The sequence below is a fragment of the Chenopodium album genome, chromosome 5 (genome assembly GCF_948465745.1).
Source record: "Chenopodium album chromosome 5, dcCheAlbu1.1, whole genome shotgun sequence".
In the NCBI taxonomy this organism is placed as follows: Eukaryota; Viridiplantae; Streptophyta; class Magnoliopsida; order Caryophyllales; family Amaranthaceae; genus Chenopodium; species Chenopodium album.
The window spans coordinates 37,579,089-37,651,177 of NC_137838.1; the positions used below are offsets into that span (position 1 = coordinate 37,579,089).

Consider the following 72,089-nt stretch of genomic DNA (forward strand, 5'->3'; position numbering starts at 1 on the left):
AATCAAGGGTACGATTGTATTTCTCTCCCTTTGTTATTAATTATGTGGTTGTTAATTAGTATGTGCATGTTTAGTTGCTTTAATTTGTGTGCGGATTTTGGGCGGGTTTTTTTTCCGCGTAGTGTTGGACGCTACGAAACCCAACAAATTGGACACAAGATTTTTTATTGTGGTAATAAATATTAGAGAACGGTTGACAGGGTAAAGTCGTATCCCCAAATCAAAAGTAATTCCTAAATCCTCTAACTAAAGTAGATAGGGAAGTAGGGTCGAATCCACAGAGAAATGAATCTTTTTATTCCTAATTAACTATTATAATCTAGATTATGAGGTAACCAAAATTTATATTTGAATAATAAACTAAACTACGGAAATCAAGAATAGGGAGAAAATAATATATAAAAGGATCTAGGGCATAGGTCACCAAAAAATAATATTCCAGGGATGAATATAATAATCATTCATCAATGCAAATATTAATCAGATTATAAAGGGCTTTCGCTACGTATTATAATCACACAATTAATTTACCGGTATTAAATCTCATCTTTCGAATCTCGACCTAACCATTTATAAATTAAACTGCCTATTGAAACTAGCCATAACATCAATTCTCATCTTTCGAATCTCGAATCAATATTGTCAAACTCATGCATAAAAGATCTGCGCAAGTCTAGTCACAGAGCATTAAATCAATCAATAGGAAATTAATCTAGCATTGATAATCAACAACAATAAATTACCCCTTCATATTATTTATGGATCCCCACAAACCCTAGAAATAAAACTACTCACACATGATAGAAACTAAACTAATAAAAGAAATAAAGTAAGACATGATTAAAGGAATAAAACAAACAACTAAGATTAAGAGAAGAGAAATCGTTACCAAAATAAATCTGGAATTAAGAGTAGATTAAGAACAAAGGTTTTAGAGAAAGAAAATCTAAGAGAACAATTAAGAGAATAAAGAAAGAGTAAAAAGAAAGAGAGAGAGAGAGAGAGAGTCAAAATCGTATTACGGAGGAGTATTTATACTCCATACAAATCCTAAACTAAAACAAACTAAAACGACGCTAATCGTCTCCTAATAAATACACGCGCCCGGTCGGGCGAGGCACTGCCCGATCGGGCGCGCCTTTTTACTCATCAGTACTAATCTTGCGCCCGGCCGAGCGCGTCACCGGGCGCCAGCCTTAGCTTCTCCCGCTCGGCCGGGCGCGCCTCCGGGCGCCAGCCTCTTTGGTCGGGCGGCTCTCTTGGGCCACTATTTGGACTACGATTGGGCCCCAATACTTCGGGCCAATCTGGGTTTTCTCTTTCGGTCTTGAATACTCGGTCCAAATGCCCCGGTATCACCTATACCGGCCATGGGCTATAAAATCTGGTCGTGCTTCTCCAATGTTCGTGATTGCTCCAAAATATCTCGGGAAAATACTCCAAAAGTATAAATCCCTGCAAAAGTCAACCAAATCTACGAAAACACTAGAAAAGACCAATTAGTAATAAAAGTGGCTCTAAAGAGCCAAAAACACTACTAATTATGACCAAGGGACGGGGGTAAAATACTATATAAAATAGACACATCAAACTCCCCCAAGCCAAACCTTTGATTTTCCCTAAGCAAAGATCACATCAATGAATTAATAAATATGCTTCACCCCAAAAAGTAAAAATCAAGCACAAACGATCCAGGGTAAATCAAATAAACATGCTTCAAAATCAACCAATCAAATCCATCTAATTACCAATCTCCCCTAACAATTGTCAAACAAAGCAAACCACAAGAGCATATAGAATTCAAGACTAGTGCTCACGCACTCAACTCTCATTTTTGTGGCGAGTAAAAGATGTACTCGATCGCTCTCCAACCAACCCTTTATGTGACCAATGCCCTCCCAACTCACACTCTCGTGTGTATAAAACAATGAACGCTCAATCCTACTAGTCGACTCGAAATATGCCAAATCATAACTTGCATTGATAAACACTTTCACATTCATAAAACTCTATGCACAAAGGTCGGAAGGTCTTTAGAGCTTGTAATGTAAGGCTAGGGTAAAGGGTAGGATAAATTTGGGAACAAGTGAGAGAAAAGCTATGCTTAAGGGAGCAAATCCTATCAAAACCCATGATCAAAATAAATAATGATCAACATCTCCTACATAACCAACTCTAACTTCAACCAAACATACTCCAATCATAATAAACAATCCCAACTCTTACATATCACTCATAAGATATAATAATGAAGAAGTGGAGTGAATAAACAAACTTTATTTTCCAAACTTGAATTTTTTCATTGAAGCTCTATTTTTTTTCTTTTGATCAACCTCAAACTAGAACATTTGAACATTGAGCATTTTTCTTTTCTTCTGAAGTTCACTTATTTTTTCACATTTTATTTCTTGAACTTCTCTTTTTTTCATAACATCATGCTTTATTTTTTTCAAGAAAATATAACTCTTAAACTCATCAAAAATAAACATGATCTACAAGAAAACAACTTCTCAAAAGCCCACCCAAGCTGTGCAAATAATAAGCACACTACAAACTCCCTCACCTCACTCACTCTGAAAATTTCCCGCGTCACATCAATTATGTACCGTGTCACGGGAAAGTGTACCGTCTGACGGTGGAGCTTCCCGTGTCACGGTATAGTTTGACCGTGTCACGGGATACTTTTTTAGGGTTTTTATCATTTTAGGGTTCCGTGTGCTCCCTCAGCACATTTTCCCTATAAATACCCCCTCATTTCTGATGTACGGGGCATCGAGGAATTCTCTCATTTGATTTTCTCTCTTCTATGCTTTAACCTAAACACTAGCCTACCCTTTTCACTTCAAAATTCCTTCTTTAAGTACTCAAAGGAGTCCATACTTTACTCGTGGTTCTATCCTTAAGCCAAGGCGTGAAAGGTAGAATTGTTTGAGGGTTTGGCCCCAAAATCAACTATACTTTATTTAATTTAATTTAATTATTGTTTATTTATTTCCTTGAAGTTACTAACTCGTTTATTATTTTGTAGTTGCAAACAAATAGAATCAAAGTAAGGATCATGCTCCTTTTGTTTTTATTATTTTTCTAACGATTTTATGTTGTTGGAATTGTGATTAATTTGGTTTTAATATTATTTTGTTCTACTATTTTTATTGATCACCATATTGCATGTTTAAAGGGAATATGTAATTGAAAATCATGCCTAATAAGAATATTTGGACAACCGGTTTAGGATCCTTTTAATCTTATTATTAATTGAAGTGATCACCAATATTTTAGAATTATGTGTGCATTAATGTTAAACCAATTTAGTTAAGTAATAGTTTGGAGCGAATTGAATTATTGTTTGTATGCCTTTGAGATCACAGGAATGCTTTTCAATATAAGAATCGAGTAGAGGCCAATACGGGCGAATGTGACTCCATGACTCACTTCGTACCATCATCCTCGATCCTCCTTTCGTGGTTCCGAACCATATGGAGTTAGTAATCTCATGGATTATGAATGGGGTGTAACCTTCACGGGTCAATCGTTGTTGCCTTTCGTTGTCCCTTATCGTGGTTGCCTTTTATGATCCGTGAACGGTTTACAAGTTCCTTAAAAACTTGTTGGCGGCTCCCTACTTTATTTGTCCCTAATCGTATATGTTTATTCCCACTTCCTATGAGTGTCAAGCATATTCACCACATGCTTTTAACGTAGGCGCACTTCGAGCGACGCCTACAATTTGGCGACTCCACTGGGAAGGATTCTTAATTATTTATCGATTTGAGTGATCGGTATTTAATTAAGATGAGTGGATGAGACTTGAAAGATTCTTGAAAAAATATTCCTGTGATTAATTTGGCATTTTTGCATCTGCATAGACGTTTTAACGTCGCATTTAGGTCTGTCCCGTAGGAAAAATTAGATAACTTGATTGCGCACGAAGGAAAACAGGGCACCAGTCAGATCTTCTGACTGTCGTGCCACAGCAGAGTCTGCCGTGTAACGGTACAGTGCACTGTCTAACGGTTCACAGTACCGTGACACGGGAATTTTTGCTGTGTGACGGCAGTCCTAAAATCAGTCCGGTGGCTTATTTTCTTTCCTCACGGTCGACTTCCTTCGATTTTTCTGAAAAAACGTATGTGTTCTACATGCGTCTTAGCCCCGGGGGATTTAAGCTCTATCAACCCAAAAACGCTCATGGCAATAAGGGTTCATCCGAGTTATTAAATCCACCCAAACCATGGAGTTGAGTTCGATTTCATCACGAACTCGCGGAGCCGTCCGTTGGCATACACCCTCAAGAGAGGCTGCCTTGCTAACGCGTCCAAACTCTTAACCATGGTACCCTTTTGACACCCAAAGCTTGACCAATAGTTGAACATAGATCTTGACTCTAGGTTGCGAACTTTTTTTTATCATCGTGCCTAAATGCTATGTGGTTGTTTGGTGCTAACCTTTATGTGTTTGCTCTTTTGTTTAACCCATGACCGAGGGTTTTTATTCTCACATAGTAATTAGTACGGACCTAAAATCGGTTAAAATCTGGAAAAATCACAAAAACTAACCTGAAACTGCGCACCGTGCCACGGCATTTTCTACCGAGCCACGGTGAACAGTGCCGTGACACGGGGCTGTCTGCCGTCTGGCGGTAGACTGCACCGTGTCACGACAATCTGTACCGTGACACGGTGCCCAGGAAAGTGTCCTGTCAGTCTTTTTTTTCGATTTTTGTGCGAATGATGTGTCCAGTTTTGTGTCGTGTCTAGCTATACGGTCAAAACACGCGTCTATAACCTCACATAATCACCCACACATTATGTTCACACACTGTTTTTTTTTAAGTCGTGCACCACCTTTTGACCGTATTTTAGGGAAGACTCTTTTTTTGTGTCGTTTTTTTTTTCGGAGTAAGTCGGATGGTATCCTCCCATATGTTTTTTTTTTAAAATAAAAAAAATAAACAAGTAGAATTTCAAAATTATAGATTTTTAATAAAATAAAAAATAAAAAATTCCGGATGGGTCAAGGTTAAGTTTGGTCATTAAAGGTGTGTTTGTTTCGGTGTCACAGCACTTGGTCAAGAAGCAGGGGTAGATTGTTACGGTTTGAGTCCATACCTCAACAACCTCTTATACTAAAGAGGCGTACAAGGAAACCACCTCAATCATCTCCACAAGATTCATCTCTAGTCTACTTTCAACCAATGGCCACTAAGGAAGACATTGAGAACCTCAACAGGACAATTGAAAGATTGTCTTACATGATGCAGACACTCACCACTAGAGTCAGCACTGTAGAACAAGACAATCAAAACAATGTCACTACTGCCGCAATGGACAAGATTAAGGAACAGATGAGCAAGATTTCTGAAGAGTTCACTTATGTGGAACAGCCTGTCACCTCTTCGTCCATAAGAGAGAAGCTTCCTGAGAAGTTTTCCACTGCTGACATTCCCAAATTCAAGCCTACTGATAATCCTCTTTTCCACTTGAAGGCTTTTTCTGCAACTATAGCTCTTAAGGGAGTAGATGTGATACTCTTCCCTACGGTGTTCCCTCTTTCCTTAGAGCATGCCTGTCAACAGTGGTTCTATTATTTGGAATCCAAGCATGTCGCGACCTGGGAGGATGTTGCTGAGAGCTTTATGAATCGTTATAAGTGTAACATCCAGGCCAAGACTTCTGAACGTGAACTCTCCATTCTCAAACAGAAAGAGAATGAAGGCTTCACCACTTACTTAAGCAGGTGGAGGGAAACAGCTGCGCTCCTGGTGGATCCCCCCAAGGAGAAAGAAATGGTTCGCTTGTTCATTGCCAATCTGACTCATAAGTACAAGCAACACTTGAAGTTTCTGCCTCTGAGTACCTTTGAAGCTATATACGATATTGGAATCAATATCGAAGATGAACTGATGAAGTCTGTTGGTAGCAACAATAACAATAGCACTTGGAAAAACAAGAAGAACGACACTCCTTCTTCTTCGTCTTCTAAGCCCAATAATGCTACCAATAATATCAGTATCAATGATGTGCTGGCCCTTAATGCTCCTCCCCAAAGATTTCAAAGGCAAAGGAGGGTTTACACGCCTTTGGGAATGACTTATGACGCTGCTTATGACCGTTTGCATGGTCAAGGACTGATTATGCCAATCGGACCATTTCCAGAGCCTCGACCTGAGAATAGGACCGCTAGCTACGACCCCAATGCTTATTGCAAGTTACATCAAGGCAAGGGTCATAACACTGAGAAGTGTTGGAGGTTGAAGGATGCAATCCAAGACCTAATCGATGCTAATCAACTTCCTGTCCCTCCAGGGGGCAAGAAGCCTAACATTCAAACAGGTCCTCTTTCTGATGCTTTGGCTATCATGGGAGATGAAGTCTCCTTTGATCCGTCGATACTCATTCAACCTGTGAATGAACCTCTGCCGAAAGTTGTATTTATCTCAAGTACTGAAGAAGTGAATGGAATTTGGGATAGTGATGATGAAGACGTCTATCTCAAGGATATAGCCTGTTCATCTCTTGGAACCAGTGAAGACGTTTGGGGGGACTTTGAGGTCAAGGTTCTCACCAGAAGTGGACGGTTGCAACAACCTAATCCACCTTCACCTCCACCACAATCACATCCGATAGTTGATCCCATCGATCCTGTGAACAGCGATGTGGTCAAACAACTGCAAAAGACCAAGGTGGAGATGAATGTATGGAAGCTTTTGGCCACTTCCCACGAGCATCGAAAGGCTGTGATGAATGCTCTGGTGAAGATAGGAGTTGATGATGACATGACTCCTCAAGGACTGGTCAACTTTCTCACTACTGAGTTGCCAAGTAGTAGCAATCTGGTTTCGTTTTCTGATAAGGATCTGCCCTCGGAAGGGGATCGACATAATAAGGCCTTACACCTCACTATGGTGTGTAGGCAGATTAATGTTCCTATGAGCCTGGTTGATAATGGCTCTGCAATCAATGTGTGCCCACTCCGTACTGCAAAGAAGTTGGGCATAAAGAATGAAGAATTGACTCCCTCCACTCAAGGGATTCGCGCTTATGATAATACTCGCCGTCAAGCCGTGGGTACTATCATACTGAATATAACTACTGGGGCCATTGAACGTCGCACCAAATTTCAGGTGGTGGACATTAAGGCCTCTTTCAATCTGTTGTTAGGACGCCCTTGGCTTCATGTGCTAAAGGCGATTCCATCATCGCTTCACCAGAAAGTGAAAGCCATAGTTGGAGGGGTTCCAATTACTATCGATGCTTCTCCTATGCGCATTCAAGTTATTGATACTCCTATCATCCATGTTGAACATGACAAAGAAGATGAAGATCTTTGGGGGTTTTCACTAGATGATGTTCTTGTGATTGAAGAGGAGGAAAAGTGCCATCTCGACTTCGATCCCTATTCAAACACCAGTATCAATGCCATTCTGAAGAAGCAAGGTCATTTCCCTGGAATGACCCTTGGACTCAAGAAGAAAATTACTCAAGAAGATCTGAAACAAGCTTCATTGAAGTTGAAGGCTCGCAATGATGCTCGAATCACGAAGACGGAAATGGCCATAGATCCATATCCGTTCACCCTCAATGGCCAATACATCAAAGAAGGGGAAGACTTCCCATGCTATGAATTCCCTGAGCCATTCGTCCATGATGGGATCCGTGAACCAGGATTCGAGGTGTTCCTCGATTGTGACTTCGTTGATGAAGACGAAGAGCTCTTCACAACCGAGAAGCCAGCTAGCCTGAAATCTGATGATCTAGGAATCAACCTTCTTTTTGGAATGGAGAAAAATGAGTCCAAGCTGGTCCGCAATGATAACTCCGAGCTCGTTTAAGTTGTCATAGCGAACAAGGATTTTGACCCCTCCGAGTTAATCGTCCAAGCTGACAATATTTCAAGGGGATGGCGCAAGACATTGAGGATCACTACACTGAGTGGAGAAAGGTTGGAAATAACCGCTGGCGAGGGTCCTACGTTTGATGAGTCTGAGTCGTCTGGGTCCGAGTCCGAGTCTGAGTCTAAGTCTGTAGACGAGTCCTTAGAGTCTGAGGCTGACCTTCTTTCTGCTATAGAATTCAACCCTGAGTCTCTTGTTGAGTCCTCTCTTTCTAGTCCTAATAATTCTTGTGAGGTCGCAGCCGACCTCGCTTCTCTCGATGTATTAGCCAATGAATTCAATAAAATGAGTGCCTTTGCTTACGATGCGTGTCATTCCCCTAGCCCTGATCAAGATTGCTTTGCTAATGATAAAAATGACAAAGAAATAATAAAAGCAATGGAAGAACACGAAAATAAAACAGCAGTTATTGAAGATACAGAAACAGTTAACATTTCCAATGATACGACTGTTAAAGAAGTAAAAATTGGATTAACACTAAGTCAAGATGAACGCAAAGAGCTAATTAACTTGATTAGTGAATTTGTTGATGTATTTGGTTGGTCATACCAAGATATCCCAGGAATTGACAGGCATATAGCTCAGCATACGATACCACTCATTCCAGGTATGAAGCCTGTCAAACAAAAGCTGCGCCGTATGAAACCAGATGTGGCTCTCAAAATCAAGGAAGAAATCAGGAAGCATGTGGCCGCAGGTTTCATCAGAGTATCCAAATATCCGAAATGGATAGCAAATGTGGTTCCAGTTCCAAAGAAGGATGGAAGGGTCAGAATGTGTGTTGATTACAGGGATCTCAATAAAGCAAGCCCAAAATATGGGTTCCCTCTACCTCACATTGACATTCTGGTCGATAATACAGCAAACCATGCACTCCTGTCATTCATGGATGGTTACGCCGGATATAATCAGGTATTGATGGCCGAAGAAGACATGAAGAAAACCACATACATCACGCAATGGGGTACATATTGCTATACGGTAATGCCATTCGGGTTGAAAAACGCGGGTGCCACCTACCAAAGAGCAGCTACAGCATTGTTACATGACATGATGCACAAAGAGGTGTAGGTCTATGTCGATGATATGATCGTTAAGTCTAAAGATCGCCCAGGCCATATTATTGCCCTTCGCAAGTTCTTTGAAAGACTCCGCAAGTACAACATGAGATTAAATCCATAAAAATGTGCATTCGGAGTCACGTCGGGCAAATTACTTGGATATGTGATCAATTCTCGAGGGATTGAAATAGATCCTACAAAAGTAAAGGCGATCATGGCCATGCCACCACCCAAAAATGAAAAGGAGATTCGAGGTTTCATTGGAAGGTTGCATTATATAAGTAGGTTCATATCAAAGCTCACAGCGATATGTGAACCTATATTCAAGAAGCTCAAGAAAAATGTCCCAGTCACATGGGATGACGATTGCCAAAAGGCTTTCGACAAAATCAAAGAGTATTTGGCAAACCCACCCGTGCTAGCACCAGCAATACCTGACTTTCCTCTTCGACTTTACCTTACGGTTACAAGAGAAACGATGGGGGCAATGCTAGCACAAGAGATCGAAAGCAAGGAGAATGCAATCTATTACTTGAGCAAGAAACTTCAAGGATATGAGACGCGATACACACCGCTTGAGAAGTTGTGTCTCGCACTTGTATGGGCCGCACAGAAACTAAGACATTACATGCTCACTCATACAGTGCATGTCGTGTCCAGAATGGATCCTCTTAAATACTTGTTCGAAAAAGCAACACTCAATGGCAGATTATCAAGGTGGATAGTCAATCTTGCTCAGTTTGACTTGAGATTTGTGCCACAAAAAGCCATCAAAGGTTCTGCGGTTTCTGACTTCTTAGCAGATTTTCCGCTAGAAGAAGCTGAAAAAGAAGAAGATGAGTACGATTTCCCTGACGAAGATTTACTCATGACTGAAGATGATAGCTGGACACTCTATTTCGATGGAGCTTCAAACCAAAAAGGATGTGGTGTAGGAGTCTTTCTCGTATCACCCAATGAAGAACACATCCCAATTTCCATGAAGCTCGACTTTGATGTCACCAACAATGCCGCAGAATATGAAGCATGCATTTTGGGGTTAGAAACAGCTGTCGCCTTGGGAATTAAGAAACTTAGAATCTATGGTGATTCTTCACTAATCATTAACCAAATCTCCAAGAGATGGAAAGTGAGAAGCGAAAGTCTCGCCACGTATCAAGCTCATCTAGAAACTCTCACGGAGCAACTAGATGAAGTGGAATATACGTATTTGCCAAGAGAAGAAAACCAATTCGCCGATGCACTAGCTAAATTAGCATCAATGGTGCGAATTCCAACTGATACAATCAGAATGCCACTAACCATAGAAAGAAGATATGAGCCGGCTTATGTTCACGCACTGGACGATGAACAAGAACCACAGGAAGAAGATGAAGAGCCATGGTATACAGACATCCTTAATTATGTGACAAGAGGAGAATACCCTCCTAATACTGATAAAAGGGCACGCCGTGCTTTGAGGCTCCTGGCCTCACAGTATGTGCTCTTCAGGGGAGAACTCCACAAAAGAACTGCAATGGGAAGAAATCTCTTATGCATAGCCAAGAAAGAAGCACATAAAACCATGGAAAACCTTCATGCCGGTATATGTGGAACGCACATGAATGCAAAGATGTTAGTCCAAAAGATTCAACGACAAGGTTACTATTGGACTACTATGGAGAGAGATTGTCACGACTACGTCAAGAAATGTATGAAGTGTCAAATCTACGCAAATTTCCAGCATGTTCCACCTTCGCTTCTCTACACATATACTTCTCCATGGCCTTTCTCCGCTTGGGGCATTGACATCATTGGAAAAATAACACCACCAGGACAAGGGGGGCATGAATTCATTCTCGTAGCAATCGACTATTTCACTAAATGGGTCGAAGCTGCCTCATATGCTAAGCTGACGGCAAAACATGTAGCTCAATTCATTGAGAAAAATATCATATGCCGCTATGGGGTACCACATGAGATGATCAGTGATAATGGAACACATTTTCAAGCCGAATGCGCGGAATTATTACAGAAATATCATATCAAGCATCACAGATCATCACCTTACAGACCACAAACAAATGGTGCAGTCGAATCGGCCAACAAAAATGTGAAGACTATCATCGAAAAGATGACAGAAAATTACAAAGATTGGCCAAGTAAGTTATTTCTATTTCTTTATCATTTTATTTTTGCTTGTCTTTTTATTTCTTTTTTCTTTTGGGGAAGGTAATTTTATTTATTTATTTTTTTCCTCGCTTTAATATTCTCTTTTTATTTATTTTTGTTTGTCTTTTTATTTCTTTTTCTTTTGGGGAAGGTCGGTACCCTCCATTACTCCGCTTATATTGTCGCGTCATTAATAAATACACGGCCACACACAATGAGTTTCAAGCACACACTAACACACAATAATAAATACATAAGCTATGAATAGTGTACAAAAGAGTCGTAATAAATAAACATGTCAAGTGTCTTCATAGTATGTACAAATAAAAACCCTCGGTCAAAAGTCTCTAGAGCCAGAATCAGTATCATCTCCACCCTGCGCATATGGGAACGGTGAGCCGAAGAGTCCCTCCATCATCCGAGTACGGGGAGTAGTATCCCTACTAGTCCCCGTGACCCCAGCGGTAGTCAAACTCAAGGCAGGACCCGTCCAGCCGGAAAACGGGGTAGTATGGCTCAAAGACGTAGGAATCGTCGGTGAAGGCATCGTCCCATACATCGGTACTGAGAACAAACCCGACACCGGTGGAGGAATCCTGGACAATGGAACTGAAAATGAACCAGGATCCAAGGGAGTCAAAACAGACCCAAGCTCAGGCTGTGGAGGCTGTGAAAACGACTGTCGCTGCCCCTGACTCTAGCCCGGAAAACGCTGGGAAGACAAAGGCTGCTGCCACTGAGCCTCCTGAAATGGCTGAGTAGTCTGAGGCTCTCGCTGAGAATGAGAACGCCGGTGAATCTCAGGAGATCGTCTACCACGACCAAGCTCCTCCTCGTCCGAGCCTCTAGGCCTCGAGCGCGAGCGGGACCTCCATCGCTCCTAAAAGATACAAAATCAAAAGGTGTCAACAATGCAAAATAAAACAAATGGTAGAAGTAAAAAAATGAATGATACCTCAAGAACGTCGCTAGAGCTCCGACAACTCGCACCACGCCGAAGCTTGATGATGCAATACTTCAGGGCGTCAACCAGCTTCATGAGTCCCATCATCTCCGGGCGGTTAGGCTGAGGATAAAACAAAGAAAAGTCAGTAACAAATAGTGTTAAAAGGATGAATAATGCATCAAAGAAAACTCATTGGCTCAAAGACCTCGGGCAGAGACTCCTGCGCCTGTCTGTAACCCTCTGGCGCATCAGCAATATGGTCCTCGGTGATACCAATCGGCCCTGGATAGCGGACAGACTGAGGAGGAATCTCGATCTTCCCCACAGGGCGAATAGTCGTCTGAAAATATGATCGAATAATCAAGTTATTCGACTATTTAAAACAGAGACTAATAAAGAAGATCCTCAAAAGAAATCATACCTCAGGAAGACGGGGTGGAGGAGCTAGAGAGGGAAGCAAATCCCGCGCATAGTCACTCTCCATGTATACAAGCTTCTGCAATGGAAAAGTATAGCGCTCTCCCCTGTTGATCAACTCTCTAATCAAGCGTGAGTCCAGCATCGACTCTGGTGGAGATGAGGGCACCACAAAACGATCGCCGCTATGCTGACGAACGACTCGCTCCCCCAAATACCAGACAAAGCGTCCAGTACCAACCAAAATGGTGCGGTGCGCAGAAAGACGCAAGGCCTCAGGTAGATCAGTCATCCCGGCCCAAGGACGATACTGGACATCAATGGCAACCTGAAAACCATAAAAATTCGTCGTGAAACAACAGAAACAACGTCAGAGGGAAAATAACAGCAACAAAACTGAGTCTTACGCCGACAGAAGAGGTGCCTCGGCGTAGCAGCCCACGCAGTGCAGGGAAAGACTCCACCCGCGACTCTCCTCGATCACGCCAGCTGGCCCTGACAGGGAAATCATGGACCGCTCCACGACGCCATGAGTCGAACCATAGCCGCGATGAAAAGTAATCTTTAGCACATGAGTCGAACAAGTTAAAGTGAAATAAAAAGGGAAAAGATCATCACCTCTACGACTCTCCACAGACCATAGACGTTGATGGGAGACTCGTCATTCAGCTGCCGACAGCCATGACGTAGCGATAAGAGGAGATCGGCGTATCCAAGGCTGGCCCAGCTATAGGATCCTATCTCATGGATCCTAACCAGAGCGGGGAGGTAGCAAAGGAGTACACGTGAACTCTTATTGGGAGAAAGGTTCATAGAGATCAGGATCAGGATGAAGATCCGCACTCGCTGCTCAGCCGTCGTATCCTCCATGTCGAAGCCACGAGCTAAAATTGAAGCCAGCTCCGATCGTTCGCTCCTAGGACCACCTCGAGACACTAGTCGGGACCTGATGTGCTGAACGATCGGACCTAAAAAATCAGCTGTCTCAGCCGATCCCCAAGATAGATCAGACATCTGAGCTACAGCCCGGTCGGTGAAGCGCAACCCGCTGATCATACTGAAGTCTAGGGGGGTCACCGTCATCTCCCCCCAAGCAAAATGAAAAGTGTTGGTAGTATCCCAGAAATACTCCAACAATGCGCGAACGACCGTCGCACCGCAACCCCGGGGGTTGCGAAACCCTACAACCGCCGTATAGAAATCTACTAAACCAGCCGATTCCCATAGGGCGCTCGTAGCAGGATCCCTCGTAATGATCTGGTGAAGTCGAGGGATCAAATCGCCGGCTCCAGAACCGTGGTGGCGAAGCGTGCCATCGACTATGCCGGAGAGTGAGCGATGAGAGACATGGTTTTCACGGCAGAAAACCAACTGGTCTGGAGTCCACGAAGGTGGAACCCATGCCACCTACCTCCACTCGCGGATGCCCGAGGCTCGGACTCTAAAGCATCGTCGTCCATACCCTCAGGAATGGTGGGAGTGTCCTCCCGAAAAGCCCGACGCCGGCCGAGGGTAGAAAGATCGCAATCTCGTCGCCTAGGCATGCTATTATAAAAATCTAAATGCTTAGCATCATTTCCTAAGACATTTAATTCAAGTTGCATTTTTATGAAAATAAAGATCTAAATACTTAGCATCATTTCCTAAGTTATTTAGTTATTTATCGAATTATACACTAAATTTTTACCTCCAGGCTAAAAATTGGCAAAATTATGGTATTTAGTTTCTCCGTGACAAACTAATACTACAACTCTCCTAACCGCATGATACTATGTTCTCCATGACAATATAGTACATACGCAAAATATGTTTCGAAGTCGCACAAAAACAATGAATCAACACATCACAGGGTTACCACCTTTTTTTCACCATTTCAAGTACAAAGAAGTAACATGAACATCATTTCACAAAAGTAGTACCCAAAGATGGTGATTTGCTCAATTCTGCATCAAATCATGTAATTTTTGTCTCAAATTTCTCACAATCACACATACATACATATACAAGTAAAATCATGGCAAGAATTCTAACATAAAACCTCAAAATCAAAAAATCCCCAAATTGATTTTTAAGGGTTTTTCATGAAATTACTTTTGAAGAAAATTTGAGGCACAAATTAAGAAGAACTTACATAGATCCTTGTAGAGGTTCGAATATGAGGAGTATGGAAAAAGTTTGGAGTAAAATCGGCAGAAAATTGAGCAACAAAAGCTTGAAAAAAGCTCCGGCCACCAGCAGACCGCCGCGACACGGTCAGCAGAATCCGTGACACGGCGAGGCTGTCTCGTGTCACGGTGAGCTCGAAAGGCGACGGAGCTCCGGTGACTCCGACGGCAGCTCCGGTAGTAAACAGCAACAGCAACAGCAACAACAACGGTAAAAGGCAGCAGCGAATAACAGCAGCAGCAAGTCGCGAAAATAAATAAAAAAAAGATAAAGAGAAAGAGAAAGAAAAACAGAACCGCCGTGTCACGGTTGCCGTTCCCGTGTCACGGTGAGGCCGGACGGCCGCCGGATTGTGTTAACCGTGGCGCTGCGATTTGTGTGAGCAAGAAGGTAAAAATGGAGAAGATAGAGAGAGGAGATGAGCAAGGAAATGGCGAAATGGTGAAGCAAAAGCGTGAATTTAAAGCCAAAAAAAAGTAACCGTTGCACACCCCGTTCACCGTGCCACGGTACCGTTATTGTGTAACGGTACACTGATGACGTGGCGCGTTGATTCACGCGTTGACCTATTCAAACAACAAAATAAAAAAAATAAAAAATATATAGAATATTCCTGTGACACGGGATTTCATCCCGTCTGACGGGAGAAGTTCCCGTGTCGCGGCAAATATGTGACATGGCACGGCAACTCTGCACATTGTCAGCGAATATTCCTGGCGTTTTTGACCGGTTTGAATGATTTTTCGAAGTTATTGGGCGGTTATTTTTCGCTGGAATTACGCGGAAAATTCTAACTAATGCTTAAAGGGGACTAAAATTACCATTTTACCCCTAGCAAGCATCAAAGTCTATTTTCGGCATTTTAAACACTTAATATGGTCGGATAATCGGCTTAAAATTGTGAATCATCTGCGGCCCACGTTCGGGGATAATCGAACCATCATACACTTAAAAATTTCAGCAATCGTCGGCTTTCCTCAGGCTTGGAAAGCATTATCGGTGGATTTTTTCTTCAAGTATAGAAAACCGCCAAGTCGGCTTTCCTCAGGTTTGGAAAGCGTTATCGGTGGATTTTTTCTTCAAGTATAGAAAACCGCCAAGTCGGCTTTCCTCAGGCTTGGAAAGCGTTATCGGTGGATTTTTCTTCAAGTATAGAAAACCGCCAAGTCGGCTTTCCTCAGGCTTGGAAAGCGTAATCGGCGGATTTTTCTTCAAGTATAGAAAACCGCAAAATTCCTTTGTCGGCTTTCCTCAAGCATGGAAGGTATTATCGGTGGATTTCTTCAAGCATAGAATGACACCAAATTCGTTCGTCGACTTTCCTCAGGCATGGAAAGTATTATCCGGTAGCTTTCTTCAGGCTTAGAAAGGTACCAAACTCTTAAGTCGGCTTTCCTCAAGCATGGAAAGCGTTTCAACAAATGTCACTCGGTGGATTCCTTCAAGGTTAGGAAGCTGCCAAATTCGTTTGTCACCAATACACTGGTGCCAGATACGTATTCTATTCCTTTACTCTTTTATTTGTGGAAGTAAAACTTTTCTGCAGGTATCGGCGTATACAGAGTGATTTAGGATCGCAGAACGTCTTAAATCATTCTCCGTCCCTATCGGCTACTTTGACTATCGTTTTCGAAACTGACGTTTCTACAAACTCAGTCAAAGTGGGGGCTTCTGTAGACACCTAAAAATGTCTCCCCAAAACCAAACCCGATGATGAATAACCTTTCACCGCCACTATTGGTCGGGTTTAGTATTTAATCCCGAGAGTGCTTTAAAATCATATTTTATTAAATTCATATTTTTGAACAGTCCATGGATTAGTCTTGATGTTTGGTAAAAGCATAGTTTTAATTTCAGCCCAAACTTATTAATTAATTTTAAGCCCAAACCTTTTTTATTTTATTGTTTTATTATTTATTTTTGGCCCAAACCTTTTATTTATTTTTATTATTTTCTTATTTTAGCCCGAATAATAAAAGTCAGAAAAGGCCCGAAATTATCAATCGGCACTTAAAAAGCCGAAGGAAATTAGGGTTAAAATGTATTTAGACGGAAAATGGGCTGGAAATTCCCGCGCCACGGCAGACTGCCACCGTGTCACGGGAATCCTTCCCGTCTGACGGTGGGATTTCCCGTGACACAGGAGGTCTTCCGTGACACGGGACATTCCGTGTCTTTTCCGCGTAAACCCTTAACGCGTTTTTTATCCCGTTTTCTGAAAATTTCCCGCGTCACATCAATTATGTACCGTGTCACGGGAAAGTGTACCATCTGACGGTGGAGCTTCCCGTGTCACGGTACAGTTTGACCGTGTCATGGGATACTTTTTTAGGGTTTTTATCATTTTAGGGTTCCGTGTGCTCCCTCAACACATTTAACCTATAAATACCCCCTCATTTCTGATGTACGGGGCACCGAGGAATTCTCTCATTTGATTTTCTCTCTTCTATGCTTTAGCCTAAACACTAGCCTACCCTTTTCACTTCAAAATTCCTTCTTCAAGTACTCAAAGGATTCCATACTTTACTCGTGGTTCTATCCTTAAGCCAAGGCGTGAAAGGTAGAATTGTTTGAGGGTTTGGCCCCAAAATCAACTATACTTTATTTAATTTAATTTAATTATTGTTTATTTATTTCCTTGAAGTTACTAACTCGTTTATTATTTTGTAGTTGCAAACAAACAGAATCAAAGTAAGGATCATGCTCCTTTTGTTTTTATTATTTTTCTAACGATTTTATGTTGTTGGAATTGTGATTAATTTGGTTTTAATATTATGTTGTTCTACTATTTTTATTGATCACCATATTGCATGTTTAAAGGGAATATATAATTGAAAATCACGCCTAATAAGATAATTTGGACAACCGGTTTAGGATCCTTTTAATCTTATTATTAATTGAAGTGATCACCAATATTTTAGAATTATGTGTGCATTAATGTTAAACCAATTTAGTTAAATAATAGTTTGGAGCAAATTGAATTATTGTTTGTATGCCTTTGAGATCACAGGAATGCTTTTCAATATAAGAATCGAGTAGAGGCCAATACGGGCGAATGTGACTCCATGACTCACTTCGTACCATCATCCCCGATCCTCCTTTCGTGGTTCCGAACCATATGGAGTTAGTAATCTCATGGATTATGAATGGGGTGTAACCTTCACGGGTCAATCGTTGTTGCCTTTCGTTGTCCCTTATCGTGGTTGCCTTTTATGATCCGTGAACGGTTTACAAGTTCCTTAAAAACTTGTTGGCGGCTCCCTACTTTATTTGTCCCTAATCGTATATGTCTATTCCCACTTCCTATGAGTGCCAAGCATATTCACCACATGCTTTTAACGTAGGCGCACTTCGAGCGACGCGTTAGGAGACGGGTACAAAATCAGAGTACAAAATGGAGTTAGTAATCTCAAAATCCACGTCTCGACCAAAGATAGGGGTCACATGGAGGACAACTTGGAGAAGTTTAAACAACTGCACCCGTTAGGAGACGGGTACAAAATCCGAGTACCGCCTGAGGACGGCACCATCGCCTGGGAAGACGATCAACAGAACGCCAACAGCTACTTCGGCTGTTATGAGGCGGCGTTCAAGGCCGGTCTTCGCTTTCCCCTTCACCAGGCGGTGAAGGCAATCTTGAGAGGCTACGGCCTCGGAGTCTGGCAACTTACCCCCAATTCTTGGGCAAACATCTTGGGGTACGTTGCCGCTTGCGAATTTAAGGGGCTCCATCCCGGCTGGGAAGCTTTTGCTAAGATGCATTATCTTAGCCACAACCCAGGCGGCTGGAGGGTGTGGTACACTTTAACCACGTATCCCCAATACATGATGACCTTAGACAAGGTCTCTAAATTTGACAGTTGGAAGCACAGGTTCTACCTGTTGACGGCTCCTAGCAGGCGGGAGAACTATGAGCTCCGCCAATACAATAAGAAGCCCAAACTGATGGGCCGGAAGTGATGTCTTCCCTGGATCCCAGATGAGGACTTCGACAAAATAATTGAGGCAGACTTTTTCGGCGTCACAAACGCAACCTTGTCAACCGGGGAGACAATAAAAGTCCCCAAGAACTGGATCCCTAAGAGCGCCTGGCTCAGGGATGAGTGTTTCTTAGCCGCCTGTGGGCTAGGAAACATGTTTACCAAACGTATGCGCCTGAGTTCACATCCGCCTGTAGTACTTTTGTATCAAAATTGCTTGATGATATACTGATCAACTTTTTTCTTTTTGCAGAAGAAGCTTTGAACATGTTGCCAACCGAGAAGACACCTAAGCGGTCCTCTGCAACTATCCGCAAGGAGCTTGCGGAAAAACAGGTGGCCGAGCTCAGGGCCAAGGTAAAACACGCCTGACTCTTTCTTAGGTTGGCTTCAAAGTTTACTTTCCCCGAATGCTAACTTTAACTTGGTTATTTTCACAGGGAAGGAGAGGTAGGGAAGAGTAAGACGTTTCAGAAAAAATCTCAAACGGGCCAGGGAGGAATCCGCCTCCACCCCCAGCAAGACCAAAAAATCCAGCTCCACCATGACTCCTAGTGCCCCAGCCGGGAAACATCAGATGCGGATAGGGGGGCGAAATGAGAGGGTAGGCGGTAGCCTGGGCCTCGACCTCGCCAACCCCTATCAGCAACCGGGGGGTTCACCACGCCTGCAAGCGGCTCTCGCTTGGCCGGCTCTGAAAGTAAGAACCCATTTGAATCCCCGCCTGAGTTGGGGTGGCCTTTGCGAGTGAAATCCCACTCCCAACATACGTCATCCTCAGACGGTCGGCAACAGATAGGTGTCGCCTTAATTTTGCACTCATTACCTGTTGATTATGGTGCATATCAATCTCCTCGCTGGCCAGACGTCCAGAGGCATGCTAAGGCCATGCTGGAGGCGGTGAGCAGGAAGGACAAGGACGCTATCCCTGGGATAAAGACGTTCAATCTGGAACGAATCTTGTCCCTTCTGGCTGAGGTAAGATACTTGAAAAAAATTTCTAAGTGCTTTACTCCGCCTGCAATACTAACTTGATTTGCTTTTGCAGGCTCTGCTGCGGGTAGACAGGCTCTGAAAGGAATGGTGTCCTTCGAACAAGTGTACTATTCCGTTAGTGGGTTCAGAATTATTAGAAAGCTAATATATTCAGTGAGGTCAAGTGATCGGAATGCCTGGGTGGAGGCCGCTTCCGATCAGTAATATTAATGAATAATTAATATTACAGCTTAATCTTGACTGAACCCTTCAGGTCACACCCAAGCATTCAACAAACCAAACCGACGAATTAATTCGGAAGGAATTAATGAGTCGACCGAGTAATATTTATTTAGACGTCGGAAATTCGAGCTTAGAGCGTAGAAACCGAGCGTCGGAAGTCGAGTCGAAAAATAATGAAAGACGAGACGAGAAATAGTAATAAATCAACAAAAGACCAAAATACCCCTAGCATCGGAATTCCCAAGCAAACCGAGTGCTAAGGGCGAATAGCCTAGCATGGTGGCTAGCATGCGCACCAAGCCGAGCCTAGGCTGGCTGGTGCGTGCTAGTGCACCTATGCTAGCATCGCAAGGCTAGGCGCTGCCTAGTGCGTGCAATGGCTAGCAAGCCATGCCACAACAAGCTGCAGCAGCTAGCACGCTAGGCGCGCCAGCTCACCACAGCCAGCAGCAGCATGGCTAGGCCATTGCTTGCTGCCTAGCAGCGCTGGCCAAGGCACAAGGCCAGCAGCAGCCCGCACAAGCATGCTGGGCTTGCTGGCCAACAGCGCCTGGCAGCCCGCATGCGAGTGCTTGGCCTGCTGGGCGTGGCTGCCACGGACAGCAGCACATGGCAGCCCACCTTGGCTGCCTTGGTGCCCAAGGGTGGGTGCTATGTGGCTTGTGTTCCTTGAGTGTGTGTGGAGTGAGGTGGCTGGTTATGGGAGAGGGAGTGGGGAGCAAGTTTGGTCCCCCCCTTCTCCAAGTGGTCCTCACCTAACCACTCACATGAGCTTGCCACTTGTTGATTTATTACTAACTTGATTATTAATTTTATTTTAGCTTTAAAATAAAATGGAAAAATCATACTATCCCACATTGACGGGAGAGTAAATGATACTCCCATCATTTCCTATAAATACCCAAGTATGGGCATTGGGAATGATGCTTGAGTAAGAGTTGGAAAAGGCATCACAATTAGTGAAAACCTTTGAACTCAATATAATTACTCGGGTTTTATTGGTCGGGTCTTGCTAACCCCAAGACATTGGACCTAGTCGGTTTTGTTGGTGCGGGTGGACTTCGTTGGAGGTCTCCGTGTGAGCGGGACTTGAAGCTTTCAAGTAAGAGCTCATTTTGGAGCGAAGCACGCGTCAAAGGTAATTAGCTTATCTTAATCTTGTGATTAATATAATTATGTTTATGGTTTTATTTATTGCGAGTGCGGTCTTGTTTTTGGGTTTGTTTCCGCGGTGAGTCGGATTCACCAAACCCCAACAGTGGTATCAGAGCCTTGCTCGTTTATTTTTAAAATCATAATATTTTCAATGTGTTTTTATGGCTTAATTTTTCGGGTTTTAAGTTGCTAATTAGATTAGGAACTCGTTTTTCCAATTTTTACCTCGTATTAGAGCTGTCTTCAGCTCCCGAACCCAGATTTCGACCCAAAAATAGTGAATTTTGGGTGGAAAAGGAGTTCTGGAAATGGTTTTACCCTTTTAGGACTCGGTTTTTAGCCAAAAAACGACCAGAAATGCATTTTTCGAGGGATTTTTCGTTTTGACGAAAAATTTTAAGTCTTTCTAACCTTGAAAATTGATTGCATATTTATGGTGGTTATGAATTTGGTTCTTTCCTTTATTTATATGCAATTTTAGTCCACTTTAAGCATGATTACTTGGTAGTAATTGGTGCTTGAAAGTTTGGTTTTATTTTTTCACATAATTGCAAATTAATTGCATTAAGTGTGAAATTGTTGTTCTTTGTTGCTTCCAAGTACTAAAGATTCAATCTTTATTTATGATAAGTGATTGAAACTTTGAGTTACTAAATTCCATGAATTTTGGTTAAACTTTGTTGTTTAATCATTTTTTAGTTGATTGGAATCATAAAGTTTAAAACTTGTGATTGAAATTGGTTTATCTTCATATTGGAAGATATAATTTTTCATGAAGTCACAAGTATTAAAGTTGGAGTCTTTATTGAACTTATGTTCATTTTTCCAACTCCCTTTTATTTTGTCAAAATCTCAAGATTAATTTAAAGTGATTAAATTAATAGTGAGAATTGCCCTAATTTATTTTATTACACCAAGTTAAACCAATTTTATTAAAGAATGGTTCTTGGAAATAAATTTGGTTAATTGCTTTTGGATGAATTATTTAAGTTGGACTTGTAATTTTTCATTTTTCCTCAAAATTAATTCTAAAATAAATTTAGAATTGATTTATAAAGTCACACACAAAAATCGATAATTTTCGAAGCATTAGCACGCAACACGAGGCCTAAGAGCCCCGAGCTAGCTCTCGGCCAGCTGGGCTGCTCACGCAACCCATATGTGGCTGCCGAGGCTGCTGTGCACTTCGTTCTTAGGTGCTTGGTGTTGTGCGTGTGTGTGTGCGAGGAAGGGCGTGGGCTGCTGCTCGCTGCCAGTAGCATAGCGCGCCAGCCAGCAGCAAGCAGCAGCATGGCGCAGCAGCAGCATAAGGCTGTGCGCGCTGTGCGTGCTGCTACGCTTGGCTGGGCTGGGCGTAGCGCATGCGAGCACAAGCAGCCCACATGCATGCTTGGTGTTGCGGGGGTGCGCATGGGCATACTACGTGCTTGTTGTACGGTACGTACAATCCCATAATTGGCACAATAACCCCGGGTTATTAAGGCGATGCTATTTTAAAGTTAATTTTAACGTTGCTTAATATGTAAGTAAAGGTAATTTTTGGACTCCAAGTCTTAGTACTAGGCACTTAGACATTTTGGAATACGTATTTTGCTTAAATTGTCGTTTTAATTATTTTGTTTATTTAATTAAAATTTTTGGAGGCTAGGCCTCGGGTTTTGAGCGACATTTGCAAAATTACTTTTGGCAAATATTTTGGTTCACCAACTTAATTAATTGGATTAGTTAAGTTGGATGCGGAATTTAGTGGGAGCGTCTCTTAGTTATTACCATAACCGGTTAAAACAACTTTGACTAGTTTAATTAGGCGTGTTAATTGGATTAACCACCTAGATTAGTTACTAGTTCTCGCGCGTTTTATGCATTGTTACTTGTTTATCGTTGTAAAATGCATGGGCCATTCACATATAGTGAATGGATGAATGGAATGTAAATTCTCTCACAGGTTTTATGAAATGGCAACTAGTGGGGCCCGATTAGGATAGAAAATACGGACTGTGATCCGTGATGTATTTTTGTAAATCTAAATACGGTCTGCGAACCGTTGAGTATTTTTGTACCTTAATATTTAGATTAGTCCTAATCGTAGATACTAGCAATTGTAATATTTTGGTCAAGTCTTGAAGACGGGGTTCTTAGAAGACAAAGCCATGAAGTTGCAAATGAAGACCTTTTGAAGACTTGAAGATCTCAAGGGGTCATGCTAGTTGCCAAATGCATCTCTATTTATGTTTTCGATATATATTTATGTTTATATATATGAATTATATGTTAGATGCATGTTTAGGATTTCGAATGTTGAGATGATTAATTAAGTTCACTTAAATCAACCAACATAGAAACCCTAGGTCCCTAAAATATTGAGTAAAACTTGCCATTCCAAAACACACTTACCAACCGAACGAGGGTAGTGGTGGGCTACGCCAAAGCGAGGCATCACTACTTCTCCAAGGAACATAAGGCATACCGGGTATGCAAGGTGGTTTTGGTTATACTCAACGATATGAGTGATGGAGTCCTAACATGTCGTGGCAAAGTGAATAAATTGTTTAGAGAGCATTGGATGCGACGATTTATTCAACCAAGAGTGGCTTGGAGCCATTAGCAAAGCGTTGCTTACCTTAGGAGATTGAGTGTTAAGACAAGCCAAAGCATGCTTAACCACTCTTTGTTTCTTTGGATCTTGGAATCGAATTATTCTCACCTAAAATGGGGACAATCTTTAATGTGTGAATAAGACGTTTTAAATAAGTTTGATTAAAATGCATGAATTCAATCTTATTTAAGTATAATGAATGGTTTTTCATTACAAATTCTTTCAATTGTAGAATCATGTCTTCAAATAACGCAAACAACCAATTCTCGTTACGCTCAATTCTCGATAAGGAGAAGCTGAGTGGGCCTAATTTTCTTGATTGGCAAAGGAACTTGCGAATTGTTCTCATGCAAGAGCAAAAGGAATATGTCCTTGATGAGGAAATGCCCGAGGCTCCCAATGAGGAGGTGACTCAAGCTGCCCTAAATCGATGGAAAAGTGCCAATCGAGATGTCAAATGCATCATGTTGGCCACAATGTCTCCTGAGCTTCAAAAGACTTTCTTTGAAAAGGAGACGGCTTTTGAGATCATTTCTGAATTGCAGAATATGTTCCAAGAGCAGGCCAAAACTGAAAGGTTTGAAACCCACAGGCAGATCCTTGAGAGCAAGCTCAAGAAAGGAGAGCCAGTCAGCCCACATGTACTCAAAATGATTGGATTGTTTGAAAACATGGGAAGGCTTGATGCGGGGTATTCAACTGAGATGGCAATTGACTTCATTCTCCACTCGCTGCACAAAGGCTATGATCAGTTCAAGATGAACTATAATATGCACATCATGGAGAAAACCCTCACCGAGCTTCATGGTATGTTGAAGCAAGCTGAGCAAACGATCAAGGATGAGGGGAAGCATGATATGCTCATGATTAAAAAGGGCAAGTCGTTCAAATTTTCGGGCAAGAAGAAGAAAGGCTTTAAGGGGAAAGGTAAGAAGAAAACTTTTTCGCCTAAGTCTAAAGCTACCAAGGATAAGAAGGTAGCGTCTTCTAAATCTGATTCCGAATGTTTCTACTGTAAGAAGAAGGGACATTGGAAGAGAGATTGCCTCAAGTTCAAGGAAGATAAGAAGAACGGAACCGTTGCTTCTAAATCAGGTATATTCGTTATAACTTTAACTTCACTAGCTTAACATCATGGGTATTAGATACCGGATGTGGCTCACACCTTTGTTCCAATTCTCAGGGACTAAGGAACGCTAGAAGGCTAGAGAAGGGAGAGATTGAACTCCGGGTCGGCAATGGAGCCAGAATTGTTGTCGTATCCGTAGGAACGCTCAGTTTGTCTTTGCCCACCGGGCTAGTTTTGGAACTCGATAATGTTTATTATGTTCCTAACATTACCCAAAACATTATTTCAATTTCGGCGTTGGACGCCAAAGGTTTTGAATTTCGAGTAAAGGACAAAGAATGTTCGTTTTATCTCGATAATGTTTTATATGGTATTGCACATTCTGAAAATGGCCTTTATGTGCTTTCTTTAGACAAACAAGTTTATAATGTGAATAATGATACCAAAAGAGCTAAGACCATAGAGTCAAATCAGACTTACTTGTGGCATTGTCGTCTTGGCCACATTAACATCAAACGCATCAAGAAACTTCTACAAGAAGGTGTTCTTGACTCTTTCGATTTAGAATCGTTTGAGAATTGCGAGGGATGTCTATTAGGCAAGATGATTAAACAGCCATTCTCCAAGTTGGGAGAAAGGGCAAGTGACTTATTGGGTCTTATACATACCGATGTATGTGGACCAATGAGCTCAACCACAAGAAATGGACATCGATATTTCATCACCTTCACAGACGACTATAGTAGATATGGCTATGTCTACCTCATGTCGCATAAATCTGAATCATTTGAAAAGTTCAAAGAATTTCAGAGTGAAGTTGAAAATCATCTTGGCAAGAAAATCAAAGCCCTTCGATCGGATCGAGGTGGTGAATACTTGAGCCAAGAATTCGATGACCATCTGAAAGAAAAGGTATACTTTCAGAATTGACACCTCCAGGAACTCCTCGATGGAACGGAGTATCCGAAAGGAGAAATCGGACCTTGTTAGACATGGTACGATCAACAATGGGTCTTAGTGATCTTCCTATCTCTTTCTGGGGACACGCACTTCTAACTGCGGCACTAACACTGAACCGTGCTCCATCAAAAGCTATAGAAAAGACTCCATATGAATTATGGACGAAGAAACCTCCCAGGTTATCTTTTCTAAAGATATGGGGATGCGAAGCATATGTCAAGAAATTGATTTCTGACAAACTTCATCCCAAATCTGACAAGGTTTACTTTGTGGGCTACCCAAAAGAAACCAAAGGGTATTACTTATACAACAAATCGGAGAACAAAGTGTTTGTTGCTCGCGATGGTGTCTTTTTAGAGAAGGAGCACCTTTCCAAAATGAAAAGTGGGAGGAAAATCGAACTCGACGAAGTTCGTGAGGATGAGCAACAAAATCATAATGACAGTCAAAGTGCTCAAACAGCATCTGTTGACGCAGGTCAAAATGATCAAAATGTGCAAAGTCGAACCGACAATGCAAATGCTCAATCCATTACCCTACGTAGGTCTCAGAGGCCGAGATCTCAACCAGATAGATATCTTGGTTTAGTATTAACCGAGAATCAGGACATCCTGATTATGGATGGAGATGAACCGGCAACCTACAAGCAAGCGATGGCAAGCACCGACTCTGCTAAATGGCAAGAGGCCATGAGATCTAACATGGATTCCATGTTTGAAAATCAAGTCCGGGACTTGGTTGACTTACCCGAAGGTTATACACCTATCGGATGTAAGTGGATTTTCAAGTTGAAAACCGACAAAGATGGAAATGTATTCATTTACAAAGCTAGATTGGTGGCGAAAGGTTACAGACAAGTTCATGGTATTGATTACGATGAAACCTTTTCACCAGTCGCAATGCTTAAATCCGTTCGGATCCTCCTAGCGATTGCTGCATATTACAATTATGAAATATGGCAGATGGACGTCAAAACCGCCTTCCTTAATGGTTATTTGTAAGAAACTGTGTATATGACACAGCCTGAAGGTTTTGTCGACCAAAACAATGCTAGGAAAGTTTGTAAGCTTAAGAAGTCCATTTATGGATTAAAGCAAGCAAGCAGAAGTTGGAATCTGCGATTCGATGAAGCCATCAGTAAGTTTGGTTTTATCAAGAATCCAGATGAATCTTGTGTTTACAAGAAGGTTAGTGGGAGTGACATCGCCTTCCTAGTCTTATATGTCGATGACATATTGCTCATTGGAAACAGCATTCCGTTGTTAGAGTCTGTAAAGGCCTGGCTTGGAAAGTGCTTCTCAATGAAAGACTTGGGAGAGGCTCAGTACATACTATGCATCAAGATCTATAGGGATAGATCAAAAAGGATGATTGGATTGAGTCAGAGTACTTATATTGATAAGGTACTTGTTCAATTTGGCATGGAGGAGGCCAAGAGAGGTCACCTGCCAATGTCACATGGCATAACCCTAAGCAAGAAGCAGTGTCCACAGACACCTGATGAGCGGGTAAGAATGAATCAGATTCCATATGCTTCGCTTATTGGATCGATCATGTATGCCATGATATGTACTAGGCCAGATGTATCGTATGCCTTGAGTGCTACGAGCCGTTACCAATCAGACCCAAGAGAGGCGCATTGGACTGCGGCCAAAAATATCCTAAAGTACCTGAAAAGGAACAAGGATAAATTCCTGGTGTATGGTGGTGCAGAGGATTTAGTTGTGGAAGGTTATACCGACGCAAGCTTCCAGACAGACAGAGACGATTTCAAATCATAATCTGGATATGTGTTCTGTCTAAATGGAGGGGCGTTTAGTTGGAAGAGCGCAAAGCAGAGTACAACTGCAGATTTTACAACTGAAGCCGAATACTTAACAGCTGCTGAAGCAGCTAAGGAGGCTGTTTGGATTCGTAAGTTCGTTGGTGAACTTGATGTTGTACCCTCTATAAAGGGTCCAATAGCCCTCTATTATGACAACAATGGAGCTATTGCTTAGGCCAGAGAGCCTAGGGAACATCAGAAGGTCAAACATGTCAAGCAGCGATTTCACATGATTCGAGAATGGAAATCAGAGGGTGAAATCAGAATTTGCAAAGTTGGAACGGATGACAATGTAGTCGATCCACTTACTAAACCTTTGCCTCAAGTGAAGCACAACAAGCACGTTGAGGCAATGGGAATCAAGCATGTAGGAGACTGGCTTTGATTTCCTTGTTTAGTGTTTTAGTTAATTTTGAGAAAAATTAATGTAAGGCGCTAAGGAAAACCATTCATGTTTTGGAGTAATGTAAAATTTCATGCAATATTTTATTACTCCGTTATGCTATTTAATTGTGGTTTAGGATTAAATAATGAGTTCATTCGATTCTGAGAATATTCAAAATAGGGTATCAAGACCAGTCTTGGTAAGGAAACACCTATTAAGTGAACATTGAATATTATAATCGAAAATTATCCCTAACCAAGGTCATTTAAACGATGGACGATTAATGACCAATTGAGATTAGTGTGTAGTCTGATTTATAGCACCGTTTCATGTGCTACAAGGACATGAATTTCATAAATCATTTGCACATGTATTGGTTTAGAACCATACTGGATCGACCTATGAGAATACTTTAAGAAATTATAAAAAAATATGTCATAAGTATACTTCTCATTATGGCTATCGGAACCTATTTCCTCGACCATGAGTATTGTGAGTTCTCTTGTTTGAGTACTAGTTCGCTTTGATGTTGTCAAACGTCTGCCGTAATAGCGGATTATAACGGCAACACTCGGGCGACTAGGTCCTCTCAGTAAGAGGAGCTACTTTACAAGACTGGGAATGTCCCCCTACTAAAATAGGGAAGATGTCTTTGTTGTATACAAGGCCTCTCGTAGAGCGAGACTGTAAAATGCATGGCCGTGCTCGGATGGATTTTAGAAATCATCTGTTTATTGACAGTCGGACTCGGAATCGGGAAACACTTCTGGACGTAATAAAGATGACAAAATAAATCTTACCTTATAGTTCATGAAGAGACATTAAGCAACATAGGAAAAAGGTTGTACATAAAATGCGCACTTGTCCGGAAGGACAAGTGGGAGATTGAAAGGAATGGTGTCCTTCGAACAAGTGTACTATTCCGTTAGTGGGTTCAGAATTATTAGAAAGCTAATATATTCAGTGAGGTCAAGTGATCGGAATGCCTGGGTGGAGGCCGCTTCCGATCAGTAATATTAATGAATAACTAATATTACAGCTTAATCTTGATTGAACCCTTCGGTTCACACCCAAGCATTCAACAAACCGAACCGACGAATTAATTCGGAAGGAATTAATGAGTCGACCGAGTAATATTTATTTAGACGTCGGAAATTCGAGCTTAGAGCGTAGAAATCGAGCGTCGGAAGTCGAGTCGAAAAATAGTGAAAGACGAGACGAGAAATAGTAATAAATCAACAAAAGACCAAAATACCCCTAGCATCGGAATGCCCAAGCAAACCGAGTGCTAAGGGCGAATGGCCTAGCATGGTGGCTAGCATGCGCACCAAGTCGAGCCTAGGCTGGCTGGTGCGTGCTAGCGCACCTATGCTAGCATCGCAAGGCTAGGCGCTGCCTAGTGCGTGCTAGCATGCTAGGCGCAGCCTTGTGCGCGCAATGGCTAGCAAGCCATGCCGCAACAAGCTGCAACAGCTAGCACGCTAGGCGCGCCAGCTCGCTACAGCTAGCAGCAGCATGGCTAGGCCATTGCTTGCTGCCTAGCAGCGCTGGCCAAGGCACAAGGCCAGCAGCAGCCCGCACAAGCATGCTGGGCTTGCTGGCCAGCAGCGCCTGGCAGCCCGCATGCGAGTGCTTGGCCTGCTGGGCTTGCTGGGCGTGGCTGCCACGGACAGCAGCACATGGCAGCCCACCTTGGCTGCCTTGGTGCCCAAGGGTGGGTGCCATGTGGCTTGTGGTCCTTGAGTGTGTGTGGAGTGAGGTGGCCGGTTATTGGAGAGGGAGTGGGGAGCAAGTTTGGTCCCCCCCTTCTCCAAGTGGTCCGCACCTAACCACTCACATTAGCTTGCCACTTGTTGATTTATTACTAGCTTGATTATTAATTTTATTTTAGCTTTAAAATAAAATGGAAAAATCATACTATCCCACATTGATGGGAGAGTAAATGATACTCCCATCATTTCCTATAAATACCCAAGTATGGGCATTGGGAATGATGCTTGAGTAAGAGTTGGAAAAGGCATCACAATTAGTGAAAACCTTTGAACTCAATATAATTACTCGGGTTTTATTGGTCGGGTCTTGCTAACCCCAAGACATTGGACCTAGTCGGTTTTATTGGTGCGGGTGGACTTCGTTGGAGGTCTCCGTGTGAGCGGGACTTGAAGCTTTCAAGTAAGAGCTCATTTTGGAGCAAAGCACGCGTCAAAGGTAATTAGCTTATATTAATCTTGTGATTAAATAATTATGTTTATGGTTTTATTTATTGCGAGTGCGGTCTTGTTTTTGGGTTTGTTTCCGCGGTGAGTCGGACTCACCAAACCCCAACAGGCTCAAGCGTCCTTATACCCGCAAACGGGAAGAGGCAAAAAGGGCCAAGAATTCCGCCACAGACGCTGATAATGTTGCTTTATACTCCACTATCATAAATGAACTTGAAACTAAAGCAACCACCATGACACAGGCGTCGAAAATCCAGAAGCTGGAGGCGGATCTGAAGACGGCCAACCAGCGGGGGAGCGACGAAGAGGAGCCTCAGAAGAAGGTGGAGGAGGGCCTCAAGAAGGCTGATGAGGCGCTCAAGAAGGCCCAGACGGACCTTGGCAAACTCCAAGGTGTTTCTGAAGAGAACACCGACTTGAAGGCCAAGGTTCAGAAGCTTGAAGATGAGGCTGCCCAGGCTCAGATAAACTTTGCGGCAACTCTGGAGGCAGAGCAAAACCACCTGGTTGCTAAAAGTGATGCTGACAATGACGCCAGAATGAAGATCGCCTGGGCTGCCTTGTACCCAGACAAGGATTATGGCGTCTGGGCAATGGCTCACAAGTACGCCGAAGACGTGGTGTACTTGAGAGAGAGAGGCGAGCCAGAGCCTGAGTCCTTCGCCGTCTGGGCAAACGCCAACACGGAGCTTCCCAAGCCTAAGCTACCCGGTCCTGGTCAAGCGCATGTGATTCCCTCAGATGATGAGGAAGAAAAGGAGGACCAGGAGGAGCCGGTTGTGGGCCAGAAGTGATTTCAGCGGCAGTATGCCAACTCTTTTATTATTATTATATTTTTTTTTTATCTGCGGCAGTATGCCAAAAACTTGCTTTTCCGGCCTGTGTGCCGAGTATTCTTGTATTTAACGGCTAAGGAACCGGGTTAATCAACAATTTCTCTCTTCTCCCAGACGGGGTCCGGTTAACATTTGATCCACTACAACCGTTTGGTTGAGTGGACTTTTAATGAATGCACCGACTGAGTCGATTTTGATCATTTTGCGTTTGGATTTCAATTTTTGCATTTTTACATATATGCCTGATTTTTGCCTAACTTATCAAAAGCATGCGGCGATTTTTTGCCTAACTTACCAAAAGTCGGCTGTCCTTGCCCCTGGACGGCTGTGTGGTTGGTTTCAAATGGAGTTGGTTGATTGACTTGGGAACGTCTGATGCTGCAAGAGCATGATACGTTTGTAAGTCAATCAATCACAGTAGTGATTGCCACAAACAAAGTGCACAGCCGTACACCAACATGCGTTCCAGTCACTAAACAGACGGTGTTTGTCCGTCTAGGTAGAGATTGCATAGCCATTGCACGACTCTTTTGCCCCAATTGGGATAGAAAGTGCAACTTTGGAATAAATAACCTAAGTGAGAACTTCAGCCGGTGACCGAATGATGCCCCAGGGCATCCGGTATTCGGTAACTTGATCGTTCTTCATAAATCATTCTGGTCAGACAACTATGAGTTGACCAATTCGGTCGTTCAATTTTCGCCATCTGCATAGGTACGTAAAACCGACGAATAGTCTGTTCTCTCCGACGATTTCACCCAGAGGGGTGTCGCCGAACGCCTTTGTCCGTGTTGGGACAGGTGGTTTTATAAAATAAGCAACCATCCGGCCATTTTAGCCTTTGGTCTTGTTTGAGACCGGTTGTATAGCCACTAAGCGTTTTTGTGCTTAGTTTTTAATCGGAGCATTGGCCGAGCGCTATTACAACATTGAATTTACACTAAGTGTCGAACTTAGTTGGTTAAAGAAATAGTCCATTTGAGGGTTACCTAGACGGACAAGCAATTATTGAATTACACTAAGTATCAAACTTACATTAGTTAAACAAAGAGTCCGTCTGGGAATTATCCAGGCGGACAGGCAATTATTAAATTATACCAAGTATAAAGCTTAGTTAAATAATCAAAGGATCCGTCTGAGTATTACCCAGGCGGTCAAGCAGTTATAACCTTTACTAAGTATCAAACTTAGTTAGTTAAATGAAGAATTCGTCTGAGTATTACCCAGGCGGATAATCAAAAAACAACAAAATAATTTTGCAAACAAAGTCTGAATTCTCATTAATTGACTCCTTGTTTACAAAAAAATTACATTCTCAGAAGTAGTACTATTTTAGGTTATCTACATTCCAAGTTCTAGCCAGGCGGCGGCCGTCTGGGGTTTCCAGACGGTAGGTGCCGTCCCTGACTTCTTCATAAATCCGGTAGGGGCCTTCCCAATTAGGGGTTAGCTTTCCTGCCTCATTGGCCCTACCGGTTGCCTCCATTTTTCGTAGCACAAAGTCGTCCACTTTCAAAGGGCGCTTGTGCACTTTCTTGTTGTAGGCTCTGGTCATTCTCAGACGGTATATCTCATGGCGCAGGGCAGCGTTGCCCCTGCGTTCCGGGAGGGAGTCCAATGCCAGCTGCATTGCCTCCCAATTTGCCTCTTCATCATATAGCATGACTCTGAGAGTCGGTTCGTAATGTTCAATGGGCAAGACGGCTTCAGCACCATAAACCATGAGAAATGGGGTTTCACCGGTTGCCCCCTTTACTGTTGTCCGGATGGCCCATAGGACATGGATTAACTCTTCTGCCCACAAGCCACCGGCTCTTTCAATTTTCTTCTTAATGCCTTCTGAGATCAGTTTGTTGAAGGCTTCAACTTGGTCGTTTGCTTGGGGTCGGCCGACCGATGCAAAGTAGCTTGAGATCCCTTGATCTCCCAACCAAGTTTTGAGCTGAGGCGTCTCAAACTGAGGACCATTATCGAACACCATAGACATAGGTACCTCATACCGGGTGATAATGTTCTTCCATATGAAGGAAATTACATCTAAGGTCTTGATGTTCTTAACCGCCTCGGCCTCCACCCACTTGGATGGTGTAGTCCCGATCATTTGAGGGCCAGGATGGACGCTATTACCGCTTGTCTAACTCTCATGCAAGGAAAGTGCATTCCCTGCAGAAGTATTGTTGAAGCTGTCTGGAAAATTTGACGTAGAAGCCGACTCAGACAACGGTTGATTTCTCTTCCGGTTGATGATCTCCCGGGCATCAAGAGTTGATTTTTTACTTCCCACCGGCTGCTGGGTCCGGCGGGTATTGTTGGTATTCCTCTTAGGAAGAAGAATTTTGGACCAATCAATGGTCCCGGCTGCCTTCTCCTTTGGATGAGGAGTGGGCTGCCGATCTCTGACTGACTTCCCCTTTTCCAGAGGAGTCTTCTTGACCGACTGACCCCTACTTGGGCCAGCCTGGCTCTTAGTGATCAGTTCTTTAATTTCACCCTTGAAACTTGTCATGAATCTCATGAGTTCGTCTCGGGTGACAGGTGCTGATCCAGCTGCCGTATGAGTTTCCCCTTCCGGCTGCCCAGGGGGTCGATTTGTACCCGCCTGAGAGGCACGCCGCTCCAGAGTGTCTCTAGGCCGGATGCGCTTGGTTATCAGAGAGCCATCATTGGTTGTATAGGTTTCGACTTGGGGATCTTCATCCTCCTGGTCTGTAAACTTTCGGGTCATCGCCCAGACGGTTAGGAGGTGGTACAGACTCTTGAACCATCTTCGAGGTACTCTCCCCACAGACGGCGCCAAATGTTTGTGGTGTTTTTGTCCCTCGGGAGAGTTACAACACAAAGACTGGTCTGGTGCGGCCTGTACCTGCAAAACAAACGAAGACACCGGTTGGGTGGTGCTCCGCCTCCAACGAACAAGTTAGTAACTTGAAGGGAGAGAAAAAGGTGTGGAAATTTAGGTGGGTATCTACTCAGATTCCAAACTATGATGTCTCAGTCAAAGGGACAGATTTTAATAAATGGTAAAACGTGCCCTCCAAAAGAGGGGAATCTCCCTATTTATAGGGTCCTCGGGATTTGTGCCCCTGATTAGGTCACTGAACCCTAATCATTAGGGGGATGCGCCGCATTGCGGCTTTCTCGGGATTTGGGCCTGAAGGCCGCCATTTCCCCCAAGTTTCTGGAGTGACACGTGTCAAGCAGGGATAGGTCCAATTTGGGTCATCCAGGGGCTGACACGTGTCATCATCTGATTGGACCACGTGGCGGGGTAAAATTACCCTAAACAACTAGGATCGGTCGGAATGGGGGATAGGGAAGACTGGTGCGGTCGGAAAAAGAATAGGGGACGGGGAGAGGGCTGAGATCGAGACAGGTAAGGGGTTTTCGAAGGGAAGGGGCTGGGATCAGTACGGGAAAGGCGTTTATCAAGGTAGGAAATCAGTCGCAACGTCGTGCCAAAGCTGTCATTGGGGACTGGGTGGCCAGAGTCGCAAGGGTGGGGATTGAGCGGGGGTGGGTGGTTTTTTATTTTTTCTTTTAAAATATCTAATTATTTTAAATTTTTTTTTTTACCAATTATAAGTCGCCACGTGTCAAGTAACTTGTTACAACAGGTTACCTAACCGATTAGAACCATTTTGAGCAGATTGGGTATAAAGGTGGAATATTTTTATTAAAAAAAAAAAAAAAACAAAACAAAACAAAACAAAACAAAAAAAAAAGGATTATTCCTAGCAATTTTTCCTATTTATAAAACTTCCTTAAAAAGTGGTGCAATATTTAAAAAATAGAGTAACTAGATTAAATTAATAATTACAATACTCATTAATACTTCCTCTCTTGTTCTTTTCTTCAACACTTTCTTTGTGATTTTTTAATCCCCTATAGCATTTTCTCAACAATAAATGATTATTATATTATTTTCCCTTAAAATTCGCAAACAATTCCAAATGTAAAAAACAAATCGGAACAAATGGAGAATTTAACAACATATTTCATGGTTACATTTGTTTTTATACATTACTAAAAAAAACTATTGATCAAAGGTAGCATATGAAAAAAATAAATAAATAAATATTAATAATAATAATAATAATAATAATAATAATAATAATAATAATAATAATAATAATAATAATAATAATAATAATAATAATAATAATAATAATAATAATAATAATAATAAAAATAATAATAATAATAATAATAATAATAATAAATCAAAGGTAGTAATTCTAGGAGTTAATTGACATAAAGAATATCTTACAATTATAGCAAAATCACGACTTAGGAATCAAAGTAGAAGCTATGTAAACATGGCATTACAACCTGGCAATAAAATCACTTTTCCACCCAGTTCAATAATGGCAAGCCTTCAAATACTTCAAAATAGGAATGGCAACGGATCGGATTCGGGTCGGATGTGGCTAAATCCAAATCCGATCCGTTTAGTAAACGGACCCTGGACTTGGATCCGAATCCGAGTCCGAATCCGATGCGACTCGTAATTTTCGAATCCGAATCCGGTCCGTTTATTCGGACCTCCGAAATGGTCCGAATATTTTTTTTTATTTTTTGTAATGCCATATACCTATAATTGCTTGTATTGTCATACCAATTAAAGTATAAACATAACATATTTAAATTATAAACTAAGTTACATAACAAAATTTTGCTACAAAACAAGCAAATAATTGTCTCAAGTTATAGAGCATATGCTTATACTCTCGGATTCGGACTCGGATCGAACTCCGTCGGACTTTGCGTAGGGTCCAAGTCCGATCCACCTCCTATTCGGATTCGGATCTATTTTATCGGATTCGGATTCGGACTAATTTTAAACGGATTCGAATCGGATTTTTTTCCTTCGGATCGGATCGGATTCGAATCGAACTCGGATTAAATTGCCATCCCTACTTCAAAAGCTCTGAAAATCTTGCAACATTATATTTCCTCCATTTTTCTTTTATTGCACCATAAGGACTTTTTCCATTTGACCATCTTTTGTGATTTATCCATTAAGAAAAATATAGTCATGTGGTATCAAATTACATTTGTCACAAAATCTACTTTTCAAATATCAATTTTTTTTATAATTTTTACAAAAGTATAATTAAAGATATTAATAGCCAAAGTAATGTATTGACAAGCGTAAAATCCCTATGGTGCAATAAAAAAAGAATGGAGGAAGTATATAATAATGACTAATCCAACAAGAATCAGGATAAGTTAAGGTACCTACTCCTGAAAGCCATCCTAGGCTCATCACTAATTGATAATTAACAAAGCCTTAACCTTAAAATGGAGGACCAAAAATCAAACTGCCGTTCGAAAAGCTTAAAACCGACTCTTCTGGTGCTCTAACCCCAAGAAAATAAAAACACCAATAAATTTTTTTAAAAAAATTCAAAAACGACGAGGCAGCTGGTTATCTCTGATACAATTGCAACTGTGATGAGATCAAAAAACTGATTATCCATTTTCAGTAAACATGGTAAGCCCAATACAATTAACCTGAATCACATGGACCAGGCCAAAAGAAATAGGGTAGACAGAGTAGAGTTGTAGGTAAGCAAGAATCGCAACTACATATTATATACAAGCTTTTCAGTCAACTCACAATGCAAGATTCTAAATTTCTGCACAATCCAGCAAATTAAAAACCCCATGCTTTCCCCACGGCTGAGGTCATCTCAATCAAAGAACTTTTAAATGCCATTTGCCCACCACCTCACGCTGGTAAGTACATCTGCCAATACATTACAGGAATTATCTAACAGACAATGCATATTAGTCTGCTCTTAGCCTCAAAATCTCCTTTGCTGTTCTTTGTCGAAAATAAGGCATGTTTTCCTACAATAAGAAAATTTTTTAATCAAAAACCAGGAGTTCACATATTCATACCATATAAAAAATGCAAGGTTAGCCAATGTTGATGTCCAATAACATGGGCAGGTCAGATTTAGGCAAGTGCATTATATTTCACTGTCAAGACAACTAACAATTGAACATGATCCAGCACCAGTTAGGAATTTAAGAAACAAAATGCCATAGAACATGTAACAACAATCTATCAATCTTCAAACGAATTATTCTATCATACATCGATAAAATCTGGAAAACCATGAGGTAAAAATGTTATCTTCGAAGCTCATTGAGGAAAGAGCATGTGGCCTACAGTGATTCACAATGAGGGTAGTCACCATCCAGCACAACTCAGTAAATGTAAGTACACACTACTACTACTGAACTTCTAAAAATGAGATTGTGTGTGTGTGTGTGTGTGTGTGTGTGAGAGAGAGAGAGAGAGAGAGAGAGAGGAAGATACTGTATATAGTGGGTATATTAATAATTGTCAATAACAATATGCTAGTGTCGTTCTTCATGCCATTTTTAAAACCAACCTTGTACATGCGACTCTACTTTGTCAAATCCCTAGTTACCAATTCTAATTATAAGATTGGGCTACATAGCATTGTGTCTCATTAACCTCTCACTTGAGAACACAACTATCACCTAAAATTTGGGTAAATAATTACATTTGCTCAAATTTACAAAACAAGAGCTCAACCAAAGATGCTAGATGGATGACATTAAAAGAATTTTGTGTTGATCTTTCACAGTTTAATAGAATACAAACTTTTTTTTAATGGGAGATTCATCAACGAAATCGGCAACAAAAGCGTCGGAAGTCAAAAGAAGAGTAGGTGGCCAAAGATGGGGGATTTGAGGATGAATTGGAGAAGGGATGGGATTTGGGTTATCAATCAAGGAACGGGGGAAGCTAATTTGGCTAAGAGCTGCATGATTTGGGAGAGAAGATTAAGAATTTAAGGGAGAGATGAGAAGTGAGAGAGCCAGAAAGAGTCGACGCCATTATTGAAGCGTAGAGGGAGATGGGTTATTGAGCTAAAGGTGATACACTACAGAGGAGCAAATGAAGGAGGTATTAGTTGACGTGAAACAAGAACAAACAATTATCAGATGATGTAGTTTTTTGTTTTCAGTTTTGACAAGATATGTTTATAGTGGATCCCTCCCATATATTTTAGCAATAGGGTGTGTAGCAAAAAATTATCCGGGAGAAAAAAGATAAATGTGGATGAACTAAGCGATGAAAAATATCCACTACCTTTTATATACACCCAGGTGCACATAGAGGTAGGTGCACTCATATTATAATCTATTGAGCTTAATATCTCGGATTCATACTAGTTTCTACCTCACAATGAAAACACTCCTTTTCAATATGGAGAACAATGGGATTAGAGTCCTTAACCACAATTCTGTTGAGAAAAAGGAAACATTATATGCCAGTACAATAGACTAAACCAGTTGGCAATTATAATTGAGGTGGTATACATCTAGGCAGGCCTTTTTTCTTGCCAGAAGAACTCATGCACATATGCTCCATATAATTTGCTAGATCACAATTATAACAGAATACTTCTAGGAGGTTCAATAAGAATGATTGGTCAATTTATAAAAGGAGCAGAAGGAATTCCAATGTAGAATAATTGCAGTTAACCCAAGTTACATACCTGGGAAAAATGTAGACCCAAGCCTCTGCTATAAAAATCAGCATACTTGACCATAAACACACCACAATCAAACCTGTTCCAAAGCAGAACTTGATTTAAAACAATATTATTAACAATTAAAACTACAAACAAACAAAAACTTAAAACAAAAGCAACCCTACTCCTTAAAGGAAACAGAATGGGAGGAAAAATATGAAAATAAATAAATAAATAAATAAATAAATAAATAAAAGAGACCATCTACAAATTTTGGAAAAATAAACTACTACGTATATCCGTAGCAGGTAAAGGTAAAACTATTTTATTTCTCTTGGGTAAGTTTAAAAGAACATACGGGCATAGAGCTATAATTCATTCTTAAATAGTTGTCAATAAGAGTACAAGTCACAATACTCTTAACAAATTAAGAGAATTAATTTACTTGATACTAGTGTTTTCATCTTCACATTGGATTGATGTTATAGTTCATCCATGAGCCAAAGCAAGACAACTCGTATATGAACTATCTTCATCTTCAAACCCCAACAAGAGGCGAAGTCCGCAAAGGGTAACTGACGGTTGTATATGTGTCAGTATGTCGCCCTTTAGAGATCCCCAACATCCTCTTTGGCCTCAATTCAGATATATACCTTTAATATGAGATATTAACTTTATCTCAGCATGATTGGCATTCTTTGTTCTTGTATCATATAGATGGAGGACTACTTGGCCTCTTCACTATGAAATTAATTATCAATTAATAATTACAAAATCCTAATATTAGAGCTAAGTAGACTTAAACCCAAGATCATTAAACAGCTGGTTGTTAGCTTGTTTTAATTTGCTATGTAAAGCTTTTTTGAAGTTCAGGTAATAATGTTCATCCCCGAATCTCATAATGTTAAATTGTAAATCATATAACAGTAGTAACTATTGTTAGGAAAACAAAAGATTCTGATACACGATGTATATGGAAACAACGACTTGTTCTCATGGAATGCAGAAAACTAAATCTAATAATTTGATATAAGCTATTATCAAAATGTTAAGAAAGTTACTATTCTTCAATTTATTTAGCCCATGTGAATATAGTGTAAGTTACGATATTTTTACAACAAAAAAAAAATATGAAATTCTTCTTCATCTTGCTATATTAGTAAAATATTCTTGAAACTTTTGGCCACAACATAACCAATAATTTTGATCCAGCCATGTCATAATTACCTCATAACAAGGTATCAACTAAGTGTCCCTACCTGATCGTCAATTTAAATAATTGTAAATACCCTGTTAATATTCTAGTATACGACTTTTGTTGTGTCTTCAGGTGAAGAAAGATCACATGAAAAGGGGAGTACTTCTCAGATAAATACAGAATAGGTCAAGAACTTTCCTTTAGGGAGTGTTAAAAATGCTTTAAATTAAAGGGGTGTTTTTGGGTTAATTGTATTGGTGATGGGGTTAATTGTAGTGGTAATGTCAAACTTTTGATTGTACCACCATAATCATATTGAGAAAGTCCTTAACACAAGCTTGTAGTATAGGAGAAATGCTGAAATAGTTCCAACAAGGAGGCCCAAAAAAATGGACATATGTTCTCTCAAATAGCAGAAATCTAAAAAAAAAAAAAAAAAAGCATTGAGATGATTGGTAAAAGATGGCTAAAGTTCAACAAGTTCAGCCTAATCCAGACAACCAAAGATCATAATGGGGCTAAATAATCCCAGCTAACTAGCAATTAGATCTCTTCCTAAATGGCTAAAGTCTCTAAGTGAAACTCTTCTCCACCAGCCACATTGTACTTAGGTCTAATGCATCATCATATGTATGCTTATCAATTACATCAAATTAGTAATTTTGACACTTATCTTCCTTCAAACTCTTCCATCAATGAGTAGCTCATTACACTTTGGGACTCCAACCTTTCAAGAACTGAGTTTCTATGGGCTAACCTAAATTTTATTGGGCTATAACACTTACATGAAAGGTGCATGCCAGGAGCATCTACCAAACAAAAGAATTACTGATTCACTAAAGTTCATCTCAAAAGCTATTATTGATTTTGATCAACAGCCATCTACAATTCGAATCACCTAACCCCAATTATAAAACCACTTACATATAAACAAATTTGAAAAATCAATGAACTAATAATTCTAGAATCTTACATAACAAGATGCTAACATCCTTTAGACACCAGTACAATTTTCTCTTCACTAGCCATACCAAAATAATTCTTAAACTCTGTACTTCTCAATTTTATAATCAGCATCATAATTCACCTTAAACGAAGATCAAACATCAATTCCAAAGAAGAGAAGTAACTGAAGGTGGCAAGAAAGGAGAATTTGGTGCAAATTAAAAGGACACACATGAATTCCCACAAAAATAATACGCACATAAACACAGATAAAAATAAAAAATAACTATCATCCAAAGGCATATAAAAAAATAAAACTTGTCCTACTGAGAGAAGAATCCAGCAAAATAAAAAGTTAAAAAAATACCCATTCTCTTGTTCTGGAAGGTCTTCCACAAACTCTTGCTTCCATGAATGAAGATCAATCTCTTGCCCGGTTTTGTCCTTGACTTCATCCGCAAAATATCTAGCCTAGAAATAAGGGCAAGAAGAAATCTTTCAATCAACGCAGAATTCAGATGTAAATATCCTAGTTGATCAATGTGATTGGTCTACACACACAAAAACAAGGGAAACAAACCCAAAGAAAAGGTATCCAGCAGAGCTAATTGCTACATGCATTAAAATTGTGAGAAGAGAATAAAGTAGGGGACTAGGTCAAATATGATGCTTTTTCAAGCTAACCTCAATATCTAAGTTAAAAGCAAAATTGAAGATTTACCTAACCAAATGTGAAGAGTAAAACCAAGTGCAAAAAGTGTTTTGAAAACATTGACAATGATTTACATGAGTTGGACTCCAACTTTTAAACTTAATTTTACATTTAGTAAAAATCATATTATGGAAACTATGGCTGGATGTGAGAAAAGCTGAAATGTAAAACCCAAATTCAACTGGAAGATTTAGAGAATGCTCAAACATTAAAAGGTTAAGAATGCTGCTACTTAGTTTGTAGAAAGATTACAAAGGCAGGTAATCTTTACAGCAACAATATTAGGTCTTAATCCCAACGATGGGGACAAGTACAAGACTAGAGATTTATACTCAGCAAATCGAATTTTACTACACAGTACACATATAACACTCTCAAACCCAAGCCTGGGTAAAGGAAATGGGTTGTGTTAGCATATAACTCCCTCTCTAGTGCTAAGAGCCTGAGCCTTACAAAACCAATGACCCCCTTAGGCCCTTACATAATTTAATTTTTTTTTTTTTTTAAACAAAAGGTATTCATAATGACACACACCCACAACCTCTCACTAACAATGCAAAGTACTATCATCTGATCTATTTGGTTAATTTTATCACACTTGAAAGTTTTAAAAAACTTCCTAGACAATTAGTAGTAATGAAAGCTTACTTGCAATATTTTTCAATACATTCACATCTACAAATTATTACAATTTATTCCTCAATAAATCGCAATTCTATTAGGGTACAAATGCTAAACTCATATTACTATTATTTGAATGCAATGTCAGAGGCAGTAAGCCATTCAAATCCTGAAAATTCTGCTGATGTTAAGTGAGTTAAAAGAGGAAGCTATCTGCCATATCCAGCAAGTGACCTGGATAATGATTGGCTTGATAGTGTAACTTTTGGTTTCAAAGAGGCAGATAACCATGCGCAGGATTATAACACAATAAAACTCAAATAAAAAGGAATTCAGTGCCACCAGTAAAACATAAGTTGAGACCCCTTTCCTAGGATAACACTAGGAGCCAAAAAAAAAGGCATAGGAAGCTGGAAATATTAAAGTTCAGGATTTACTCTAAAGAGGCTTTTTCGATATTGATGTCTTGTAATTGATGTATTCTTTTATTTCTATTTCTAATAAACACATTTTGATAAGAAAATGTAATAAATTCATACAAGATAGATAGATCTCTTTGCAAGGAGTGACAACACATTAAAAATTCTGGACCCAATAAAGGCTAATAGCAATACATACCAATACTCTCAAAACATGAAGATCTCTTCCACCCAATGAGTCTAGATACTGAAATGTTTTATCCTTCTTATTAATGACTGCCAAACACCAATGCACTTCCTTGTGGATAGGAACAAATATCTGCCATGTTGGAACATTCAGCTTAATAAGCACACATATATGATGAAATCAAATAACCATTGATAAGACAAAAACCTACTTTGTCACACTCCAAGAGTCCATATCCAAGCTTCCTCTGTGAAGTCCATCTTCTGACAGCTTTATAGTCATAGCCATTTCTTCCACCAATCAGCTGCACTCATGAGGAATAATCAATATTATAATCATTTACCAGTAGATAAAGGGTAAATCATCAGAATAGAATAACCAATACTGGAAGACAAAGAGTCCATTTTTCAAAAGCACCAATATTACCCTAATCATCAAAGACTATTACAAGGCAGATGCCACCAATAACAGGCAGACATAACTGATAAGAGCGAAATTAAGTTTTATATACTTCCACCACAGACAATCACCACAAGCTCAGATTAGCAGCAATCACATCCATTTGCAAAATTCAAATTTTAAACACATTATACATACTGGTTATGTGCAAAATCCATTTGCAAAATTAAGATCCCTCAGTCATAGCCATTTCAGCCATAAGACCAGTGTTGCTCTATGCTGCAGAATGTGGGCTTCTAAGAAGGAGCACATTAAAAGGATTGAGGTTACGGAAATGCGAATGTAAGGTGGATGTGCGTAAACACTCAGAGATGGAATTAGAAATGAAGTTATTCGCAAGAAGGTAAGTGTGGCAGGCATTGCGGACAAACTATGGGAAAATCATTAGTGTTGGTTTGGGCATGTAAGACGGAGACCCGAGGGCACACCGCTACGGAGAGTGGAAGAGTGGGACCATGGAGGTGTTAAACGAGGGAGAGAAGATCGTCAATGACTTAGTTAGAAGGAGTTAGGAAGGATATGAAGTATATGGATTTGAATGAGGATAAGGCATTGGATCGTAAGGAATAGAGAATGAGGATCTTAGTCGATGATTACACGGAACAATCAAATTTGGTTCATGTAGCCAACCCCACCTATGGGATAAAGGCTTTAATTGATTGATTTTATGTGCAAAGAATCATTTCAGTGTCTTTCATTTGAATGAAAATGTACGCACAATCAATATCAAACATGAATGACCCATGAGATCTGATTTCCAACATCACATAACCACCACTATAAAATTGTTAGTCCTAGCAGGTCCATGGAACGAGTCTGGGCCATATCTGGTTACATAGTCTTAATATAAGGACATAATTATCAAAATTGTTTTATTAATATAATATGGAAAATTACAATTTACAATATTACGATATGAACTTAATATTGATATATGTTTAGACATAGACCCAACCTAGACACTAGCCAGTCATGAACTTTCCAAATCGAGCAGATGATCCTCCAAAATTTTTTTTGTTAGGCTGGTCTTTTCAAGGCTTTTCCAATCCTCTTATCTACTCCTCAATACATTGTTATACAAAGTAAGCCATCGACAAATATCCCATAATTTATACAAGCATATGTATAACCCTTAATTGTACATGTGTAATTCTGATAATCAAGGCTTTGTTCTCATATGCTTTACAAAAATAATTCTTAGTTTGATATGTACTAATAAAATTTAAAAAAGGGCTATCCATGTTCAATTCAAACTAAAACAAGGTCATGATACGTTTTTGATAGGTTCAAATCATTTCAACTGAAAGGAAATAAGCTTACGTCCCAAACAAAGTATAGTCCAATAGAAAGCATAAAATCAGCATACTTGGCCAGGGAAATCAATTACAAACCTTCTTATAGAAAAATGTATTGAAGAAATGACAATTCAAAAATTTCTTTGGCTCTCTTCTTTCCCTCTCTTTCAGCAGCTCAAGATACACATTGATGACCTGCAACCAGAGAAAAAGGGGAGAGATGTCAGTGACAAACATGCTAGTATCACTCGTACAAAGATGAAAAATTGGGAAAAGCAACTCACTTCATCATTCAACCATGCACCGGGTCTCAGGCACTGCAAATGCTCACCAGTGATCTGGATGTTGGAGTTGTCATGGGTGACCAAAATCTTTCTCCTGCAGCAGAAGCAAACAAAAATTTTATACAAGCAACACTAGTTACCATATGATCCATGTTTAATGCTTAAATACCGATTAGTATTTGAAAAGGCACGTGCAACATCTCTCTGTTCCTCTTCTGTCAGAGGCACAAAAGGCTCACGCAGCTTGTCCTGCAATTGCATAGTAAATAATATCAGTAACCTAAAACCCAGAAACAAACAAATAAAAATGTTAATCATGTACAGTATGATAATTAGACTTGTCACAGCCTCAAAGGCCAAAGCAATAGCAAGGAAAATCTACCTCTGCTGGTTTCTTCTGCTCCTTTGCTTTCTTGTCCCTTTGTTTCTGCGACGACCGTAAAGACTGCAACTTAGCCTCTTGTATTTTGATTTCAGAATCTCTAGTACTTTGCCTAGGAGAATAATTTCGGTCTACATTAATCAGCATTTGTTTATATGCCTCACGGCCAAGTGCTACAACTTTACCAGAACGTTCAGCTTTGATCAAATCTGGCACCACCGAGAGACCTTGAATAGCACCATTTCTCAATGCTTTCCCATCCGATTCCCGGGTCTGTGGCTTTAATTCATAACCCTTCACCACTCTACCGTCATCAGAAACAACTGATCTTACTTCATGGCCATCTTCTACAATCTCCACCTCCTCACACCCCTTCGAAATCACATTTTCCTTCTCAGGCTCAGCTTCCACATCAATAACCTTCTTATCCTTACCTAACTTAAAATAGCGCAAAACGTTAACGGCATTTTGTTTCTTCTGCTCAAAAATAGTCCTCAAAGCATTCCCCATCGATTCCTTCTCCCCGAGCCCACTACTCCTACGCTTTAATCCACTCGACAATACTCCAAATCTGTTCGACCTAACAGGAGCATGGACCTCCCTTTTCAGCTTCTCCGGTTCAGGATACCGACTTAACCACGAAACAGCACTGGGTGGTGGTGAAGTAATCACCTTCTTATGGCTTTGAATACTAATTCTACGTTTCTTCGATGTATGCAATTCAATGTGATTAAGATAATAATGATTATGATTCGACGAAACAATAGAAGGAGATTGATTACATAAACTAAAACATTCATCCACCCGCTTACGATTATTTGTTAGGGCACCCATTGGCTAAATCCTAACCCATCTACCCACAACAATTGCAGATAATAATAGCAATATATACCATCAAATTTGACAAATAATCAACGAAATTTGAGAAATATAAACCCTACTAAAGAGAAAACAGATTTCAATCGAACAAACCAGTAAAGAATTCAAACCAGAAAGCGGCGAAATTGATGTCGTAAAAACCCTAGAAATTGAAAAAAGAAATGGGAGCTAAATATGAAATCGAAATTCGGCAAATTAGCAATTGGCAAAGATGGAGAACGGGTGCAGAAGAGATGTGCGTAATTTTGGGTGTTAAAGAAAGAAATTGAAGATTAATGAATTTTGGGTTTTGAGAAATTCCCAATTTATTGAGTGACCGAAGGAGTTTACTACTAAAGCGGCAAAGTGGCAAAATGCAAAAAAGAAATAAAATAAATATATATATATGTTTATGCCAAATTTCGCTCAAGGGCGACCGGACGTACGACGGCTAGAGTATTTGAAAAGTAAAAAGTAACAGACAAGATGATTTGATGACGCAAAAAACCCAAACACGGAAAAACTGCGGGTGGGTGCAAGACCACCGATTCACTATGAACAACTGATGATTACAATGATTGAGAGAGCGTTAGAGTTTTGATTCTAGAGAGCAATGAGTAAGATGATCCCTCATTGATAAAATTACTAAGCTATTTATAACAGAGCTAATTAGGTTAACTAAGCTGGCCATAGAACCGTTGGAGCCGTCTAACGACCTCCTTAGAATCCGAAGGCTGTTACTAGACCTAGTCTCGGGCTTATCTCTTTGCTGGTGATAAATATCTAAAGGAGAATATCTTTGAATCTGGAGAATGAAACTGCTGAATGAATATCTATTGAAGACTTGGTCAATCCGTCTTTTGAGGAGAATCTGTTACGCTTACTGCTTGTCGTCCCTTTGGTCGTGCGACTTATCATGCGTCGAGGCGAGCCTGGAAATTACCCATAACAATTTGCCCCTAATTGTTGGATTGATCGTGGGCAGATCAAGGGAACAATTAACTTCCCACTAACCCACTACAATTTCGAAAAACTGTAATAACTTCTCTCACCTAATTATTGCATAAATAACCGTGCCTTTTTTTCCACTTCCACACTCTTCCTCCAATCTTCTTTTCTCTCTTCAAAAATCCCCAAACTTACTCACTTTGCTTGTTGATTCAAATTTCTCCGGCGGTTTAGCCTGCTCCGACTCTTGCTTTTCCAGGTAACTCTCATACTTTATACTTTCATTTTTCCTCGGTTTATAGTTTAGCGTATGACTAGGAAGTCGAATTTGGCTCGAAGAACGAGATTTTCACTTAGGGTTTTAGAGCGGGGCGAAAGTGAGATTGTTAATGACATGGCTGAAAACGATGATCCTCCTAGTGACCTTGGTGAGGGGGAAGTTCCAGCCTTTCTTGCTTTGGCCGGGTTACCTGAGTGTACCCTGGTTCAGATTCCTTCTGACGACGAAAGGCCAGAAGATTGCCCAGAGGGGCACATTGTGTTGTACGAGTACCCCTTCAAGTTCGGGTATTCCATCCAATTTGGTCATTTGGCAAAGTCGTTGATGGAGGTATTGGACATAAGCCCTGGGCAGGTGATACCTCAATTTTGGAGGGTTACTCACACATTGGAGAAGGTGACCAAAGATTGGGAGGACCCCTTTGACCTCTCAGATCTAGTCTATGCTTACAAACTGCACCTCTCCAAGAAAAACAGGGGTACCTTAGTGTTGAAGAGAGGACACTCTGCCCTTGTCGAGCAAGCGGGAGTGAACGATCGCGGTTGGAAGTCGCGTTACATGTTTGTTGACAGGGAATCTTTGGGCGTAGAAGCTAGTTGGATTCGTTGTGGTTGGCGCGACGGAGGTATTTTTATATCTCTTGTCGCCTAATTTTTCAATTTGTTTTGACGTGTGTTCTTATGGCTTGCTTTGTCGCAGATATCGTCGTTGCTGTAGTCTCTCCGGGAAAGAAGAGTTTAAGAAAGGTTGAGGCCGTGCTGAGCATTCCTGTTAAGCAACGATCTTTCGGTCGTTCTTCTAGTGCTGTGGGGGGTGTTGAAGCGGAAACAGATTCGCAAAAGATGGCCACAGGTATTGGCTTTTGTGTCGCTGCTTTTTACTACACCTCTTGGGTGTTTATAGGTTGTGTCTGGTGTTTGTTTTGTCTTAGAATCCCAATCTGGTAAGTCCAAGAAGATGTCCTATGCTGAGATGCTAGAACGTGCGTCGAAGAAGAGGAAGCAAGCTGCAGGGAATGCTGACGAAGTCCTGGACGTTCGTCCTATTTAGACGATGTCTAGCCCCCATACTAAGGAGATTCCGAAGGCACCCAAGGAGTCTGACTACGTGGTGCGCGTCCCTACTGATTTTCTTGCTGGCACGTCTATGTCTGCGTCAATTTGGCCTTCTGCAGAGAGATTGCTTTTCCCTAGCGCTGAGAGGCGTCTGGAGAAGATGTCCCCTGCCTAAATTGTTAGTGAGGCAGTGTCGCTTGAACGTAAGTCGTCCTTGTTCTGTTGCTTTCTCTATTTGACCTTGTCCCGTTTTGATGTTTTTTCTTTTCTTTTGTTCTTGTAGTCCCTGCAAGATTTGTTAGCCATTCGAGGACATTTTATTTCAAATGAGAAGGAGATGACTTCCCTTCGCTCTTTAGTTGGCACTATTAGTACTCAGAAGCGCACGGCGGAAGAAGAGGTGAAGAAGCTGAGGAAGCTCGTTGATGAGAAGGATAAGCAAATTGCCACCTTGGAGATAAGAGGGCAGTGTGTCTCTGAACTGGAGGGCTCGGTTCAACAGAAGGATAAGCAGGTTGCTACTTAGAAGCTGCATTGGTCGAGGTTCGCAAAGATGCTGTAAACTCCAAGTGTCTTGACCAATTGACGGCTCGTGCCAAACTATTGAAGTTTTTCCTGTCTGGCCAACTGACTATGGAGGCTGCTTAGGCTGAGTTGGACAAGTATCTGTCTTCTCTTGGGACTGAAGCTGACTTGGTTTCAGAGGATGACGCCCTTGGGGACGACGCAAAGTCTACTGCTGATTCTAAGGAGACGTTGGAAGGTGTTGCGTCTGGTGTCAAGACTCTCGAGGATACTTTTTCCGAGTCGGTTCTTGACGTTCCTACCAACGTCGCAGCTGAAGTCACTCCAGGAGGCGTTGCTGGGGATAATGCTGAAGAAGTCGCTGCTGAAGATGCCTGACTTCTGTTGTCTCTCCCTTTTGTTGAACTCTTGAACTTGCTTTCTCTTTGTTGAACTTGGTTTGTTTTACTGGTCGTCATGGGACGACCAGGTTTGTGTTTCTTGTTGTTTTTTGGACATCTTTTTTCATTTTGCTGCCTTTTGAACACTGTTTCTATCTTTACTAGCTGTCATGGGGCAGTTAGTCTTTTATTTCCTGCAAAGAAAACTTTTGACTTGTGTACGTATGTTGAAATGACTTTGCTTTTATTACTTTTTGCATGTCTTGCGTACATTTGATCCTTTGAAATAGATACAAGCTTTAAAAGTAGTTCTTTCAAAATGCACTTCTACATTAAGAAAAACGAAAAAAGAAATAGAGAATTTTTTCGCTAAGTTGTTTGATTGCTTGTATACTTGGGAGGTGCCCCCAATATCTGATGTCGCACGTCAGTTGGCCAAACTTGACGTCGTTGATGAGATATTATGCTGTCGTGGCTTTCTTGGGTCGTGACTAACTTTCTGTCGTGTCTCGCCCATTTACTAGGCTGTGACTGACTTTCTGTCGCGTCTTATCCTAGAGATGGCGTCTTGATGCCCTTGCGTTATTTCTGCAAAACATGCGTTAGGACTGGCCGTTGGTGTTTTTGCCAACGGCCCTCCGATGCCTAAGTCAGAAAACTTAAACGAATGAATTTAAGACTTAAGATCGGGCGTTTGAGTACCTTTGCCTTTACATAAAAGTGGTAAAGTTTGAGATGTGTTGCGTTCCAGCTTCGAGGAACGACTTTACCTTCTTGGGACATGAGTCTGTATGCCCCCTTACCTACGACATTGAGGATCTGGTATGGTCCTTCCCATGTCGGTCCTAGCTTTCCGTCTGCTGGGTCTTTGGTGTTTTGGAACACCTTTCTTAACACCCAATCTCCGATCCTGAATACCTTAGCTTTGACGTTCTTGTTGAAGCTTCATGCGACAATTTGTTGTTGTGCTGCCATCCTTAGGTAGGCTGCCTCTCTTAGTTCTTCTGATGTGTCAAGGTTGAATGACATCTCTATGTTGTTTTGATCACCTGTCATAAGACCATACCTTGCGGTTGGGATCCGTACCTCAGATGGCAAGACTGCTTCGCACCTATAGACAAGTGAGAATGGTGTTTTCCCTGTTAACGTCCTCGGGGTCGTCCTATTCGCCCAAAGGACTGACGTGAGTTATTCTGCCCACTTTCCCTTGGCCTCCTTGAGTCGTTTCTTCAGCGATTGAATGATCGTCTTATTGCTTGATTCAGCTTGGCCATTGGCTTGTGGGTATCGGGGTGTTGACGTGCAAAGCTTGATGTTCCACTTGTCGCAGAACCTTCTGGTCTTGTCACTTATGAATTGTGACCCGTTGTCACATACGATTTCTGAGGGGATGCCAAACCTGCAGATTATGTTATTCCATATAAATGAAATGACTTCTTTGTCACGTGCCTGAATGAATGAATCTGCCTCAATCCACTTTGAGAAGTAGTCCGTCAGTGCAAGCATGAATACTTTTTGTCCTGGGGCGACCGGTAGCTTCCCTACTATGTCCATCCCCCATTTCATGAAGGGCCATGGACACAACGTGGGATGGAGCATCTCAGGTGGTTTGTGTGTTAACCCTGTGAATCTTTGGCAGCTGTCGCACTTTGCTATGTATGTTTCGGCGTCTTTCTTCAAAGTTGGCCAAAAGTAGCCTACTAGCAGGACTTTGTTTGCTAGACTGCGACCTCCAGAATGGTTGCCGCACTCTCCGTCGTGTTGTTCCTGCAAGACTTCTTGTTGCTTGTCGCCGACGAGATATCTTTGCCAAAGACCTGTAGATGATATTTTGAACAATACATCATGCTTAATTGTATATCTAGAGGCTTTATACCTGAATTTTCTTGCTTCTAGTGGATCGTTTGGTAGAACATCGTCCTTCAGGTATTGGATGATTGGCGTCGTCTAATTTCCAATCATCCAATTTGGAGTTGTGTCTATCGCCATTACATTTGGTATCTGGGACGTGTCGACTGACGTCTTTTGAAGGTGGACCAGAGGGATGGTACTGAAAGGCGACTTTCTGAGCGCCGAACCTAGGTTGGCTAGGGCGTCAGCTTGGGTGTTCTTTTCTCTCGGGACTTGCTTGATTTTAAACGGGTTGAACTGTTTGGCTTTTCTCTTAGCGACCCCCAGGTAGGCCGTCATTTTTGAATCTTTGGCTGCAAATTCTCCGTTTAGTTAGCTGACGATCAACAATGAATCGTTGTAAACATTTAGGCCTGTTGCCTCCAGGTCTGATGTGACGGTCATGCCTGCAATTAGTGCTTCGTACTCTGCTTCGTTATTTGTTGCCTTGAAGTCGCAGCTGATGGATTGTACAATCATGTCCCCTTGTGGTGATTTTAGCACGATGCCTAACCCGGCGCCTCTCTGGTTTGACGAGCCATCGCAGAACATGGTCCAGATTGCTTCTTTTTGTGCACTGTTTATTTCTTCGAGTTCTTGGGCTGCTAGGGGTTCCAGTTCCGGGCTGAAATCTGCCACAAAATCTGCAAGGGCTTGGGACTTTATGGCCGTTCTTGGCTGGTACTTGATGTCGTACCCACTAAGAGCGACGCTCCACTTGCCTAACCTTCCAGTCAAATCCGGGCTACGCAATACAGACTTAAGAGGAAAATTAGTGCGTACCACCACTGGGTGGGTTTCAAAATAGTGCCGCAACTTTTTAACAGCAGTTATTAAAGCAAGTACTAATTTTTCAAGGGCGGAATACTTGGTCTCTGCGTCGAGCAGAGACTTATTGACGTAATATACGGGCAATTGTTGATTGTCGTCCTCCCTGCTAAGACTGCGCTAACAGACGTGGTACTGACTGCTAAGTATAACTACAGCGTCTCGTGCTCTTTTGGCTTGGACAGTAGAGGTGGTGATGCCATGTACTTCTTGAGGTCTTGTAGGGCTTCCTCATGCTTTTCCGTCCATATAAATTCCTTGTTTTCCACAAGACGTCATAGAAGGGGCGACACTTGTCAGATGATTTGCTTATGAACCGGTTGAGCGCCGCGACGCGTCCTGCCAGCTTTTGTACCTCCTTGACGTTCCTAGGGGACTGGATGTTGATAATGGCTTTGATCTGGTCGGGACTTGCTTCAATCCCTCTTTGAGTCACGATGTACCCTAAGAATTTTCCTACAGACACTCCAAAAGAACATTTAGTGGGATTCAGTTTCATACCATATTGTCTTAGGACGTCGAATGATTGCTTGAGGTAACCGATATGATCTTCTGCTCTTTTGGATTTGACCAGCATGTCGTCGATATACACTTCCATTGTGTCCCCTAGTTGTTCTTTGAACATCTTGTTGACGAGCCTTTGGTACGTCGCTCCTGCGTTCTTCAGTCCAAACGGCATGACTTTGTAACAATAGATTCCCTTGTCCGTCATGAAGGCTGTCTTCTCTTGGTCGTCAGGATGCATTAGTATTTGGTTGTACTCTGAATATGCATCCATGAATGTGAGCAGCTCATGACCGGCGGCTGCGTCGACCATTGCGTCAATGTGTGGCAGAGGAAATGGATCCTTGGGACATGCTTTGTTCAAGTCAGTGAAGTCTATGCAGACTCTCCACTTCCCGTTCTTCTTGCTGACTACCACGACGTTTTCTAACCAGTCTTTGTTAGCTTTAAGAAATTCAATAAGTTCAGTCCTTATACCTGGGTCGAGCGGCGCCCCAATCCGGACGGTCTGCTCTGGTTTACTGGGGGTCAAGCGCCACTTCATTGATTGCTTGCTCGTCGGGCTCTTCTGACGCTGGCCCTTGCTATAATTGCTACACCGTCCTTTTAAATGGCTTCAATTTAGAGCTGTAGCACTTTCTGGCTTCCTGCCTTTCTCCCTTGATAACTTGCACACCCCATCTGGTTGGAAATTTTATCACTTGATGGTATGTTGACGGGACGGCTTTCATTCTATGGATCCAAGGGCGACCGATGATGGCATTGTAGGCTGACGGGTAATCTACAACGTTGAAATGCGTTGAAAGGTTGACGCCCCCAGCAAAGGTTGGCAGCATTATCTCTCCGCTTGTATTGAGAGCCTCTCCTCTGAAACCTACGAGGACTGTTGACTTTCTGATGACATCTCTGGTGTCGATCCCCATGTCTTCCAAGGTGATTTTGAAAAGGACATTGGCTGAGCTTCCTCCGCCGACTAGCACTCTTTTCAGCAGGCAATTGCCGATGGTCAAGGATATCACTAGGGAGTCATGATGCTCTTCTCGATAATCTCCCAAGTCGCAGTCGTTGAAGGCGAGGACCATTGCTTCTAGGGCTTTGTCTTGGTTCAATCTTGCGTCCATGGGGACGGCTTCTTCGGGATTACCTGTTCTTGCTACTTTTCTTGCTGCAGAATAGGTTATTCCACAAATATCAGATCCACTAGTAATAACATTGACTACCTTAGTGACCGTTGGTCCTTTTAATGGCTGTTGAGACTCGTTTTGCTGCTGGGGCGACACCTCTTTATTGCTTGACTTGCCTTTTCCCAACAGTTCTTTGAGATGACCTTTCTTCAGGAGGAAGGTTACTTCCTTTCTCAGGGTGTTGCAATCCTCGGTACGATGGCCATGATCAGCATGATAGTCGCACCACTTAGATTTGTCCTTGCTTTCTTCTGGCCAGTCACTCTTCCTTGGCCATCGAACGACATTTCTTAGAGAGTGCAGTGCATTCACCACGCCCCCGATGTCGACGCAGAATCCATATTCAACAATGTCGGGATATGCGTCGGCATCTTGCTTCTAGGACCTGTCGACAGAACCTTGGGCAACGTTAGTTTTAACATTATTCACTGCGTTTACCTGACCGGGCCTGTCATAGGGCCTGCGACGCCAGTTTTTCTTGTCGTTGGGCCTCCTAGAGACTTTGTCGTTTCTAGGGAATGGCGACGGCTGGATGCCTTTTCGGATGGCGAGGTCGTCCTCCAACAGCATCTGTGCTAGGGCGCGGGTTCTGACTTCCTCAAAAGTCGTGCATGGATATTTGGTCAGCTCTTTGTAGAGTTCTGAGTCGTCCGTCAGTCCTCTCTTGAAAGCTTCGATGGCTGTACGGACGTCGTATCCTTTGATGCCGATCATTTCCTTGTTGAACCTGCTAAAGTAAGACTTGATAGATTCACCATTTGTTTGCATGATGCGGTAGAGGTCGCTGGTCTGCTTTTCAACTTTGCAAATGTTATTGAACTTACTATAGAACCTGTTACACAAAGTTTGAAAGTTAGCAATAGAACCACGTTTGATATCACACATCCATTCAAGTGCAGGCCCTGTAAGGGTAGCTCCGAAAGATTTGCATAGGACTGGCTCGAGCAGGTTGCGAGGGATGGAGTACTGCCACATCCGCTGCTTGTAATGATTGACATGCTCCAGCGGGCAGGTGCTTTCGTCATAGAGCGACGCTGGAGGAGGGATGTTGAGTCTTCTGGGGACGTCTGCCATTGCAATTTCTTCTACGAATGGTGACGCGTAAAAATCGTCTGCTTCCTTAGTAATTGTCGGGACGGGCGCTCCTGGCAGCCTCTTCAATAGGCGAAGCAACTTAGCGTTCTGAGCCTCGATCTTGCTCAACCTCTGGGCCGTAGGATCTGGCTCGTCCTCCACTTCTTGGTCGTCTAATTGCTCTTCTTCCTCGTCATCTCCGTCTTCCCCTTTAGTATCCAGGTCCATCATGGTGGGGATGTCGTCAGTAGGGCGACGACGATGGGGGATGTGGCTGCGGACAGAGTCCAACTCTTTCCTGAGCGTCTCTGCGGTCTTCTGACTTTCTTCAGTGATCCGGGCGTTCTCCGCCTTTTACTGCTTGAGCTCCTCTTGCGTCTTTCGAATCTGCTCCATGAGTTGCTCAATTGTCAGGTTTTCTTTGGATGACACCATGGCGGCGGGGTGCTCTATTAAAAGAGAAGATTGTTTTTGGGGTTTTTCGATGGATTATCTAGTCGTCGGCCCCACGGTGGGCGCCAAATTGTTTATGCCAAATTTCGCTCAAGGGCGACCTAAGGCTAGGACGTACGACGTCTAGAGTATTTGAAAAGTAAAAAGTAACAGACAAGATGATTTGATGACGCAGAATACCCAAACACGGGAAAAACTGTGGGTGGGTGCAAGACCACCGATTCACTATGAAAAAATTGATGATTACAATGATTGTGAGTGCGTTAGAGTTTTGATTCTAGAGAGCAGTGAGTAAGATGATCCCTCATTGATAAAATTACTAAGCTATTTATAACAGAGCTAATTAGGTTAACTAAGCTGGCCATAGAACCGTTGGAGCCGTCTAACGACCTCCTTAGAATCAGGAGGCTGTTACTAGACCTAGTCTCGGGCTTGTCTCTTTGCTGGTGATAAATATCTAAAGGAGAATATCTTTGAATCTGGAGAATGAAACTGCTGAATGAATATCTATTGAAGACTTGGTCAATCCGTCTTTTGAGGAGAATCCGTTACGCTTACTGCTTGTCGTCCCTTTGGTCGTGTGACTTGTCATGCGTCGAGGCGAGCCTGGAAATTAACGATAGCAATATATATATCAATTAACGAGCCTGGAAATTAACGATAGCAATATATATTATATAGGAAAAATCAATGTATCAATATCAATCAATGTATCAATCTATTCTAATCTAATATATATATTTGAAGGGAAGTTTTTCCCGAAGTTTTTAGAGAGCCACATAGGATTTAATTTTCTTAGCGCCATGTAGGATTATAAATTTAAGTGGTAGCCAATTAAATAAGAGATTATTAATTTCTTTTACAATTAAATAATTCAAATGTCACGTAAGCAAAATTGGCGAATAAGATTTTAAAGTTTAAATTAATTAAATACAAAATATTATCTTTTGAGATTAATTAAAAAAATATATTTTTCATATTTATGTGATTAAAATTGTTATTATATTAATTTTAAAATATTAGATAAAATCCCTAATCTTAAAAGATAATATTTTGTATTTAACTAATTAAACTTTAAAATCTCATTCGCCAATTTTGCTTACGTGGCATTTGAATTATTTAATTGTAAAAGAAATTAATAATCTCTTATTTAATTGGCTACCACTTAAATTTATAATCCTACATGGCGCGCTAAGAAAATTAAATCCTATGTGGCTCTCTAAAAACTGCGGGAAAAACTCTCCTTTAAATATATATATATATATTAGATTTTTTTTTAAAATAAAATACTAACAAATCGTGCATCGCACGAGCTTAATCTAGTCATATATATTATTAAAACTCATGGCAAGACATATTATTTTGCCATGTGTCACCAATTTTGCCATTTGACATTTGATGTATCGCCAAATTGTATAAGACCATTAATAATTGAAAAACTTCATGCATTAACCTCCATGTATTAATGTTTAATTTAATTGATAACCTCTTCATATGCATAACACCCTATATAAATTTCCCTTCGAATGTAACTCCAATCCTTAATAATTACACAATAATAAAGTTTGTAAGATATTTAACATTACTCCATTTTTATTTTGTGCATTAATTCATAAAATTATAGTTATAGAGTAAAAGATTTTTGTGCATTATGGAGTATTATATATTTTGACATCAAATTTGTGACATCAAATTTATAGAGATTTTATTTTAATACATTAAAAAAAGTTTTTTTAAAAGTCAAACCGGTATTTTTATAATGAAACCAGCTCATACAAATAACACACTGCTTAAGCTATCATATTGGAAAAAAAAAACGCCACTTAAGCTCTCACTGACAAACAAACTTCGATCAAAGTAATATATTTATAATGACCCGGGGCATCGCCCGGGCCAATAACTAGTTACTTCTAATAATTCAATCTTTGCCTCGTCAAAAATACACCAATCTTTTGATTATTCCACATTAAACCAACCTTTACCCCCCATATTCCCATATTGCACAAGGTTGACAGGCAACCGGCTACGAAAGTTAACCATATGTTGAAGACCTTTAGATGGTTCATTTCCCTCCCAAAATTAATCTCCTTCCTAAATTCTCAGCTACTCGTGTCTCCATCACCATTAATGTCTGAGCTTGCCGACCTCACTCTCCATCAAAATTTACTGCACTCCCCCTTATTTACTAAGTTGCGTAGGCCTTTCTCCTCCATTTTCTACACTCAATTGCTTCACCTAAATTTGTACTTGGTGAAATCAGCGAGGACTTTTCACAGCGAGGAGTGATGGTCCTACAATCCAAGGTGTATGCTTGGAGGTATGTGCCCTCAAACCCGAAAATTCTGCTCTTTTTTTGTAAATTTCATGGGTGCTGGTCAAATTGTCTATTTTGGCGTGTAATTGCATTGAATTTGCAGATATTTGGGGTTAAGTTGTGAAATTGAAGTGTGAATGTGTATTATTTGTTTGTTTTGGTTAGTGTTTGTTGTAATGTCTACATATAATTGTCGAGATGTTGAAATATAATTTTGTCTGTTTTTTGTACGATAATTTGCTGAAATTTGCTTGCTTTATTGTTGAAAATGGGTAGATGGAAGACCCTTTTTCTGCTATAACTTTGAAATACTGGTTTGGTGGGTCTTTTAAGACTGTTGCAAATAGGGAGTTGGTTTATGTGGGTGGGAAATGAAAGACCTTTAGCATTGACCCTGACCTTTTGTGTTGGTGGTGGTTAACGGATTTTGTAAAGAAGTGTGATGGTATTGAAAACATAGAGTTTATGTATTACTTAGTGTCTGGTCTAATTTTGGTGATTGGTTTAAGGAAGGTTTATCCTAATCATGAAGTGTTGGAGTTGCAAAAAATAGCTAAGCAATATAGGTGTATGAAGTGTATGTGTTTGGTGGTGTTTAAATGCCAAACTTATATCCCTCTGCTCAAGTGCTCAACCAGTCCAACAAACACATTTTCAACCTTTGGAAAGTGAAGTTCCAAAGAAACTTCAATTAAGAAGGGGCCCACCCAATAATTCATTGAAAATACATGCATCCATGATATTTTATCCACAGCCACACAACAACAAACAATCCATCCTAGCCCTAAAAGGAAACCAAAACAGAATAAAAAAAAATCCATAAAAGTACCCACTTCACCTAAAGATCCATCCTCCCAACCCCTTGTACCTTTCACTTCCCTTATCTCTGAAATAACCCTAACCCTAAATCTAGTCCAAACAAATCCACAAAACCAGGCTGAACATGATGATATATATGGCTGGATAACAAGCCCGATAGTCCATTAGACTGGAATACACTGTTGAACTACAGTGAAAGTGGTGGGGAGCCAGATCCACTATATAACCCTTAAATTCATAAGGGGAAAGGGATTCTTGTGGAGGGTGATGATGAGGATGACTTTGATTAGTCTGATAGGAGCTCAGATGCAGATGATGAAATAAAAGGAGGTGAATATGATGATGAGGATGTAAAAGAACAGTGGAATGAGGTGTTACATGTGTTAGTGCTATTTGTGTAAATTTGAGAAGGAGAAAACAATAATGAAAACATATAAAACTACTCATAATAATATTGCATAATTAACATAACAAAGTACAAAGCATTCTACGACTTAAATAAGCTAACCTTAACCATAACTAATCCCTACTATTAAGCTCCACTAACTAACATGATTCTCAAAGTGGAGAAACAAACTCCACGTACCACTACTACTAACACTGACTAAATAATAACCATTATTATTGACTCCAAACATTAAGCAACTAGTGGTAACTAACTAACTAAAAGATAGGAAAGCATAACATTCCTAATAATTTGAAGCAATACACCAACAAAATGAAGATGATTATGATGGGTATGTATCAGATGTAGAGGATGATGAGTTTCATACTACAAAAGAGAGGGTGAAGAGCTGTACAGCCTGGCTGATGCAGATAGTAGAATAACTGCAACATGCCACGTGGGCTAATCATGTCGTGACACGTGTCATACTCTGATTGGCCCAAATTGGACCAATCTTTACTTGACACGTGTCACTCCTAGAACTTGGGAGAAAAAGGCGGCCCTCATGGGCACAAATCCCGAGAAAGCCGTAATTCGGCGCAGCCTAGCAGGATTAGGTCATAATGACCTAATCAAGGGCACATTTCCCGACGACCCTATAAATAGGGATATTTCCCCCATTTTGGGGACACCTACAATTTATTACAACATACCCTACATTCTCTCACATCAGAGAAACACCTGATCTCTGAATCTGAGAAGATCCTCTTTGCTTTCCGCACCTTTTGTCATACTCTCGTTCAAGTACTAACTTGACCGTCGGAGGCAGAGCTCCAACCACCCGGAGTCTCCGTTGTTTTGCAGGTACAGGCCGTGTGAAACTAGTCTTCGATCAGTAACTCTCCCGAGGGACAAATACACCCTAAACATTTGGCGCTGTCTGTGGGAAGAGTACCTTAAAGATGGTTCAAGAATCTGTACCACCTCCTGACCCCAATAGTCATCACCTAGAGGTCTTTACACACCAGGAGGATGATGACCTTCAGGTTGAAAAATATGTGGCCAAAGATGGGTCACTCATTACTAGACGCCTCCGCCCCAGGGATAACCTGGGACGAGGTGAAAGCCAGGCGGGTCCTAGCAGGCCCCCTGGGTAGTCGGAGGAGGAAACCCAGTTGGCAAGAGGTCAGGCTCCAGTCACTAGAGACGAGCTCATTTAATTCTTGTCGAGTTTCAAGGGTGAGATCAAGGACCTAATCGAAAAGAGGACAGCTGGCTCTAGCAAGGGTTAACTGGCCAAAAGGTCTCCTCAAATTGCGTGGAAGAAGCCAGTTAGGGACAGGTTGTCTACTCCACATCCCAAGGATAAGACTACGCATGCCATTGACTGGACAAAGATCCTTCTGCCCCAGACAGGCACAAGGAAGGTCATCCATGCTATTCATCCGGATGACAACAAGAAGACTTACACAGAAGCTCGACATGTCATTGAGCAGTATTGGAATCAGCAATTGTCTAAGTCAGCCTCTACATCAAGCTTTCTAGACAGCTTTAAAAATACATCTGCAAGGAATAATCAATCCTTGCATGAGATCCGTACAGGCGGTAATATTGTCCACTCCGGCCCTCAGATGATTGGGAATGCCCCGTACGTACCCCCTATGGTGTACGACCAGTATTCCCCTCATTTTATGTAGCCGACCCTCTTTGGAGGTCAGGCAACATATAATGTCCAACCTCTGGATTGGCAGCTTTGTCTGCTCAAACTTGGCGAACAAACTTCTGGTTCACCAAGGAGATAACCAAGGCGGCACAGCCGGCCAAGTCTAAAAATGTGTTGGTGAGTGCCTATGACGGTACCACCAATCTGGAGGACTACTACCTTATGGCCTACTCCAACCTCAAGCACATGTAGGGGATGGAGGACGCTATGTGGTGTCGGTGCTTCCCGACCATGTTGAAGGGAATTGCCCAACAATGGTTTGGCAACGTGCCAGCCGGTTGCATTAATAGCTTCAGGAAGCTTGCCTTCTTGTTTGGCTCCAACTTCTCAATGAACATCCCTGCCAAGATAACAAGTCTTGACTTGAGCACTATAAGGCTGGGAGAGAGAGAAGGACTACGCTCCTATGTCAGGCGGTTCAACCTGGTGAGAATCCAAATACAGGGGCTGTCTGACAAGGAACCCTATACAAACTTCTTCAAGGGTCTGAAGGACGGGTCGACCTATAAGTTTGACCTTGTCCAAAAGAGGGTTTTCACCCTTCAAGAGACGTTGATAGAGGCGGAGAGCTTTATTCAGGCTACCGACCTCTGCTCGTCCAGCCATTAGTCGGACTTTTAAAAGTCCGACAAGCAAAAGGAGAGTCGGTCTGCTCAGCCGGCTTAAAAATCTGAAGAGAGCAGAAAGAGAAAAGAAGTTTCAGCGGTTGATGAACCTGATCAGCTGTCCAAAAAGAAAAAGAAAGAGTTCAAACTGTATGTCTCACGGAATGATTCAATAAAGACTGTTACACCATCTTCACATAGGTGAAGGACCAACTGACTATTGAGAAGCCAAATCCTATGAAGAGTTCCGTTCGATAGCGGAACAAGAATAAATTATGTCACTTCCATGAGGAAGTGGGCCATGACACCAGCGACTGCTATAGCCTCAAGCGAACGTTGGACCGTCTGGCTGACAAGGGCTTGTTGAAGTCCTATGTCTTGAAGTCCAAAGTGGCTTCTAAGGCGAATCCGGGGCAGTCGTCAAACACTGTCCAACCTACTAGTAGCTCGAACACTGATAAGGATCCGGTCTATACCATAGCAGGCGGATTCGCATGCGGTGGCCCGACCATTTAGGGCACCAAGGATCATCTCAAGAAGTTGATTCATTCAGTTAATGACGGACAATCCTCCAGTGGGACATTCCCAAACATCCTCATCACTAAGAAGGATAAGGGAAAAGTGCGCCGACCGCATGACGACCCAATCGTCATTGAGTGCAAGGTCGTCAACCAACTGGTTGGTAGGATCCTGATAGACATGGGTAGCTCCTCTAATCTCATCTGCTACAAGTGTCTATCCAAGCTTAATTACAAGCTGGACAATCTGCGCGACGTCTCCCATCCATTAGTTGGCTTTGGTGGAGGGGTCGTGCACCCAATCGGACAAATTGACCTACCCATCCGGCTAGGGCAGAAGGGAAAAGGGCAGCACATGGTCGTCCGGTTCCCGGTGGTTAAAGAGCTGACCGCTTAAAACTTTATTCTTGGCCGACCCACTTTGAACGAGTGTAAGGCCGTAATCATCCCAGTTCTCATGCTTCTCAAGTATGAAAAGGATGATGGCTTTGTTGGCTCCCTCAACGGGGATCAGAAGACGGCAAGGGAGTGTTACCTCTCTATAGGGAATATTTCAAGCATCATCCCTATCTTGAACCCCACTGTGATCATACACTAAAGTACAGTGGCGTCCAAAGGGAAAGAAGATAGAGCAAAAGAGTCGCCAACAAGTTTTAGGAACTTGTAAACCGTTAACAGGGTGAAAATTACACCCTTTAACAATCCAGGAGATCGTCAACTCCAATATGTCTAGAACCATGACTAGTAGTTCGGGGATGAAGGTACAAATCCAACCTAAAAGAGATTGAACATGCCCTAATAATAGACCTCTACTTTATTCTGATCGTATTCATGTGCGCTTTCTGACTAACATGCAATCAATAGGATTAACCCTAAACCTGTTTATCTATGTTGGTTGAATATTAATGTACAAATAAAACTATTATTGGCAATCACTTGAATTATAATCAAATTAACCCTAAATAAGATTATTAATTATCTCATTAAGCGTGATTACAAGTACAAATTCCTTTAATCATGCATAAAAAGTGTGATCAAGCAATAACAATAAATATAATCATCAAGCAACATGATATTCATAACAAATTATATATAAGTTATCCGTCAATTAACAAATAACATGAAATAAATCGTAAATTAATAAATTGCGTAAAACAATTCGTAAATTAACAAATTACGTAAAACAATTCGTAAATTAATAAATTCTGCAAAACAATTTATAAATTAACAAATTACGTTAAATTATATAGTTCAACACAACAATAACCATAATCATAATCATAATTATCATAATCATGTTAAAGCATAATATTAATAGCAAGATCCTAGGCATGATACTAGCAAGATTAATAACAAACCCTAGCATGTCACTAAACAATAAAAATCAAAACTTTAACCCTAACATGATACTAACATGAATATTAGGAAAGAAAATAGGAAGCATTCTTTTAATCATACTTGATATTAGGAATTTTTAGTTGTTACCCTAAACATGATACTAGAAAGCAATAATAACAACCTAACATGATTTCTATATCATAATATCAATAAATCAATTAAAGCACTTACTTGGATGCCTCGTACCTCTTTCTAATAACAAAATACACACGTTAGTAGCTTCAAAGAAAATAATAAAATCAAACAATTAAATCAAATAATTGAAATAATGAATTGGGACCAAACCCTTAGAAATTAAAACCTTTCACGTCTAGGGCGAAGGCAACTTCGAACTTGGCTAGGTATGTCTAGATCTTGTGAATGCGGAATTTTGTATGCAAAAGGCTAGTTTAGAAAAGAGAGAGAGAGTAATCAAGAGATCCTAGATGAGAGTTGGTGAAAGAGTGAATTAGAGAATTGATGGAAATTGATGATGGAAAACGGAGGTTTTAGGAGGCTATTTATAGAGAAAATCAGCCGGATGTGATAAAAAACGAATCAGAGTTTCAAAAAGAATAAAACACGATTGTAGCGTCAAACACGCGTGTGGTGCCAGACGCTGAGTGCAATGCCATGCACTAAGTCTGGCGCCAGATGCCAGGTCTGGCGCCAGACGCTAGGCTTGGCGTCCGGCGCTGCAAAACAGTTTTTACGGATTTTGTTTTTATCATATCTTTTAATCAAGAAGTCCAAATAAGTCATATAATATGTCGTTGGAAAGCTCTTGAAGTCTACTTTCCAACCCAATTAGAATAAGATTAAGGAAATTTTGACTTTTGCTACCTGTTAAACAGGTCGAATCCACTTTTGCTACCCATCAAAACTTTTATTTTATTTTACTACCTAACATATGCCCTTTTTTTTTTTAAATTTTGCTACCACTTAACGGATCTGTTAATAATTCCGTTAAGTTTTTTTTTTTTAAAAATTAATAATTATAAATTAAAAATTAAAAAACAAAAAAATAAACCACCCACCCCTCCCCTCAACTGCCACCCCTTCCCTCCCCCCTGCAGGTGGCCGGTGCCCAGAGATTCGGCCGGCGCCGGCGCGAACCCACCCCCTCCCTTTCTTCCACCCCTACGCTGCCAACCGAACCCACCCCCCTTCCCTTTCCCTGTTCTCGCAACAAATCATTCACCACGCGCAACTCCTCTCCAAATACCAGCCCACAATCGCAACCCCTGCAGCCACCTCCTTACTCAACCCGCACAAAATCAATTCCCAACCACCAATACTCAAACCACCAATCGCTGCCACCCACATCAATTCCCGAAATCAGAGCAAATCGCAGATCCATCGAACCTCATCTAGAAATTAATTTAAGTTTGCCGAAAAAAGTTGCGGTGTGGTGGTTTAGGGGTTAGGGTGGCCGAAAAGGTTAAGGCGGGTCGATTCGTTAGGGTTTGGAGAAAAGTGTTGCAGAAGAGTGGTGGTAGTGGTGGTGGTTGCGGTGATTTGGATCTTTGATTGTGGTGTCGATGTGGTGGCTAGGGTCGGGGCAGCAAGGGAAAAGGGAGGGGGCTGGGTTGCGTTTGTGGGGGAAAAGGGGTGGGATGGGTTCGCCGGTCGGGGGAGGGAGCTGGGTGGCTAACGGGAGGGGGAAAGGTTGGTTTCTTGGGTGGTTGATTTAATTTTGGTGGCTGACAGGGAGGCTTGTACGTTGGGAAAGGAGGGAGTGGTGGCCGGAAGGTGGTAACGGAATTATAAACGGATTCCGTTCAGTGGTAGCAAAATTTAAAAAAAGGGCATATGTTAGGTAGTAAAATAAAATAAAAGTTTTGATGGGTAGCAAAATTGGATTTGACCTGTTTGACAGGTAGCAAAAGTCAAAATTTCCTAAGATTAAAATATTTTGTAGATAAAAAGATATGGCAGAAATAGTGGAAGGGTGTCAGTTTTGGATAGAATTTCATATCTCATTCATATCTTTTCCGTTATAACTCGGATTTAATACTATACTATATCATTGGAAAGATAATTTCAAGATCTATCCAACCATATAAAATTTGGATAAATATTATGAGGCACGAAAATAGAATCTGAATATATTCCACTTCGTACAAAACAAGGATTCTTAAAAGGAGTAGTTTTATTCAATTTCAAACTCTTTGAAACATAATTATTAATCCTAACTCCATTAGGATTTAAAAAACCTTATAGAGTATTCTAGAAGACTATAATCAATCCTAATAGCTTTAGGAATGATAATTAATAATAGGCCCTCCTCTAGATCATTGGGTCGTAGGTAAAAACCAAATCGGGTCCAGTTTAGTATTTTGGTCATAACTTCCTCATTATTCATCGAAATTGGGCTTATAATCTATCGTTGGAAAGGTCTTTTCAAGCCCTATCCAATTAAACTATTATTGGACCCTTATCATGGACAAAACTAAACTGGAATGCACGTTTTTCATAAATAAGGTAACAAAAGAAATATTTTCAAAAATAGAAAGAAGAATATTTTAATAAAAACATCCTCATCACTAGACTTTTCACACTTTCTCTTTCTTCGATGATCAAATGACATAAAAGGTATTTATCACTGGGTTTGGTTTTTGGGGAGACACATTTGGGTGTCTACACTCTCAAACGTCAAACCGACTACTGCTGTAGCCAGTCAGCCGAAGCAGCCAATAGACCTTGACGATGTCAAGGACCCTGATTCACCCCCTCCAGCAGCCGCAAAGAAAAGAAAAATTGATCAACTGGTGGAGGTGAAAAAGGAGAAGAAATAGTAATCACTAACTGGGGAACGATTAGATGATCTCCGTCCTCGGCTGGCTGGTGAGCACATTGATATTGCTCTGAAAGACAGCCATCTAGAACAATCTTTTAAGGTGGGGACGAATGCCTTTGAAAGGTTGGGTGCAGACTTGCACCTTCTGCTGAAAGAATTTAAAGACATCTTTGCCTTTGAAGTGGAAGAGATGCCAGGCATCAGCCCAGATCTCGTTGTCCACAAACTCACCATGGATCTAAAAAAGAAGCCCATCCGGCAAAAGAAAAGAAATCATGGCGAGGAGAGAAGTCAGGAGGCAGCTGCTATAAGGAGGGGGGTTCCCATCGTAAGGGGTCCTCTCCTTAAATCCCCGTGGCCCTTTAAAAGCCTAGGACTTTACACTTGTTAGGGTGTAGTAGGATTTAAATTCCTGACTGTTTGGGGGACCTTGAATTAGAATTGATTCTATCATTACGCTTTTTTGTAAGAAACAAGTAGGGAGTCACCAATGAGTTTGAGGAAAACTCAAAAACCTCATTCATGCCTTTCTTCCATGTGGAGTTTATGGAATAATTAGCACGAATCATAAGTTTACCCATGCCCAAATTGGTCTATAAACCAGAATTGAGTTCGAGAGCGAGGGGTACTAAAATAACGTTCCGTTTAGAGGGGAATCGTTATCCCAGCCCTAGTGCGACCTCTACTAGTTCTTCCTTTTTTACAATTTCATCACCAAACAATATATGCAATGCGATACCTAAAACTATGTTAGTTGATTTTATTTACACATATTAATTCATGTAGGAATTACATCGTAATGTTGTTATTCTTATTTAATCAAATTCGTGAAAAGGACAAGAAAATAAACAATATTCGCCTTGGCTTAAGTGATCAACCAACAATTATTTAATTCAATTCTAATCTTTATTTAACGCAAGATACTATGTGGAATTGATTAATTAATTATTTTAAAGGTGATCAAATAACACTAATTAATTAATTAAGGTTCTTTTAAACAAGAAAAATAAATGTGATTTAACTAAGTGCTAGGGAATTTACCACTTCTCTTTGCTAGATCTCCGTTTAGAATACTTATGGACTCCTTCTTGTTAAGGAACCTCCACCGTAGTAACAAAATATCAAAAGGGGTGAGTCTTTAGGATAAGAGGGGCTAGGTTGCACAGGTTCACAAGTATTTCGCCAGAGTTTTAGGTTATTTTCTGTCTGTTTAAGCCTCGGTTTAAGCTCTTATTTATAGGGAATGATTAAGTTTAGGGTTACGAGCATTCTGCCGCAGCAGGTGTCGCGCGCAACAGGATGAGTTGCGCGCGACATCCCAACGCAAGTGATTAGGTTGGGCTGCTATGGGCAGCGCAACTAATTGTCTTGCGCGCGGCTTTATGGTAAGATTTGATTTTATATTTTCCGTATAATTTTGAATCTTTCGCAGCGCAACTCTGGAGGTTGCGCTGGGTGTCGCGCGTAACTGAATTAGTTGTGCACGGCAGCCCAACGCGACTGTTTGAGATGCGCGCGACTTTTTCAGCGGCAACACTAAGATTTAACCTAGGCGCTCCTAAATCCGTCATTATTGGGTTTTAAGCACGGGATTAAGCCTAATTATGATCGGGTTTAGTTAATTGGACCTTTGTTTTGGCTTTTATCTTTAATTTGGGCTGGTCTTTTGTGTTTTGTGGCTTAACCAATTCTCCATAAGTCTTCTTCACTTTGATCCAACTCGAAGATGGTTTTATTTATCGTCATTGCCCTTCCTGTCGGCACATGAGGCCAAAAGTAGATGTCTACAGTTAGCCCCCACTTTGATCGAGTCTAGAATAGACGATGATTAAAGTAGTCAAGGAAATAAATCCGAGACTCACTCTGCGAAGTTCTCTAAGGGTAGAGAATCTTTCAGTAATGTTTAAGGATGTCGAAACAATCCTTGATTCACTAAGTGTTTGAAACAAGTAGCTATTAAGGCTAGAAAAAGTTTTTCCTAGTCTTAACGCGCTAAAGTATCTAGATTGATCCTTTACAATTGTAGACTGCTTTTACAAGTAAAGGTGTTCTGGGTGATGTCAAGTCATGAGAAGAGATCGGTTTTAAAAGGATAAAAGGGGAAGATTTTCTCTCAATCGTGTCATCGTTGGTCTAAAGTCCCTCGATATGTCATTGAAACTTTAGCCTGACTTTAACAAAGTAAAAAAGATGAAAAAGAGTTTTCGATATTCGAGCCGAAATGGTCCGGTATTTGAACCGGGTCCGGTATTCGAGCCGGATGTCCACAAGATAGAAATACATGTCTCATAACTGGAGGCATATATCCAAATCCAGTGAGAGGGAAGAAAGTCAACAACTCTCTAAGCAGTTTTGTCCACAAGATGAGTACACGTGCCTCAGAACTGGGGGCACGTGACTACATAGGCGCGACATTGTCTCGTCGCTTCTTTATACAGGGGATGATTCGACACCCTAACTGTCCGGTAAGTTAGTAAGTGCACTAACTACCGTATTTGCTCCCATTCAAGAAGTGTCAGTTCCTGATGGCTCAGCGCCTGTCGACTCGTGAGCTAACACCTACAGGAATTCTCTACCTTTTAGTCCCAAGAGGTAGATCTCGCAAAGCTTGGGCTGAAGTGAAATTTTACGCAACACCTACGCCGCACAATTTTGCGCCGTACGATACGCCATTTGCAGTTTTACGCTGCATGAAAACGACTTCCTTTTTGCTTCGGACTTGAAAAAAGAAGAAAACCTGGACATTTGTAACGTCAGTACAGTAAAAGGACAAACCTGTCTATGGGGGCTTTTACATAAAGCACCACCACAGAACGTCTTAAGGCACTCTTACGAAAAACGTTCAAAACGTATGCTTGGGGAAGGCACAAAGCATGGTGTGCATGCAAGAATGATGCAAAAAACTAACAAAGAAGAAAACAAACTACAATATGCAAAGCAATTTAAAAAGATTTTGATAATTTGCGCGCCATTACGTCTAATAACGAGTAAAATCGTTGAAAAATGATCAAACAGATCAAAATCCGGATTCCGGTCATTTAGTGACCAGTATTCGCGCGCAACTCAGTGGGTCGCGTTGGCGAGGCGCGCGCATCGTTCTGAGTTGCGCTGATATGTCACGCGCAACAGATTTAGTTGCGCGCGACATTTATGTCAGTAAAGTGAAATCGCTGAGCGCGATTTTCACTTCACTCTTTCTTTCTCCTTCCTTCGCCATTTTCGCCCCTTTCTCTCTCTAGGAAGCTCGAATTTTCTTGTTTTTCGAAGATAAAGGAAGTAGATCTCGTCCCTTATTCATATTTGCCATAATCCAATGTAAGTTTTTCGTTATTTTTCGTTCGATTTAGGCTTAATTGGGACAATTTTTGAACCGTTTGAACCCTAAATTTCGAATTTAGGGGTTTTCGATTCGGTCCATTTTTCTTGAAATTTTTTATTCCATGTTATTATACTATGTTTAAGGAGTGTTTTGCAACAAATTTAATGAAAAATGGTTATTGTAGGCACCCATTTGTGTCTCCCCAAAACCAAACCCAGTGATGAGTACCTTTCACGTCGAATCATAATCGAATGAAGTGAAAGTATGGAAAGTCTAGTGTTGCGGTTAGTTTTTATTTCTTTTCTTTCTCTTTGTTTTTGAAAACCTATTTTAAGAAAACAGCCAATCCAGTTTGGTTTGGTCCATAGCAAGGGTCCAACAATATTATAGTTGGGTCGGGTTCGAAAAGAGCTTTCCAACGATATATTATAAGCCCAATTCCGATGAATAATGAGGAAGTTATGGCTAAATTACTAAACTGGGCCCGATTTGATATTTATATGCGTTCAATGATCTAGAGGAGGGCCTAATATTGATTTATCATTCCTAATGCAATTAGAACTGATTTTAGTCTTCTAGATTCTTCTAGAAGGTTATTTTCATTCCTAATTTAGTTAGCATTGATAAATTGACTTTAGTTGAATTTTAAGAGTTTTAATCAGAATAAAAGAAGTTTTTTTAAGGAAAATACGATTTTGCCCTCTCGTATGGCTAAATTTTATCAAATTGAGAAAATGCGTGGAAATTTATTTCCAGCGTCTGACGACAGGTTCAGCGCTTGGCGCCATACCTGGCGCTAGAGTCCAGCGTTTGGCGCCACGCGCATGTTTGGCGCTGCGATCGTGTTTTATTCTTTTCGAAACTCTGATTTGTTTTTTATCACATCAGGCTGATTTTCTCTATAAATAGCCTCCTAAGACCTCAGTTTTTAATTATCAATTCTGTCCATCACCAACTCTCATCAAGAATCTCTTGATTACTCTCTCTCTCTCTCTTTTCTAAACTAGCCTTTTGCATACAAAATTCCGCATTCACAAGATCTGGAAACACCTAGCCAAGTTCGAAGTTGCCTTCGCCTTAGATGTGAAAGGTTTTAATTTCTGAGGGTTGGGTCACAAAACTCTATTTCAATTATTTAATTTAATTGTTTGTTTTATTATTTTCATTGAAGTTACTAACACATGTATTTTGTTATTAGAAAGAGATACGAGGCATTCAAGTAAGTGCTTTAATTGATTTATTGATGTTATGATATAGAAATCATGTTAGGGTGTTTTGATCTTTGTAGTATCATGTTTAGGGTAACAACTATAATTTCTAATATCAAATATGACAATTGTGATTCCTGCAATGCTTCCTTTTCTCTTCCTAATATTCATGTTATTATCATGTTAGGGCTAAAGCTTTGATTTTGATGTTTAGTGACATGCTAGGGTTTGTTATTAATCTTGCCTAGGATCTTGCTATTATTATGCTTTAACATGATTATTTTTATTATGATTATTTTTTATTATGATTGTTATTATTATAACTTTTATAATAATTGTTATTATTATGTTGCTTGATTATATTTATTGTTATTGCTTGATCACACCTTTTATGCATGTTTAAAGGGAATTTGTACTTATAATCATGCTTAATAAGATAATTAATAATCTTGTTTAGGGTTAATTTGATTATAATTCAAGTGATCGTGAATAATAGTTTTATTTGTTCATTAATATTCAACCAACAGAGATTAAACAGGTTTAGGGTTAATCCTATTGATTGCATGTTAGTCAGAAAGCGCACATGAATACGATCAATATAAAGTAGAGGCCTATTATTAGGGCAGGTTCAATCTCTTTTAGGTTGGATTTGTACCTACATCCCCGAACTTCCAGTCATGGTTCCAGACCTATTGGAGTTAACGATCTCCTGGATCGTTAAGGGGTGTAACCTTCACCCTGTGAACGGTTTACAAGTTCCTAAAACTTGTTGGCGACTCTTTTGCTCTAGCTTCCTTCCCTTTGGACGCCACCATGCTTGAGTGTATGATCACAGTGCGATTTAAGTTTGGGGTAATGCTTGAAATATTCCCTATAGTTATGTATTGAACCTTATATGAGCATTTCTTTGTTCAAGTTCGTTCTTGCTCTTTTTCTTCGAATTTTGCTTGATTTTATTGCTTTTTCTTGCTCATTTTGGTTATAATTGCTGATTATGAAATAGATTATAGTGATGGAACCAATATTACTTTCATAATTCATTATCACGAATTTTGAATTGTTGGAAAATGGCGCAAAAAATACTTTTAGCTTATTCTTGCCATGTTCAAACTTCAAAATTGTTTGGTAGACGATAACCTTGTTTATATTACTGTTATTCATCTAGAAGTAGTTGGTTCTTTGAGATTTTTGAAATACAATCCCTTGAATACTTAGTTGAAACTGGTATAGAATGACTTTTGTGGGTGTTAGAAGCCCCCATTTACTGAGTTTAACTGCAGGTATCGTAGCCCCCAAGTATGGGTGGCATTCAATTTTCCTGTTTTGCCCTATCGGCAACCGTTATGCTGCCGAAATGGGTCTAGAATACGTATATTAGTTTAGTTTAGGAAATAAAGTAAACTAATTAAAGAAACTTTATCCATCATAGCATGGACTCGCCTCCATTCGTCGATGCTGAGGAAATCGTAGGTGGTCCGGACGAGGCGGTTCGCCCTCGAAAGAGGGTGACCCGTCCTCGAGAGGAGGTTCGAGAGCGACGCTTCGCGGCCGATTGACGTCGCCAGGAGGATGTGGTTTGGGAGGCTCCTCCCAACTGGGACCCTAGGGTCCTTAAGTGGGACCCAGACCATCATGTTTCTATCAGAGGGTGGCGCGGTATCGTGAGTTTTTCGCGCCTTTGTTTCTTTCTTTTTTCTTTTGTTTCTTCTCCTTTTTAAACCGTAACCATTTTTTTCTTTTTATTCTTTTATTTTCCTTAGAGTGAGCCTAGCATGCATTTATACGGCTCTGGTGACCTGTGAGCCCGTTTTGAGAGTTTGCCCGAAGTGGCAAAGGAGATTGTAGCACTTTTCGGGATTGACTCCCAGCTGGCGGCTCTTTGGGATTTATCGAGTCAGCCTGCATCATCAGCTTTCCTCCGTGGATTGCTGGAGTTTTGGTGGGATTCCACCAACACTATGCACTTTCCATGGGGAGAGATGACGGTTACCCCTTTAGATTTCTCCATGATTACGGGTTTTCCTTTTGGATGCGAGCCATTAGTCATAGAGTTCGTTAATGGGTCAGACGACAGACTGTGCAACCTTGTGGGGGACCGTCTTGCGTCGGCCCTTCACATGTATGCGCAGTCTTGTCCGTACTCGG

General features: G+C 41.0%; 2 protein-coding genes across 2 annotated transcripts; both read right to left on the reverse strand.

The window, feature by feature from the left end:
* Positions 1-36,333: 36,333 nt before the first annotated feature.
* Positions 36,334-46,127, reverse strand: LOC145632073 (ubiquitin-like-specific protease ESD4). Its single transcript, XM_081684346.1, has 9 exons — positions 44,898-46,127; positions 44,685-44,764; positions 44,516-44,609; positions 44,328-44,426; positions 42,689-42,781; positions 42,490-42,609; positions 40,906-41,009; positions 38,420-38,492; positions 36,334-36,731 (listed from the first exon to the last, which is right to left on the reverse strand). The coding sequence occupies exons 1-9, from the start codon at positions 45,729-45,731 to the stop codon at positions 36,669-36,671; spliced, it is 1,560 nt and encodes a 519-aa protein (XP_081540472.1). The 5' UTR covers positions 45,732-46,127; the 3' UTR covers positions 36,334-36,668.
* Positions 46,128-52,758: 6,631 nt separating this feature from the next.
* On the reverse strand, positions 52,759-54,651 carry LOC145632834 (uncharacterized). Its single transcript, XM_081685166.1, has 2 exons — positions 53,735-54,651; positions 52,759-53,617 (listed from the first exon to the last, which is right to left on the reverse strand). Exons 1-2 carry the CDS (start codon positions 54,649-54,651, stop codon positions 52,759-52,761), a joined length of 1,776 nt encoding a protein of 591 aa, XP_081541292.1.
* Between the last annotated feature and the right edge of the window lie 17,438 nt (positions 54,652-72,089).

Bases quoted from the DNA above. Each gene is read 5' to 3' on its own strand.
- LOC145632073 (XM_081684346.1), bottom strand. From the start codon at position 45,731: ATGGGTGCCCTAACAAATAATCGTAAGCGGGTGGATGAATGTTTTAGT. The intron at 42,610-42,688 runs GTAGGTTTTTGT...CCAACATGGCAG, and splicing joins GACTCTTGGAGTGTGACAAA to ATATTTGTTCCTATCCACAA. The intron at 36,732-38,419 runs GTATGTAACTTG...TTCTTATTGTAG, and splicing joins TGGGTCTACATTTTTCCCAG to GAAAACATGCCTTATTTTCG.
- LOC145632834 (XM_081685166.1), bottom strand. From the start codon at position 54,651: ATGGACCTGGATACTAAAGGGGAAGACGGAGATGACGAGGAAGAAGAG. The intron at 53,618-53,734 runs GTCCTAGAAGCA...TCGATGGCCAAG, and splicing joins GCCCAAGGTTCTGTCGACAG to GAAGAGTGACTGGCCAGAAG.